The sequence below is a fragment of the Pongo abelii genome, chromosome 16 (genome assembly GCF_028885655.2).
Source record: "Pongo abelii isolate AG06213 chromosome 16, NHGRI_mPonAbe1-v2.0_pri, whole genome shotgun sequence".
NCBI classification, from domain to species: Eukaryota; Metazoa; Chordata; class Mammalia; order Primates; family Hominidae; genus Pongo; species Pongo abelii.
The window spans coordinates 91,533,042-91,604,392 of NC_072001.2; the positions used below are offsets into that span (position 1 = coordinate 91,533,042).

General features: G+C 45.1%; 2 protein-coding genes across 8 annotated transcripts; one reads left to right on the forward strand and one right to left on the reverse strand.

Moving 5' to 3' along the window:
* Positions 1–20,884: 20,884 nt before the first annotated feature.
* On the reverse strand, positions 20,885–28,533 carry MRPL46 (mitochondrial ribosomal protein L46). Of its 2 annotated transcripts, none has more exons than XM_002825783.5 (4): positions 28,251–28,533; positions 26,711–26,897; positions 25,832–26,005; positions 20,885–21,270 (listed from the first exon to the last, which is right to left on the reverse strand). In XM_002825783.5, exons 1-4 carry the CDS (start codon positions 28,476–28,478, stop codon positions 21,020–21,022), a joined length of 840 nt encoding a protein of 279 aa, XP_002825829.2. In that variant the 5' UTR covers positions 28,479–28,533; the 3' UTR covers positions 20,885–21,019. The 2 variants fall into 2 exon arrangements, with proteins under 2 accessions (XP_002825829.2, XP_009248413.2); XM_009250138.4 differs by having other exon boundaries at positions 25,832–26,002; positions 28,251–28,509.
* Positions 28,534–28,728: 195 nt separating this feature from the next.
* Positions 28,729–39,286, forward strand: MRPS11 (mitochondrial ribosomal protein S11). Of its 6 annotated transcripts, none has more exons than XR_010137236.1 (6): positions 28,729–28,880; positions 29,006–29,122; positions 33,626–33,724; positions 36,128–36,257; positions 37,340–37,541; positions 38,008–38,048. XR_010137236.1 is itself a non-coding variant. In XM_009250135.4 (6 exons), the coding sequence occupies exons 1-6, from the start codon at positions 28,816–28,818 to the stop codon at positions 38,996–38,998; spliced, it is 585 nt and encodes a 194-aa protein (XP_009248410.1). In that variant the 5' UTR covers positions 28,729–28,815; the 3' UTR covers positions 38,999–39,286. The 6 variants fall into 6 exon arrangements, 5 of the variants coding, with proteins under 5 accessions (XP_009248410.1, XP_002825830.1, XP_024088187.1 ...); XM_009250135.4 differs by lacking the exon at positions 37,340–37,541 and adding an exon at positions 38,891–39,286 and having other exon boundaries at positions 38,008–38,073; XM_002825784.6 differs by lacking the exon at positions 37,340–37,541 and adding an exon at positions 38,891–39,286 and having other exon boundaries at positions 28,730–28,880; positions 29,009–29,122; positions 38,008–38,073.
* Positions 39,287–71,351: the final 32,065 nt, after the last annotated feature.

A 71,351-nucleotide genomic window follows, 5' to 3' on the forward strand; every position in this document is an offset into this window, starting at 1 on the left:
TAAAAGAATTGATCTGATTAAGGAACTTATCTAACTAGATCATATGTCCACTCCGGGTCTCATCAGCATGGAAGAGAGAGCTGCCCTTCCAGCTGCTGGGAGCCCTGTCAGATGAATAAGCAGAGTGTGTAGGCAGAGATACAAACTCCATCACAGAGCCACTGCAGACGAGCTCTGGCTCTCTGAAACCTCATGGTCCAAGCTCTGGGAGAGAGTGTCTTCCAGCAAACTCCAACACGGAATGAAAATGAGACATCAATCCTATTTCTCAGGGAGGAACCATGAATCCAAGGGAGAATGACCTATGGCAGGTCAGGAACTCAACTGGGTCACCATGGGAGCAATTGTCCTGACTTCACACAGATCCATCCCATCCTGTGTCTCCCACTGACCCAGACCATATACCAGCATCCTTGCTCCCTAGGCATTTATATGCCAACATACACCATGCTGGTCTAAAAGGATCTGGCGTATTGCAATGCAAAAATACAGAATGTAAACAAAACTTGTCCCACGGTGGCAAAAGAAACATGGAGACCTGGTTGCTTATCCTGACCCTGAAACTAGCTTGCCAAGTGAAGGTGGACAAGCCACTTCCTCCTCCTGCACTAGATGACCTCGATTGTCTACCCTTCCAGCTCTGACCTTCCTTGGCTGAGGGACATCTCAGGCAGGGCTAGTGGCGTAGTATGTGAAAAGGAAGATGGTTCGTGCTTTTTTCTGCTTAGTTAGAAAAGATTCTCTGGATGAGGCGAGTTTCCAGAATTGCTTAAAAGAGGGAAGGGAGAGGGCAGTAGACTACAATGGAAAGAGTTTTCAGGCCTGGTGCCACTTGGGAGAAAGGGCTGGGTCATTGTCGTAAGACAGGTACATCTGACTGGGCAGAAGATTGGTTTCCTGTTGAAAGATGTTGGTCCTCATGGTCTTCAGCAGGTGTGAGTATGCATATGGAGGAGCTGGACCAGTGTGGGGGCAGCCAGAAGGTAAAATACTTGCTTTCTGTGGTCTTCTCTACAGGGTCTCCAAGGAGCCTCTTGGGGGATTCTTCAGGGCATCCTGGTGTGAATTATAAGCATTTCTGTCATAAGGCACAGAAACCCCACCCAAATTATGATAAGTCAAATGATAATTCAGTGCCACATGTAGCTGAAAAGTTCAGAGGTAGGTCTAGCTTCAGCCATGGCTGGATACAGGTGCTCAAAGAGAATCACCAAAACCTGGTTCTTTATCTCTAAGACCCATTTTCTCTGGATAGCATTCATTCTCAGAAAGACTCTCCTGGTATAACCACAAGATGACTGCAGCAGCTCCACCACATACCTCCAGGTTTAAGTCCTATGAGGAAGTGTGAGTCAGCTTTCCTAGCATTCCACAAACAAAAAACCCAGAATTGCATTTCACTGGCTCTGACTGGTCTCCCTTGAATTATGTGCTAGTTCCTGAACCAATCACTGTCAGCAGGGGAATGGAATGCTCTGGTTTTATAAGTCTGAGCCTTACTGTATAACCCATGGGCCAGGGGTGGATCCTGCTCAACCACATGGGCTGAGAGAGAGAGAGAGAGGTGGATTCTCAGATGCTATTACCAGGAAAATCAGGAATGGATGTTTGGAAAGCAAATTACCCATGATCACTATAGCAGGTTATCCTAAACTGGGACTATTGCTAACAGTACATTTTCATTGCAGATGTAAATTCAGGTGGAAAAGACCTCCATTTCAGCTATATACTGACATATCTTATCCTCCTAGCAGGGGAGGATTTTTTTTTTTAAGTTCTGGGATACATGTACAGAATGTGCAGGTTTGTTACATAGGTAAATGTGTGCTATGGTGGTTTGCTGCACCTATCAACCCATCACCTAGGTATTAAGCCCAGCATGCATTAGCTATTTTTCCTGATCCCCTTTCTCCTCTGCCATTCCTCAGCAGGCCCCAATGTGTGCTGTTCCCCTCCCTATGTCCATGTGTTCTCATTGTTCATCATTCTACCCCATGAAATGCCTAATACAGGGCCTGTCTGGTACACAGTAAGTGCTTAGTACCTGCTTCTTGAATTGAATATCTGCAATGGAAAAAATCACAACGAGCACTGCATGCAGCATCTTATATAATTTGCCAAGCACTTTTGTATCCATTTTCTAATTTCATCCTCCCAAAGCCCTATCAGAAAGGCATTATTAGCCTTATTTTACAGGTATGAAGATGGAAGATCAGTCAACTGGTAAGTGACTTGTCCAGCTGGTGAGTGTTGGAGCAGGGTCTCAAACCCAGGACTTCTCAACCTAAAGTATGGGTTCTTTCCTCTCCACTGTACAACCAACCAGTCAAGAAAGGAAAGGACACCAGCACCAGGGTTTGGGTCCCTGCTACCCTAGCCCAGAGAGATTCAGCCACAATAAACTACTTCCCATCCACTAAGATGGCCAACAGGGTCTCTTTTCCTATGGATCTGGAGATAGTCCTGTTCCCATATCATGTGTCCTGGGGACACAGAGCCTTAGGGGCAGGAATAAATGCTGAGATGAGCACTGTGGTGCCAGGCAACCTGACTGATCCTCTGCCAGAGCCCCCAGCCCCTGACACCCTCCAGTCCTCTACTAAGGCTGGGGCCAGGGCTGAGCTGAGTTCTGAACATCATTTATCGACACATAAAATCCAAATGTTTGTTTCTCCAAGGTTCCGCTGAGCCTGCATTTTTTAAATAACTACTCCAACCACTGAAAACATGCCTGTCCTTTCGGTTACTGCCTTTGAAAGACTTGATATATTTTGGAGCGTTTGTATACTTAATATTTTTAAATTGAATTTAGAATTTTTACAGCATTGCTATTAAATATGTGTCACCTATTTTGAACTGTATATAAAAGTGTTTATAAGAGCTGTGTGCATTTCCCAATATTTATTTAATCCTCTAAATTAACCTTTGAATGTCTTGCAAAGTGCCTTGTTAAGCATGTCACTTTTTTCTCTTAACACAGTGCATAAAAATATTCATAAAATTGCATTGTTTTTGAGCATTAATCCACTTATCAAAAATAGGTATGTGGTTGTGTTCATTTATTTAATTAATTGAGGACTTTAAATTTTCAAGAAGGGTAAAAATGGCCAACCAAATGTAAGATATCTGAGAAGCCACAAAGGAACTGCTTATCCAACCTTAGAGAAACAATCAAACTCTAATGCTGACATGAAACAGACACACTAAACACGGGCAGAGGCTCAAGGGTGGAGAAAAAAGACTAGGAGTTGGAGTAAAGAAAATGCTGCAACTAACTGGACAAAGAGAAGTTCCAGACATGCAGCACCAATGAGCTATAATGAGCATGATCTGGCCCAATGCAGGAAATATGTAACCAATACAATCATCACAATGAACTGGAATACTATTCACCTCTCACTCCCCACGTTGCCCTCTGTACTCGGAGGAACAAGTTCTTGTTTTTTTAGTGATCAGCTACAAGCCCCAGGGGAAATCTTTTGACAGCACTTCAAATCCTAGAGAATGATATGCTCTGTCAAGAGTTTGATTATTGGGTTCATTACAGGTTTTATTTGAGAAGAATAAGATTAACTGTTCACAACAAAATGGATGAGAAAACACAATGTTATTAATAGCAGGTAAGATCTGTTGAAATGAAGTGTGTTGCACTATGTATACCTCATTTCCCATCAGGTCCTGCTGATTTGCTGCCTTTTAGGTACTTTTTCGAGCTGTTTAGTACCTGTTGGGTTATCTGACATCATGATTGACGCCTCAGGCTCTCACTAGACTTGGAGAAAGGGCAGCTTGGCATAACATCCAGAGCACTGGGGTTACGTACTACACTGACCTTGGTAATTTGGACTCCTGGAATGATTAGTTCCTTTAAGTTCATGTACACACACACACACACACACACACACACACACACACACACACACACACACACACCTGGCAACCTCAGGATTCTTTCTCTTCTGTCCACCAGGAGATCCTATTCTCTTTGCACTCAAGATAAGACTCGCTAAGATCCAAAGACTGGACTTAAGTAGTTAGAGGGCTGTCAGCTATGAGCACCAATGGTCTTATCAAGCAGCTTGTTTGTTTGATTGTTTGGTTGTTTGTAGAGATGGAGTCTCGCTATGTTGCCCAGGCTGCCTTGAACTCCTGGGTTCAAGCAATCCGCCTGCCTCAGCCTTCCAAGTAGCTGGGACTCGCACCCGACTTATCCAGCAGATTCTTAACATTTTCCCCTATCACAACACTTGTGAAAGATGTGAAAAACTCAAGCATGGCATACTCTCTTCATACAGGCAGATCTTAACAAAAACTTCTAATCATTTTCCAAGGAAGAAAAATATTACAATAATTATCAATAATACTAAGGGCCACAAACTTATGGCCAATGGGCTAAAAGCAGCCTATCCCACAGAAGCATTTCCTTTGGTCTGCATAATATTTCTTAAATATTTGACTTCTTTTGCTATCTTGAAAATGGGATGGTTTTACACTAAAAGAACAGTGATCTGGGCTTCTAGTTAGTATACACAAGGTCATGAAAGACAGTTACTCCCACCATAACACTGAGAAAACATCAGATAAACTGTAAAATCATGTTTTGTAAACCCACCAGAGAGCTGAGGAAGCAGAGAAATCTAAATAAACTAAATCTTAGAGAAAGAGAACCCTTTCATAATGGAACAGAGACCTATGGCTGCTTTTATTCTTGGGGATATGGGCAGATAGAGACACATACCTGCAATAGACTGGGGTGCTCTGCTGAATTAAAGAGAGCTGAGAATGACAGACTGGAGTTTGATTGAGCCCTCAAAGTAGATGGTGCTCACTAGCCACCAGTTCTCCCCCATGGGACTTCAATTGAGTATGCAGTAACTTATGGACCTGGGCTGGAAACCAGAGCAAGAGTTCTCCCACAGAATAGAAATCTGGGGGCAGGGAGGAAGTCAAAGAGGGAGACAGAGATGTCGTATAATCAGTTTAGATCCCAAGGGTGAGACCTGATCCCAAGGGTGAGACCTGATCCCATCCACAAGACATTTTTGAAACCAATGAAACCATTGAATGAAACCATTGTTTTTGCTGCTAAAACAAGAAAAGACATCACTTTTCTGGGGGTAAATATTACCTACTTCAGCTTCTACCCTGCTTTTGTATACAATGTCTAGCTTGTGATCCAAAGTTCTAATAAATGCAAAGAATTACAACTGTAATCAAGAGAAAAACAGTCAATAGAAGCATACCTACAGATGACCCAGATAACGAAATTAACAGGCAAGAAATTTAAAAGAGCAGTTACAAATATTTTAAGTTACTGGGAAGTATGAATATAATGAGTAAAAAGATAATGTCATCAGAGAACCAGAAACTTTAAAGAAGAATCAAATGGAAATTTCAGACCTAAAAAAGTAAATATCTGAAATGGAGAAGTAACTTAATAATGAGCTGGACAAAGCAAGGTTCAGTAAGCTCAAAACCAGACCAATAAAAAAAAACTAGCAAAACTGAAGCACGAAGAGGAAAAAAAAAATTTCTTAAAAACCCAGAACATGCCATCAGAGTACTGTGGGGAAAAAAATCAAATGGTATAATATAAACACAACTGAAGTCCAAAAAGAAGAGAAAGATAATTGAAGCAAGATAAATATTTAAAAGGATAATGACCCAGAATTTTCTAAATTTTATGAAACATATCAACCCACAGATTCAAGAAGCTCAGTGAATCTCAAGTCATATAAATACATCTAAGCATATTTTAGCTAAACCACTAAAAACCAAAGACGATGAAAAAAATCTTCAAAGCAGAGGAAAAAGAAACATTAAATCTAGAGGAATAACCATGAGTTTACAGATTTATAGCAAACTTCTCAACAGAATCAATGGAATTCAGAAAATAATAGAGTTATATTGTTGAGATCCTAACAGGGAAAAAACTGTCACTCTATAATTCTATATAGTGTGAAAACATAATTCAAAAATAAAGCAAAATAAAGACATTTTCAGAAAAACAAAAGAAGAGAATAATCATCACCAGTAGACTAAACTAAAAGAAATACTAAAGGAAGTTCCTCAGGCTGATGAACATTATGGAGGCCAAAACTTTCAGGAAGGAATAAAGAGCACAGGAAAGGGGTATTTGCAAATATATATACATATACCTACTATTTAAAGCAAAAAATAACATTGAAGTATTAAGCTAATATCATGTCTAGAAGTAAAATATATGAAAAATAGCACAAATGGTTGGAGAGGAAATAAAAGGAATCACATTTTGTCAGATTCATACATTGTTAAATTGTATTATGGTAATTAATACTAATTACATGATTTATTAAATGTGAAAAGTTAAGATGCATATTATAATTTCTAGAATATACATTTAAAATAATATACAAAAGTACAGCTTCAAAGCCAACAAAGGAATAAAATATAATAATAAAAAATGCCTGGTTAATTCAAAAGAAGGCCAGAAACGAGGAACAAATATATAAAAAGAGACGGGACACATAGTAAGAGGGCAAACTTAAACCCAACCATATCCTTAATTATACTAACTGTGAATACACCAAACACTTAAATTTTTTTAAAAAGAGGTTGTCTGTTTGGATAAAGAAACAAACTCAAATTATGCTGCTTTCAAGAGACATACTTGAAATATAAGGACACAGTTTGAAAGTAAACAGATTGAGAAAAGATGTCCCATATAAATGCTAATCAGAAGAAAGTTGACGTGGCTATATTCATTTATATAAGAGACAAATAGACTTCAAGATAAGGAGTGTTACCAGAAACAATGGGGACATGCTATAATGATAAAAGGATCAATTCATCAGGAAGACCTAACACTCATAAATGCGTACGCACATAACAAAAGAGCTTCAAAGCACATGAAGCAAAAACTAACATAAGGGAGAACTAAACAAATCCACAATCACAGCTGAGGATTTTAACACAGCCCCTCAGCAATGAAGAGAACAAGTAATCAAAACACAAGTATACAGAAGATTTGAACACTATCAACCACCTTGACCTAATTGATATTCATAGAAAACAATATTCAACAACTTCAAAGCATACTTGTTGTTAAATTCTCATGGAACAGTCACCAACGTAGTCTATATGCTGGGACATAAAGCAAGTCTTCATAAATCTCAAAAGAGTATGTTCTCTGACTACAATGGATTAAAACAGAAATCATCAACAAAACATAACCCAAATAAAACATACATATAATACATAGATATAAAATACAAAATAATAAAAGACACTTCAATTAAAAAGGAAAAAGAAGGGCAAGGAATTTAAAAGGAACTTTATAAAAGAAGATACTGAATGGCCAATAAATATATGGAAAGATGCTCAATCTTAGTATTCATCAGTGAAATGCAGATTAAAACCACAGTGAGGTACCACTACATACACACTAGAATGGCCAAAAGTGCTCATGAGGATGTGGAGGCACTAGAACTCTCATATATTGCTAGTGAGAGTATAAACTGATACAACCTTTATGAAAAATTGTCAGTTTCTAATCAAGTTTCATATACGTATCCTACAGCCCAGCAATACTAGTCATATATATGTATCCAAGAGGAGTGAGTGCACGTATCCACAAAAAAGGCTCATACATGACGGTTCGTAACAGCTTTATTTCCAACAGCCCAAAAGTGAAAACAATCCAAATATTCTTCAATAAGAGCATACGTAAACAAATTGTGATATTTGCTATTACTCAGCAATAAAAGGGAATAAACTGCGAATACATGCAACGTGGAAAACTCTCAAAAGTATACTGAACAAGGGAAACCAGACACAAAAGAATACAGACTGTAAGATTTTATTAATAGGAACCTGAAGATCAGACAAAGCTTATTTATGGCTATAGAAATCAGTGGTTACATGGCCAGGCACGGTGGCTCATGCCTGTAATCCCAGCACTTTGGAAGGCCAAGATGGCCGGGTCACTTGAGGTCAGGAGTTCGAGACCAGCTTGGCCAACATGGTGAAACACTGTCTCCACTAAAAATACAAAAAAATAGCCAGGCATCATGATGCATGCCTGTAATCCCAGTGACTTGGGAGGCTGAGGCAGGAGAATTGCTTGAACCCAGCAGGCAGAAGCTGCAGTGAGCTGAGATTGCACCACTGCACTCCAGCCTGGGTGACAGAGCGAGACTCCATCTCAAAAAAAGAAAAAAAATCAGTGGTTACCTTTGGGGGAGGGGGCTAGCTGTTGACTGGGAAAGAAGCACAAAGGAACTTTGTGGGTGGTAGAAATGTTCCATCTCTTTATGACGGATGGTGGTTACACATGTAAAATGTACACATGTGTAAAGATGCATTAGTATGCTTTACTGTATACAAATTATGCCTCAAAAATAATACCCTATACATATCTGGTTTCCTTGGAAAACATGAGAAAATCAGCCAACACAGGGCTCACACTCCCACATAGTGACAGTTGGCTGGAGGAAGGTACATGTCACTTCAACACAGACCCCACCACTCTCTACTGCCCACTCCCAGCCCATCACACTCATTTCTACTCCCTGCCTGGCCCCATACTGCCCAGGTCCAACCACCCTGGCACATTGGTCAGGCTGGGAGTCCTGAATGAGAGTACCACAGCAGCCACCCAACTCAGACTGCCAGCTAGTGGACTAATCAGACTCTTGTTTTCTGGCTCGCATTTGGAAATTGTTCTTCCTTTATTCTAAGCCAACGATAATTCAGTGGGGCAGAAGCCTCAAAAGACAGAGCTTGAACTTCTGAATCATAAAGACTACTCAAGCAATTAATTGGAAAAACTAAAAGAAACAAGATGGTATTTGCATTCCAAGCTGGTGAAGTAGGTCATATTGATTACATTTTTTAATCATTTGAGTAAATCATGTGCAAACTCTATTTTAAAAGCGATAGACACCTTTTTGCCTCAGTTCAGAGTACAGTTACAGGGCTTTACCTTTGTCTCGCGGCTGGGCTGGGTGACAATACAGGGAGGGAATCTCACAGAGTAGCTGACATCACACCCACAAGCCAGGGCTGCTCAACTTCCTGACCTGGAACCTGCAGACTTGCGATACTCATACAACTTATCTGCTGGTCCGGCACAGCCTTGACCTATCTGAACTGATACTGGCCAAATCATGGAGCAGAGTCCTCACAACTCTCTCAGTTAATGGACCAGTGGGAAGTCTGGGAAGATCACAAGGGGAGAAGCCATGACTAACAGAGTAGTAGGAGGACTCTTAAGGCACTGACCAGCCAGAATGAACACTTTTAATATTGATTATGCGGCCTCATCACACCAGTGGGTGCTGGGCCAGAGCTCTGTTGGAATCAGCTCACCCCAACTCTTGAGAGTCAATTGTGCACACCTCTTCCCAATTCTGCATTTAGTGACACCATAATGGAGGATCAAAAATCAGCCATGGTGGGAATATTTGCAACATGGAGATGGACAAGTAAGTGCCACAAAACAACACACCACCCCCACCCCCACACTTCCAAGAGCCTGTTTACCTGTACACAGCTAGTAATGACTCAATATCAGCTGCAACCCCACTCACACTCAGGACAGTCTCTGCACTCAGGAACCCTGGTGACAGGCAATCCTCTAAGGGCTTTAAATATAAACACTCATTTAACCTTTACAGCAACCCCACAAGGTACATCCTATTAGTATTCTCATTTTAGTGATGAGGAATTGAGGTACAGAAAGATCAACTGACTTGCCCAAAGTCACACAGCTACTAAGTGGAAGAGCTGAATCCAAACCTGACAGCCCGGAGCTCGAATCCACGTGCTTCACCCTACACAGCACTGCCTTTCTTCTCTTCTTCCCCTTTCAAAAGCTTCAGCGGGTCATGAATACGGAACCCAAATTACCAGCTACAGAAAACCTGATTTCCCTTTTCTCAGAACCAAGGAAGGCCCATTGCTCAGGCCTCACTTCTTCAAGAGAATGGGAGACGAGTGCATCTAACCTTGAGAAAAATTCCCCTCCCAACACCCTCACCCCAGAAATGTGCCTAATGATGCCTTTTAAAACGCAAAGTTGTTTTCGTTAACAAAACAGGTGGACCGTCCACATGCAGTATTATTGGTTACGGATGGTTTTCTGCCTCCTGGCTCTAGCTGCCTGGCCCTGCCCTGCCGTCTGCTCCCTGATACTGGGGGTATAAACCCTCCTGGCCTTCTAGGCCCCTTGGAAAATGCTGGCCTGGCTCCAGGCATCAAAAGCACATCCGGCCCTTGCCCCAGCCCTGCACGGGGGCCTGAGCAGGCTTCTGGGAGATCCTGGCTAAAGGCATCAAGACCAGATGGCCAGGGAGATTACTACAATTTGATTTCCACATAATCCATGAACTTGGATAAGTGAATGTCTCTTCATATGCATTATCTTGTAATCCCAGGGAGAGCTGTGCAAAGCAAAGAGCCTGGTTCTTCCGCCTCCACAGGCCCAGCATGCTGGGTAATCCCTGCTCTACTGGACAGGGCTTCTGAAAGCCAAGCAGCTCTGCCAGGAGGCTAAGGAGATGCTGCCTCCAGGGCAGCACTGGCTCCTCAGAAGCCTGGTATTTGAGCACAGGGAGGAGACTCTGGGCTCCCAGTGGCTCCCAGAAAGCATCGGGGATTTGAAACGCTGGGGCCAGGCAAACCCCACATGGCATGTGGGCAAAAGCCCAGGCTGGGAATCAGGACTCCTGGAGTCTCCTGCCTTTGCCTCCACTCTGTGTGAGGTCTAAGACAGGTGACTCCCTGTCTCTAGGCCTGGTTATCCCCAGATGTAAAGCAAGAAGGTGGAGGCAGGTTATTTAAAGAGTCCGCCTTGCTTTGCTTTGCATGTAGCCATGTGTGAGCACAAGGCCTGGATTGCCTCCCCGTCACATATCAGGAGCTGCTGACCCAAGACCAGCCTGAGGCAGGCACCCCACCCTACTGGCTGTCTCCAGTACCCCAAAGTGTCCTTCATGAGCCTGGTCCCTGGCTCACGAGGACTAGATTTAAGTCCCAGCTCTGCCACTCACAAGAGTGAGGCGGGGCCATGCACATCACTTCCGCAGCTCCACGCCGCCCTTACTCCTAGTGAGGTTTATACAACCCTGCTTTCCTCCGGCATCTTGTGAAGGTCACAAAAATTAGGATGCCAGACTACAGAGAGAATCTAGCCTCTTAGTCTACTCAAAGCAAAAGTACGTTAAACTGAATCAAACACATGGGAAAACGATAGGATGTTGCTGTTATTACGTTTTCCTGGCTCTGTCTACCCTTTCACATTTCACCTGTCTTGAATTCCCACACCCTCTTCATGACTCTGCTTAATCGCATTAGCTCACCCTAATGTGTTAACGACTTGGTTGGTGACTTCTGCCTCCCAATATAGCTGCATGTTTGCAGTGGCCTTCAACGCCTTCACTCAATTTGTAATAGGCAGATGGTCACTCCGTGGTGCTCACACGCCGGGAGGTGTGAGGGAAGGGGGAACGTGGGCTTCGGGACCGGCAGCACAGCTTTCGACTTGGAGCGTCTGGGACGTGTATACATTTGTGTGTGGCGCCTCCCTGTGGACACCACAGGTATTGCCTGGGACCGACCCTGATTGCCAACATCTATCAGCCTCTGACAGTCCCCACCAGGATTGTGGAGGCAACTTTCTTATGTTGTCAGTGAAAAACCCGAGGCCCACATGGGGGTGGATAACTTGTTCAAGATCAAACAGTTCCTTAGGCATTTTGCAAACAGGAAGAAGTGATCTGTAATAGCACCTCATAATTCTATAAGCATGAATGCTGAGGCAGAGAGCAGCTTGCCCAAGTCAGTTTCAAAGCTAGAAATTTAGATTTGAGGACCAATCCTCACACCATACATGCACCTAAATCTTTGGGGAGAGAGATGACCTCATTCTTTCCTGTTTATCTCAGGTAGTGATAGTCCCCTTGCTTCTGAAGCCACATCTGGTCTACTATTGCAAAATCTGCTTATGCCTGATGCCCCTTGAAGTTTCCACAAGGGCCTGACTTGACTGAGGGTTCACCTTCCACTCTCCAAATGGGCCCTGCCCAAGACGACCAGTGTCATCACTGTTGTCATTTGTAATCCATCTGGAGAGGGATGAAGATGTCCCGGAGCCACTCAGTTCATGGGCCCCACTCAGAACAGTGGGGACTGGTGGTAGCGGGGACAGGGGTTGTCACTGTACTCATTCATTCAACAAATACTGAAAACTCTGTACCAGGATTTGGTCCAACAACAATCTGATTACAGTCGGAGGAAAGGCTGTACGTCAGAGTTGACACAATTATAAGGTGAGCTGTGGGCGTTGGCTGAGCATCAGTCAGGGTCCAATCAGGAAAAAGTCAGCCATGCCAGGTAGTTCAGAAGAATGAGTTTAATATAAGGAACTAGTTACAAAGGTGTTGGAAAGACTGAAAAATGAAAACAGAGGATGGTGGGACACCCCAGAGGTTAGCAAGTTAGAAGTCACTGCCATTCCCAGGGCTGGGGGGACAAAGGAAGGACGTGGTGCTCCCAGGAGCCTCGACTACCTGCAGAAATTTGAATCATGAAGGCAGCTGCCAGCAGAGCTGGGCCCAGAGTAGATGCTGGCTTGCCGCACACATAAAGAATGAGGAGAAATACCTGGCTGCTCCTCCTTTCAGTCTCTTGTTGGTACCTCTTATGGCCAAATCCAGCTGGAATCCAGTTGGCAAAAAAGTTTAAGAAATGTAATTTGCAGGCCAGGCGCAGTGGTTCACGCCTGTAATCCCAGCACTTTGGGAGGCCAAGGCAGGCAGATCACGAGGTCAGGAGATCGAGCGAGACCATCCTGGCTAACACAGTGAAACCCCGTCTCTACTAAAAATACAAAAAAAATTAGCCAGTCATGGCAGCGGGCGCCTGTAGTCCCAGCTACTCGGGAGGCTGAGGCAGGAGAATGGCGTGAACCTGAGAGGCAGAGATTGCAGTGAGCCGAGATCGCGCCACTGCACTCCAGCCTGGGCGACAGAGTGAGACTCCGTCTCAAAAAAAAAAAAAAAAGAAATGTAATTTGCAGTGGTTAACACCCTCCCCAACATGCACACACACACACATATGCATTACAAAACACAGCAGGGAAAGGCTAGGGAATGGATCTGAGAGCAACAGGCAAATGCCCCAGTGTGTGAGGTACATGTTCAAGCCTACATGTGATGTGAATGCTCAAGAATACGCATGTGTATTATATCAGCTTCAAAGGTGTGTCAACAGAGTGTGCATGTGTGTGTTTTAGTGTGACCGTTCAAGGGTATGTATGTATCACACGGAGAACAAGCTGTATACCTGTGTGTGATAGGAACAAACACCCAAGTGTTTGTGTGTGATGCGAACATTCAAGGCTATGTGTATGTGTGATGAGAATATTTAAAGCTCTTGGGGGACGTGTGTGTGTGCTGTGAATGTTCAGGAGGTGTATATGTGATGTAAATTGTTCAGAGCTGTGTGATGTGATATTCATCCAAGGTGTGTGTGTGTGTGTGTGTGTGACAGAGTGTGTGTGTGTGATATTCATCCAAGGTGTGTGTGTATGTGTGTGTGTGTGACAGAGAGAGAGTGTGTGTGTGATATTCATCCAAGGTGTGTGTGTGTGTGTGTGACAGAGAGTGTGTGTGTGATATTCATCCAAGGTGTGTGTATGTGTGTGTGTGTGACAGAGAGAGAGTGTGTGTGTGTGATATTCATCCAAGGTGTGTGTGTGTGCGTGACAGAGACAGTGTGTGTGTGATATTCATCCAAGGTGTGTGTGTGGGTGTGTGTGTGTGTGTGTGAGACAGAGAGAGAGAATATGTGTGTGTGTGAGATAGAGAGACAGAGAAAGAGAGACTGGTGAGAAGACGTAGGAATGGAAGAACAGAGTGTACAAAAATGTTCCCTATATCCATAGAAGGGAATGTGGACATTTGTCTTCGTTGGGGACAAAAATGCATACTAAATTTTTCAGGTTCACATGCGCATAAAGAATGGCTAAGAGGATGGTGTTCAAAGACAGCTGTGCATGAGGTGTGACTATAAGAAACATAAAATTTGCCCTAATAAACAGACGTTTTCATCCAAATGAGTTTCAAAGTAGCCACCTTAAAAAGTTAAATTCTTACTGTATTGATGCAGCCATGGCCCAGTAAAATTTTGGGGTCTGCTTTCATAGTCCATCTATGTGCCCAACAAATAGTCTACAATCATTACTCATCATCACATATTCTTATTGGCTGAGGCTAGAATGACCCAACTTAATTACTTAATCATTCATCATTCCCATTGTTGGCTTAAGAACTTCTCCAAAACCCAAATCTCTTTTTAAAAAAAAAAAAAAAGGGAATTTGTCTCCCTTGAGGCTAAGCTTCCCTTGCATGTATGCGTTAAAATACAAGCTTCATTGCTTGATAATTAGCTGTTGTGGATGGCAGTGTGCAGGGAGCTACAGAAACTACTGGGAACCAAAGGAATACTGTGGAGTCTACAGAATTCCATCATACACACATTTGACTTCTATAAATTCGAACTATTACAGCAGGAATTTTAAAGGTGAGACAAATAATACTGTAAACAGTGCAGGCATTTTCATCCACTATTTTCTTCCATGGGCTCCTGCTCTGGAGTTAGCCTCGGATGGATGAGGTGACTCCATCTAGGCCCTCAAATGTCTGTCTTTGTGCGAACATCTCATATTTGGTGTAATTCAGAATCCTCTTCATATTCTCCCAAACCACTCTATTCAAGCCTCTGAGGGATGGGGCACAGACCTGCAGTCGACGGCCCTTCAGGGACAGGGATAGGAATCTTAGTATTTTATACATCATGGCCCCTAAACACAAGCCAACTGGTTAATCTTGTGCTCATCCAAATAAATCATGATTGGTTCCACCTCTAGAAGAAACACTGGCCATGTTAGATTCCCAGAGAGACCTGGCCAGTCACCAATATGTTACCTTTCTAAAGGATTTTTCCATGGTAACTTTAGTCATAGATGATTTGTGACCTATACAGTGACTTTAGAATCCAGCCCTCAGGTTAGATGTGATTCTGCACAAGGCATCATGGAACTCATTCTCTTGCCTTCAGACAAAACTACTCTTAAGCTGTCTTGGACAGTTAAGAACCTAAAACACTGTAAAATAATTCCCATATGCACTGCCCTCCAGCCCCACAGAGCTTCTTCCAGGCCTCTCTGGGCTTTGTGCACGTGATTCCTACTCTCCTCTACTCCCTGGCTCTCTCCCCTCTATTCTGAGGCCTGCTCTGAGGCCCTCACAGGGTTGGTGCACAGCACAGCTCCCTTTGGCTTGTTGACAGGCGTGGTTCCACCACCACCCTCAGCACTAAACTGAGGATGTTGGCCAAGAGTATTCTGGTCTCCATTTTATTCCCAGTGCTTGGCTGTAAAGCAACCTCCTCCACAAATATTTGTTGAAGGGTTAACTGGGATGTTTCAAGAATTCTCTTTATTTGAGGTTTTTCCTTGTCATCAAGATTTACTGTCTTGTAGAAAATGTGGTGAGGTGATTGACAAAGAAACTGAAAAAGACTAATCTATTGGACTACTTAGAACTGACCTGATTTTTAATGCCATTTGTTCTTGTTTTATTTTTAACACTCATGGAGATTCTTACCCACTGTTACCAATTAGCTTTCCCAAATTGTGCTTTAACTGTTGATTTTTGTACTAAGAAGCAGCATCTTCAAATAAAAACTCACTTTAATATTTAATAATCCTAAATGTCAAGGAACTCTTCTCATGTGTAACTTCTCAAAATTCCTACTGTTGCATTTTAAAGCTTGCTTACTTCCTCTAATTCAGACCAAGATGACTAATCGACATCCTCTGTGTAAGTAATAATACACACTCAAAAACCATGACTCTCATCATTCTCTTCTCCAAGTTCTAATAACTCCAATCCCTTCAGCCTCACTGTTCTCCACATCAATCCTCTTCATATTCTCACAAATCACCCCAGTTCAGGCTTTCCAAGGGATCCATGAGTCTGCAGTAGATTGCCCCTCCATGACCAGTTCAGGAATTCTGTGATACAAAGGCAGGAGTCCAGGCAGCATGGGACAATGGATGGCTTTAGAATCCCATAGCTCTGGGTTCAAATCCTGGCTCTACCAAGCATTGACTGAGACCTTCACAGGGTCTCCTCCCCTCTCCAAGCTTGTCTGTGGATCTAAAAATGCCACACAAGACCAATGTAATTCTTAGGTGAGTCAGATTATGTTGTGGACATGCAGGCCTCACACAAGGCTACATGAAGTGGTCCTAACACATGGCAGTCTGGGTGCCCTCCCCTCCCAAGGGCATGGCGTCCATCTGTGGCACTCCCTGGAGCTGACGTAACGGGGTGGATGGCCATGAGTGCCCCACATCTGTCCTGGTTGGCTGCCAGCAAGCTTCTGGCTGCTGCTTAATCCCAGGAGACTGGGTGCTGGGGACTCTGCTCAGCCTGAGATAAGAAGCTTCTCCAAGGGCAGCAGCCTAAGGCCAGGCAGGTTTCCAGAAGGTTTCCAGGTTTCGTGAAGGTTTCCAGAGACAGCCTAGTTCCGGAAGAGCAGATGCCAGGCAAACCCTGCCACCTTGTGGTGCTCATGCGTATAAGCCCACTCCAGCTGTCATAAAGCCCCGCCTTCCACTCTGGGCCGCCATCTGGTTTCTTGGTCTGGGGATATCCTCTCTCTCCTTTTCTCAGCCTGATCTACCCCAAGGCTTTCTGACCTGGAGGTGTGTCCCAAACCCCTTAGACCCAGGATGTTCTCAACTTTGTCTATTAGCCCTGTCATTCCCAAAGGCCCTAGCCTCAGTGCCCTCATCTGACTAAATTAGGACAGTTTTCCCCTACTGGGCCAAAGGAGAACCTGGGAGTCTCTCTCCCCCACCCACCTTAGCCACTCAGCAGCTACTTGGGGCCTGGTATCTGACACTTGGGCCATCACTGCTCTGTTTATACTGCCAAAGCCTCTGAATAAAACCTGGGGCCAGCTTCTCAGGCCCACTTCAGAGTGGCTTAGGTAAGGTGGCTGGGATGTATGTGTGCACTTGTGCACCTATGCCTTACTCCAGGCTAGTAAGACCCTCCCTGGAGATGCCTATCTCCTGACTTGCAGGGGACCTTCCAGCCCCAGCCCCTCAGCTACAGCAGTGATTCAGCTATCTGGACCCATCCCTGAGCCTTTAACAGCACCTATTCTGGCCACAGAGAGAACACTTTCCTCCTTCACTTCCTGTTTTAAGCACCGAAATGCCAAGACAGGTGAAAGGCGACTGATAGCCTAAAGTAACTGGCCATAATCCAGGCTCGATGGGCTTCTAGAAAACAAAGCAGAGAAGGGTAGGGGCTGAGGCTACCCCAAGATTTCAGGCAAACAGGCTTTATCTTGCTATGTGTGTTTGAAGCTTAGCGATCTGTGAGCTTTCGATAATTGGGTTGCTGACCTTGCAGCTGCACTCCTTTTCCCCTGTTGGGGTAATAGAATGGGTCAGCAAATCCTTTCTGTTTTTAGTGCCCATAAGCCTGTGCCTAACAGTGGCTCTGGATTTCCTGGCCCAGGGTGGGACAGAGCTAACATGCCCAACCAGCTGGATGAGGCTGGCTACAGGACTGACCTGCCACACACCCATTGTGTGTGGCATTAATGGATGGAAACCATTAATGTCCAAATTACTCACATCCCTTTCCAAATAGGTCAGAAATGCTTGCCTGCCACAATGTATAACTTAGAAAAGGTGAGAATGGGAGTTGTAAAAGCTAAAGATGTTACAGCTAAATGAAGGAGCAGAATTCAGGAGCCTAAGTATGTTGGAAGGAGGGAAACATTTACTGAGTGTTTATAACAAGCCACACATGGTGCTAAGTATGCTCACATAACTTACCACATTACCTGAGAAGTAGTATCATCTTCATTTTATAGATGACAAAGGTAAAGTTAAGAAAGGTTAAGAACTACCTTTGTATACAGGTCTAGGTTTGAATACTGGCCCCACTTCTTACTAGGAAGTAACTCTAAGTAAGCTAACTAACTTGAGTTTATTTCTCATGTATAAAATAGGGATAAAGATGCCTGCCCTGCTGGTTTAAATAACAACGTAGCTTGTAAGTAAGGGCACTCACACGGCTCTTGGCACTCAGGAGTCACTGCGCTGTCATCAACAGTAACAGTAACTTAACTGAGTTCATAAAAACTCAAATCCAGGTTTTCTGACCCCAAGTCCAGTGCTCATGGGGAAAGGAGCTAATTTGCAGTTTCTGAAGTCCAGTAGGTACAGATGAACATTCCTAACCCCAAAATCCAAAATGCTCCAAACTCCAAAACTTTTTGAGGCCCTCAACGACACCACAGGTGGAAAACTCCACACATCAAGTACTTAACACAAATTCGGTTTCATGTACAAAATTATTTAAAATATTGTATAAAATCACCTTCAGGTAATCTGTGTATAAGATGTATATAAAACATAAATGAATTTCATGTTTAGATATGGGTCCCATTCCCAAGATATCTCATTATGTATAATGCAAATATCCCAAAATCCAAGAAAACCTGAAATCTGAAACACTTCTGCTCCCAAGCATTTCAGATAAGGGATATTCAACCTGTATAGGAGCCAGATTAACAACTAATTATCCTATAAAGTCTTAAGTGTGGAAGCACATACAAGGCATGGAACTGGCCCAGCAGGAAGTAACCCTTGAAAATAAGTTACCAGGAAAACAAGTTTGTAAGCAGGGCAGTATTTTCTCTGTAGAACCAGCAAAGGTGAAAACCAGGAGACCAGAAATCATTTGGGAAAACAATGCCCAAGAGGCGAAGGCTAAACCTTAACAACTGAAGGATCCTTTCAGTGAACTGGGTGATCTGTTGTACATGTCACACACACACACACACATACAGGCATTTCTCTTCTTAGGTTGTACAAACACACTTCAAACTGGAACTCCTAATCCCCACAGCACCACACACATTACGCTGTCCTCCCACACTGAGAACATCGCCTCTTATTTTGTTCCCTGGCAATCTTCCCCCAAAGGATACACTAGAAACAATTTTTTGGTCATGTTTGGCAGCCGGTAGAAGAGTCAAGCTGGCACTCGGCAAATATAGTTATTTATACTATAATGCTAAAAATCTTGCATTCTGCAATATCACACTCCAAAAATAACAGAAAAGGGGGTTGGGGCAGACCACTCAAAACCTATGGAATTCTGTAACCAGAGCAGTAACAAAAGACAATGAAGCCTAATGATGATGCTAATGCAGTACCCTCACCACCTGTACACCAGTTCCCAGCAGCCTTAAATCCTGGGGCTTATACTGCTTCCTGAGATGTAGGTCCTTTGGGATGTAATCTTAGCAGAGATGCATTCCATCAAAATTAAAACTGTGATCCAGGACAGGGCCTTCTTCATCAATTTTTTAAAACAAGGTGGGTGAGGTGTCTTCACAGCTTCTTCCATTCCACTCACAGTTTCCCCTGAGAGCTGAACATCATGGAAAGGCTAGCAGTGCTTCTAGAAGCTACTAAACCAGCCCCTACTTGCAATAAAGGAAGGTGCTTCTGGAAAATTTTCAGCTTTTTTCTTAAGCTATTCAATCTGGTCCCTGATCATTTAAAACTATTAGTGTTCTGCAGAAAATCTAACATAATTTTGGGTCCTTCTGACACCATTTCTCTATTTCCCAATTGCATATATGCTATTTCCCACCAAAAAAACAATGTTGTTACAGACATGTACGGTCATGAAAATAGTCATTTCACTCTGGTGATTCCTTCCCTTCTAGGTCAGAGGTGCCCGTGACCCTAAGAATATGCAATACAGTTCACACACAAGTCACTCCAAAATCCAGAAAGTGCACCCTGGCCCTATGGCTGCACCCAGGCTTCACTCCAAAGGCACCACTACAGCTCACCATCAGCAAGCCTATGCCATGAGTTGTCTCCCCTCAGTCATGGGGGGGGAGAGAACACATGCAGGAGGAAAAAGGTTAGCAGAGGAGTATCAGGAGTAGGTCCCTCAATTTTGATCACAGAAAGCAATTTCCCTGACCCCGGGCAAGAACACAAGGCTGCAGCTGACGCAGAAACAGAAATCCCATCTCATGTGCTCACAGCCTGTTTAACCCAGGCCGTCTGAGAGGAAACCAGGAAGCATCTGATGGGAATCCAGGACTGCAGACTAAAACCACTATTCTGGGCAGACAAAAGGATGCCTGAGTTCCCCATGCTCTTCCACTCACTTAACAAATGTTTACTGAGTGCCTCGTATGTGCCAGGCACTGGGGACCAGTGAGGACCTAAGCAACACACTGAAGAGCCAAGAGCCCCAAAGAGGTGAGGGGCATGGGGTCAACATTCTCCTCTAGCACCAACAGGCACATGCAGCATGACTCTGGGCTAAGTCACAGCCTGGCCGTGATTCCTCCATCTGTAGAGTGGAGATAAACTAACCATGCACACATTTCACATGACTGTTTCAAAAAAGGTAAGACATGACTAAATTCTTTTTAAAATAAAATGCTTTTAGGAAGGGAGGGAAAGAAAGAAGGATTATTTCCCAGGCTAGATTAAAACACCTTCATATCAAGTGCAGAGGGAAGGAAAAACAAACTGGAAATGGCTAAGAAACTATACAGAACTAGTTTTTTCCCAAGGGCCTAGAGAAGCTTTCACAGAACTCAAGGCTTTCGGGAAGTCAATTCATTTCCTTCTGTTCTTTCTTCCTGGGCCCAGTAAGTCAGTGATGCACTATAATATAATCCAGTACTCAATTATCACCTTGGGAAAAAAATGGAAAGACACCCTAAGAGATAGCTCTCTTCACTGGGCCATCAAAGGGCAAATCAGCTGAGACCAACACAGTAATAGACTCATTTATTTCTCAGAATTTAGTTTGCTGCTTGACATTACCTGCAAATGTGAGGCAATCACACAATGTCCTTGAGGCTCTAATCCCAGACTTGTCTGAGCACCATCCACAGGCAGCTCGGCCCATCAGAGGTCCGAAAGAAACCTCCTAACTTGGGCCAGGTATTTTGGCTTCAAATAGTCACCCAGCTCATCCTTAGTGACCCACACATGATGGCCCTTATTCCCAGCCTGGGAAAAGTCTCCAGTTAATAGCAGTGCTTTGAAGAAGAACACCTTGGCCCCGAGGTTACTCTCTGTCCGCATTGCCTGGGGGAACTTGAATGTGTAGTGCCCACAGGGTGCATTTCCTAGGAACTTGGCTTCCATGTTGTTTTCTGAAGAGGGAGGAAAAGAAAAATCACAATTGGAAGGTAAGGATACAGCCATCTGTTTACTCTGGCTCCCAAAATTATAGGAGGTCTCTGCAAGATCTGGCCCTGAGGTAAAATTAATCCCTAGGAACAGGACTAGAGCCATTCCTGAAAAGAGCCTCCTCCCCTCTCAATCCAAATGCTTCCTGGCCCATGGAGCCCAGATTCACTGGGCTCATTCCCATATGCCAAGCTACTGTTTTTAGACTGAAAGTCAGCAACACAGTTACAATCACACCTGGGAGTCAGAGCACCTAGTTCCTACGTTCAGCCCAGTCACCATCTGTTGGTGACGACCAGGACATTGGGTCTGTAAAACAAAGTTCATCCACCTTTAAAAAGGGTGTCACGTGGAAAGCATTAAAAAAGACCCCAGTTTTAACTCCTACCAAGTGAAAAAAGTCATAAACAAAGTTAAAGACAAAAACAGATGAGGAGACAATATCTGTAATCTATAACTAAGGGTTAATAACCCCAATCCAGCATTTCAAACGATGGGGAAATGATGGACTAATTACTAAATGGTTGTTTCATGGACATTTAATATTTTCCAATCTTCTCTGTATTTTTTTTCCCCAAGACAGAGACTCGCTTTGTCACCCAGGCTGGAGTGCAGTCGTGCAATCGTGGTTCACTACAACCTCAGGCTCCCGGGTTCAAAGGATTCTCATGCCTCAGCCTCCTGAGTAGCTGGGATTACAGGCATGTGCCGCCATACTCAGCTAATTTTTTTTTTTGTATTTTTAGTACAGATGGGGTTTTGCCATGTTGGTCAAGCTGGTCTTGAACTTGTGGCCTCAAGTGATCCACCTGCCTTGGCCTCCCAAAGTGCTGGGCGTATTTTCTAATTACAATAAAAACATATGAGCATTAGAAGAAAATGCAGGATGCTTTCTTAAACCTTAAGATATTATTTGAGAGGGCAAGGCCTTTCTAAGCAAGAAACAAAATTTTTAAGCCTAAAAAACAAAAGATTTATATTTGTCTACATAAAAATTAAATCTTTCTGCAAGGAAAAATGAAGCACAAAAAAAGTCAAAGACAAAATGACAAACTAGGAAAAATATTTTCAACACATTCAACAAAGGAATATCTTAAGGTATAAGAAGCACTTAAAAATCAATGCAGATACTCAGGAAGCTGAGGCAGGAGTACTGCTTGAGAATAGGAGTTTAAGGCCAGCCTGGGCAACATAGCAAGATTCCATCTCTAAAAGAAAAAAAAATCAATGAGGAAAAAAAACAACAAATTAAAAAGAAAAATGAACCAAGCACATGAACAGTTAAGCTCACATGAAAATAAATATCACTGGCCCATAAATACATTAAAAGGTGTTCAATCTGATTAATAATTTAAAGAAATAAAGTTAAACAACAACATATATCATTATTAGTGAAGTTCAAAAACTTAACTGTACACTGCTTATGAAGGATAAGGAAAAAACCTGTACTTTCACACATATTTTGGAGGGGTTATAAATTAGTACAACTGCTATTAATTGGCAAGAGGTGTCAATTTAATTGCACATGCCCTTTGACCTAGCAACTCCAGTTCTAGACTTTTATCCTACCAGATATACTAATTTGCCCATGTGAGCAAAGATGAGCATACAAGGATATTCGCTGCAGCTTTGTTTGTAAAAACAGACTGGCTAAACAAACTGCAGTACATACATATTATAAAATAGTATGCTGGTGTTAAAAAAGCTTAAGATAGGTCTTAATAGGCTGATCCGAAAAGATGTTTAAAAGCGTATATGAGAAAAAAGGAAGGCACATAACAGTGTATAAACGTGTTCCCATTATACGCAAAAAAACAAAACAAAACATTTATGCATTTGTATATGCATAGAGAATTTCTGAAAAGATACAGAAAAACACTATTAATAGAGGTTGCTTCTGAAAAAGGAAAATTACATCTTACACTACATTTACTAGACACTGATAATTTTTTTATCACATACGTGAATGGCTTTTCTCATACTAAAAAAAAAAAAAACACTACTAGCATTAGATGAAAAATTTATAGATAGTGTGAGCTCACATAAAGTAAAAAATGTTAGCAGTGGGTATCTGTGAGTGGTGGAATTGTATTGGCATATTTCTTTACACTTTCCTGAATTTTCTAAACTTAATCCCATAAATGCATGTTACTTTTCTATAATCTGGAAAAGATGGATTAAAAATATAAACAAATTAAAAAGAAAAAACAGCTTATTACAAAGATGAGCAAACGATCTAAATAGGCAGTTCACAAAAGAAGAAGTACAAACAGCCAATAAACACATGAAAAGATAGTGAATCTCACTAGCAAACAGGAAAATGCTAATCTGAAAGAGATCATTTGACTCACTAGACGAGCAAAATTTTAAAAGCGACTATTTCATATGTTGGTGAGGTTTAGACAAAGAGGCACTCTCAGACACCACTCCTGGAAAACGTCAATTGTTATATACATTCTGGAGGGCAACTGGGCTGCACTTACCAAAAACTGAAGTGTGCACACCTTTAACCCATTAATTCTACCTCTAGAAATTCCATCTGCAGAAATACTGGAAGTGTGGAGCCAGTGGTGAGGAAAGGAGTGCACTTTCACTCTTTAAAATACAGTATATACTCTTACATTGCTTGAGTTTTTCTTTGCCATTTTATATTATTTGTCAGTTTAGTAAATTTGTAATAAGTCAATACACTATTTTACATGCATCTATTAAACATAAATATGTGTTTTAACATATTTGATATATTTCCTTTTACATTTATTTATTACAATGGCAACGTTTAAAGGAAAGCATAGTGCTCGGGTGGAACCCCTTTCCTCATTGCAAACAGAAAGGGGAGCTGAGCAAGGATCAGTTGTGAATGTCTGACAGTAAGAGAAGTTGAGCACCTGAACACAATGATCCTCACAAGAAACTCAGCTGCTGACTCCTATGTGATGGCTGAGGAGACGGAGAAAGCAGCAACCTCCCCTCCTACCATATTCCATTCAGTCTTGATGTCTCTCCTGCAGGCCACACAGGCCCCTTGGGAGAGTCAAGGGAACACACACTGGCTGCTGACATTTCGTTAGCAGGTACCTGTGCTGATGGGAGGGCAGGTAAAGTGGCTGCGCACCACCAAATCCATTTAGTCAACATTCAACAAATGCCTATGTGCCAGGTACTTTGCTGAAAGCTAGGATCAGAGAGAGGAACAGATACTGCCCATATGTTCAAGGAAGTCAAAAGTCTAAATAGGGAGAAAAATGTGTTAGTAAACAATTATAGTGCAATGGCATAAGTGAAAAAATGTATTCTCCACTAGAACACAAGCTCCTAGGGAGTAGGGTAGGGTCCTGTTCATCATTGAGACCCTATATGTCTGTTGCATAAGTGGAATAAGGACACACACCAGTGCTATGGGAGCCTAGAGAGAGGAGTGGCTCTGTCTTCCTAAAGGCTCAGGAAAGGTTTCACTACATAAGGTATAATGTATGAACTGTCTTAAAAACTGAGCAGTCAGGCCAGAAAGGAGTAAAGTATTTCATCAGGGACCAGCAGGCCCCAAAGCAGAGACACATGAAAGACCATATTATTCAAGGAATGCAAAAGGTTTATTAAGTTAGAACTTGAATTTTACATTAATGAACAGCAAGACGGAAGACTGATGAGACTGGGATCAAGGCAAATAAGATTTGCAGGCCATGCTTGACAGTTAGAATTTTTATGGGAAACCTTTTAAGAATTCTATGCAGAGAAGTGACACGGGATTTGTGTTTCAGAAAGCTCATTTTGGCAGCACTGAAGGGCACTCCACAAAACCAAGGTTAAACTTACTTGGCATCTAATTCAATAACTCAGTATAGTGCTTCTCAACCACTGTAATTTGCTCCCTGGGTAATATCTGGCCATGTCTAGAGATATTTTTGATTGTTGCACTGGGGTTGGGGTCTGGGGATGAGGTAGTGCTACTGGCATCTAGTAGGTAGAGGCCAGAGATACTGCTAAACATCCTATAATGCAAAGAATAGCTCCCCACACTTATCCGACCCCAAACACCAATAATGCCAAAGAGGGGAAACCCTAGTCTAGTGAGAAGTGAAGAGGGTCACAGCTAAAGCTGTTAGAACAAAGAGGGGACTATTTAGAACAGACCACACGGGACTCAAGGACTTATGGCTGTGGGAATGAGGTCAAGGATAATTCTGAGGTTTCAAGTTGAGTGAATAGATAAGCAGTGATGGCAATAAGCAGTGCTGCAAAGATAAGAAGACAAGCAGGATGAGAAAATGGTAGAAATATCAATTTTGAATGTACTAAATTTTAAAATCTCAGTGGAACAAAGGATTCTCGCTTGGTCTAAAAATAAAAATTAAAAAAAAAAAATCCTTACCTGGGTTTTTCTGGCTGAAATTTTTATAAACTTCAAAATTTCCATTAACCTTCTCACCCCCACCCTTAATCCAATTCCCCAGTCAGCCTAAAAATCCTCTGGCTGAGTCTGAAGTGAATTTTGTGGAATTTAGAGGAAGGCAGAAAACCCACCTGAGAGTGTGGCCAGGGTTCGTTCAGCTGTTCCTCGAAGGGTCTCCCCAGGCTGCCACTCTGTCTGGGGCAGTATCCAAACATCCTGGTCTCCAAACTTCTCTCTGACTAACAGGACAAGGTTCCTGTCTAGCTTCCGGTTCAGGGATGTTCGGTCATTCTTTTCATCAGCTTCTACAGCAAAGGGGGTCAGAGGAAGTAAGAAGACTGTGATCTGCCAGAACCAAGAAACCTGGAGTTTTACAATCTTCCTTTAAGATCCACAATCCTTGCCCTCAAAGAGCTTAGAACCAAATTACACCTCGACCCATCTCTCTAACTCTGACCTCTTCCAGGGAAGAGTCTCACAATCTTGAGGAAACTAAAAGGTAAGGAATTAAGAGGTAAACTTCTTTGAATAGCAAACCATATTTTGAGTCTTCAAAAAAGAAACAATGATCATACTAATTCAAACACAACTACTTCATTGGTTTTGATACTATTACTGACTTAACTAGCCCCTACTTTCTCTGTTCTTCAGTCTTCATCTGTGAAACAAGGAAAACAGAACTCAATCTCCCGCTTTAAGAGGGATTTCACATAAACACAGGAATTAGTGGAAAAAGGCTTCATTTGCCCCACTCTCAGTCTCAAACTTGGAGTTAAACACAGATAACATTCACAAAGTTTAACTGAGAGAAAAGGCTATTCCAATACCCTTACCTCTCACTCGAAAATAAGACAGACTTTTTAAGTCATATTATGGTAGATGTGAGCAACAGAGAAAAGAATATGAATTTGTTACTTAAAACACAAAGCAGGGGCCAAGCAACTGTCTTTTATTTGGGAATCCAAATACCCCTTTTCCCTTCCTTCTTGCTGGCCTAAAAGGATCACAACCTGTTATGCGAGCTCCAAGTTTGAACTGTAGAAATGTCTGCTCCCACATATCTTCCAAATCTTGGGCCAGCAATATATCCTCTTCATCTTCTTCATCATAAAGGTCAGCTTTCTTCTTTGCCAGTCGCTGGTTTTCATCCAGAGCACGAAGCTCATGGTCTGAATACAGGCTTCTCTCTATCTCAATCTGGGAAAATCAAAAGGGCAAAAACCTACCTTAATCTGGCAAAATTAAAAGGAAAAAAAAAAAACAGGAAGAATAAAACAGAGATATGGCACACTTGGCAGGCTCAGAAGTTTATCACCCAACATAACCAGATACACAATCAAAATACCATGCAGAAAGGAAACAGAGGGAAAAAAAGGTCCTCTGAACTTTGGGCTTGAGTTACATTTGCCAAAAATCTTAGAATGTCACTGGGGGTCAAGACTGCTACAAAAACAGAGAGCTGGGTTGGGCAATGCCTGCTCACTTACCACAATCCAGTCATGTCAGTCTTTGATCAGAATCTCACTCACCAAGAACTTTCTTGTTCAGGGACTTTCAAGAGGCTGTTCCTTCTTCCTAGAATGTTTTTCCTCACATTCTTTTTCTGGGAGAGTCCTACTCATCCTTCTGATTTCAATTTAAATATGACTGTCTCAGGGAGACATTTCTCATAAAGAGAAAAACCTGTATTCAGAAAGTCTGACACATTCCTTGACATTCACCATAAAATCAAAATGTGATGTATTTGTTAAACACTCTTACAGTGCCTTGTGTTTTCCTTAACAACACTTATCAGGGTCCGCATTTAGTTGTATGATTATCTGGTTACTGACTGATCCCCTCACTCAACCAGACTGAAGTACTCTGAGAACCAGAGCTACTTCTGCCTTACTCATTACAGCATCTCTATCACTTAACATACTCTCTGATGCATAGTATGGGCACAATGAACATCTGTAGGTTGAGTAACAAATATTTGTCAAGCGAGCGAGTAAATGAATAAATCAAGCAAAAACGACAGAAGAGAAGTTTATAGTTCTCAATAGACCAAGACAAAAACATCTCGGATTCTGAGGAAACATATCACCCTTCAAACACTTTCTGTAGGGACTTCACACCCTCACAGCCACTATACTGTTTTTGCCCATGCTTCCTCACTTGCCCCTCACAAAGATAGCCCCATGAGGTAAAACAGAGTAGGCTTATCACAGGCATCTTACAGATGTGCCCACCGCCTCTTGTATTTCCTTCTTAACATTCATCACATCACAAAGACTTTCTCCCTCCAGACTCCCTGTCACTCCCTAGTGACAGGGACCGATTCTTGTTCACCACAGGATCCCTATTGTGTTGCATGAACAAGAAGTAGAGTATCTCCAAAGAGTTGCCAATGAAACCACTTTTTCTTGAACATCTATGTACCAAACCAAGTCAGTAAGGTAGGTACCATTCTGCGGATAAGTACCGTATACTTAAGTTCAGAGAGGTGAAATTACTCGCTCAAAGTCACGCAGAATAAACGTCACTCTGAACCCTGCATCTCAGTCCCACCTGCTGCAGTAGAGACGCCATCTCTTCCTGAAATGGGGTCAACGGCTTGGAGACTGCAGGTGGCCGCTGCAGGCACAACGCGCCCAACAAGCGCCATGGAGATCCGTTGCTTGAGGGTGCGGCTGCAAGAGCCAGGCTGCGAGAGCTTAGACTACCGGCCCTGAGCCTCTCGAACCGCCGCCAGCCCCCCGCCACCCCTAACAGCGTCCGCCTTACGGGCGCCGCCATCTTTGTTCTCCCACAATGCACCGCGGCTCCCAGGGATCCTTCAGCCGTGGGAGCGGCAAAGTAGGGGAGAGCTCAGTCCCGGAACTGCTAGAACGAACCATTCGCATATGGAGGGGTGACCCAACATCTCAGAACATTAAAAAAGGGAAAGAATACCCTGGTGAACCACAGTGAAAGTCTTACTGAGCATTTAAATGGAAATAAAAATATTCAGTGGAGCTAATGAGAAGTAGATGACTTTCCCTTCTGTCCCCTCCTCGACAGGCACTCATGGTACCGGCGCCGGCGCAGCTGTGACTGACGCTGCCGACGGAAACGACTGGGGTCAATTCAAGTCATGCAGGCTGTGAGAAACGTGGGGTCGTGGTTCCTGCGGTCCTGGACTTGGACCCAGACAACCGGGTAACAAATGACTGCCCCCTCGAGCCCACCGCCACCTCCAGGACTATGCTCCTACACGTGTCCCTTGAGCCACCCGGGCCCCAGTGACCGTTAGGCCGTGGCCCTCACCGAGCTTTTCTTCCCAGCAGGGTCGTGGCCAGGACGCCGGCCGGGACCATCCACACAGGCGCTCGACAGCTCCAAGACGCTGCGGCCAAGCAGAAAGTTGAAGTGAAGGCGGCTCCGAGCCACACCAAGTTCAGGTGAGCCCCACTTGGACCAGCCCTCGGAGACCCGCAACCCCTGACTCTTGCCCGACACCCTCCAGAGTCAGAACCAGTGAATTTTCAGTTATGTCACTTGCTATCCGTGGGACCTTATGCAAATAAATCTGAGCCTCAGCCTTCTCATCTAAAAATGCGAACAATGCTGAGAGAGGTTGTGAGAATCAGATGAGCCGTGGTACAGAGTAAATGTTCAGTGAACATTCGTTAAATCAATGAGTGAATGTGAGGTGTCCATAACATGTATCAGCGTTCTTTCCTTCTGAGATGGAGATCTTTTCAGACCAACAACCTTCCCTGCCTCCAACACAAAATGGGTAGGTGGAGGGCGCTAGCGATGGAACAGGTGCTCCTGCACGTCTTACAGATGGTCCAGGGTGGGTTTTGTGCTCAGCCCTAGGAACTGGCATCTTGCTTCCCACCAGTGCCACCACCTCTGTATGCTCTATACACATCCACTTAACTTCACACCCATTTAACAAACATTTACCAAGAATCTACTATGAGTGAGACACCATTCTAGGTGCCGTGAATACGGATACAAAAGATCATTCCTCCCCACAAGTAGTTCACAGTCTTTGAGGGAAGACAAACATGCAAACATTTCGCCGTAATCTGCTCAATAGTATAATGGAGGTAAGTATTGGTTGGAAGTTTGAAAGCATAAGTGCCTAACTCCTGGCCGGGTGCAGTAGCTCATGCCTTTAATCCCAGCACTTTAGGAGGCCAAGGTGGGCGAATTACTTGAGGTCAGGAGATCGAGACCAGCCTGGCCAATATGGTGAAACCCCGTCTCCACTAAAAATACAAAAACTAGCCAGGCGTGATGGCTGGCACTTGTAATCCCAGCCACTCAGGAGGCTGAGGCAGGAGAATCGCATGAACCCGGGGAGCGGAGGTTGCAGTGAGCCAAGATCACGCCACTGTACTCTAGCCTGGGTGACAGATTGAGACTCTGTCTCAAAAAAAAAAAAAAAAAAGGAAAAGTGTCTCATTCCTGAGGAAATCAGGCAAGACCATGGAGAAAAGAACATGGAGCTCAGAAGTGAATGGGAGTTCATCTGGACAAGTTGAAGTGGGTCATTGGAGACAAAGGTAACCGTCTGGGTAAAGGCATGTGGTATGAAAAAACATGGTGTGTTCAGGTGTGTATGTGATGGCAGATGACGCCAACAAGACAAGAAGGAATCAGAATGCCAGGTTCTGTCACACTGGAGCTTTTACCCTGTCCCCACTGAAGGCAGTGAGGAGCTACTGAAAGGATCTAAACCAAGATTCTGTTGTAGTCATTTCTTCAACAATGCCAGGTACTGTTCAGAGTGTTGGGGATATATCCCTGACCAAACAGACAAAAAGCCCTGCCCTCATAGAACTTAAATTCCAGTGGGTAGAAGACAGTAAATAGAAAACAAGTAAAATGTAGGAGTATAACGGTTGGAAAGGGGAGGTGGGGGCCAAGCAGGCCTGCATAGTCACATTCTGTAGGACTTTGTAGGCCATTGTGAGGACTTCAGCTTTTACTGTGACTGAGTTGGGAGGCCAATGGAAATTGCTGAATAAAGGGTTGACATGATCTTGCTGACAAGATCTTGTAAGCTCTTTGGCTGCTGTGTTGATATTAAACCATAGGAGAGCAAGAATGGAAGCTAGGAAAAGTCCTCTAAGCAGTTAGAAGACTATCGAAATAATCCAGACAAGAAACGATGGTGGCTTGGATCATGGTTATTGCCATGGCGGTATTATAAATGGTCTGACATATTTTGAAGGTAGAACAAGCAGGATTTGGTAATATACAGTGTGAGAAAAAGAGAGGAGCGAAGGAAGACCCCAAATTTTTTTGGCCTAAACAACTGGAAAGACGGAGTTGTCATTGATTAAGATGGGGAAGACTGCAGGAGTTTGGATGGGAGTTGTTAAGGTTGAGATTCTTAATAAACATTCAAGTGGAGATACAATGTAGACCATTAGAAATGGAGCTCAAGGGTCGGGCGCGGTGGCTCACACCTGTAATCCCAGCATTTTGGGAGGCCGAGGCAGGCAGATCACCAGGTCAGGCATTTTAGACCAGCCTGACCAACATGGTGAAACCCCATCTCTACTAAAAATACAAAAATTTAGCCAGGTGTGGTGGTGCGGGTCTGTAATCCCAGCTACCCAGGACGCTGAGGCAGGAGAATCACTTGAACCTGGGAGGCGGAGGTTGCAGTGAGCCAAGATCGTGCCACTGCGCTCCAGCCTGGACGAGACTCCATCTCAAAAAAACAAAAAAAAAAAGAAATGGAGTTCAAGAGTCAGACTTCAGACTTTAGCTAGAGATATACAGTTGGGAGACATCATAGAGATGATATTTAAAACCATGAGATGACAAAAATCATTAATACCATAAATGTAGATGAAGAGAGGAGGTCCAAGGACTGAACGCTGGGGCACTCTCACATTTAGAGATTTGGGAGACTAGGAAGAACCATCAGAAGAGACAAGGAACTTCCAGAGAGATAATAGGAAAACCAGGAGAGAGCATTTGTTTTTTAATTTGGCTCAAGGTGGGGAGATCAGCTGTGTCAAATGCTGCTGATATGATAGGTTGCTAGATCAATAACAGAATTGCCTATTATATTTAGCAATGGGGAGTTAGTTGGATTAAAGCATTTTTGGTGGAGTGGTAGGGGCTAATATCTGATTGAAATGGGTTCGAGGAGAATAGAAGCAGAGGATAGGAAGAAACAGCAAGTATAGTCAGTACCTTAAAGTTCCTTAAGAGGGCTCTGCTATAAGGGAATAGAGAAATGGACAGTAGCTCCCAGGAGGTGGGTTCAAGAGGTTTTGGAGGGTTGTTATTTTTTCAGTTTGGAACATAACAATCTGTTTTGCCATTGGGAGCAGTGCAGTATAGAGGGGAAAGAACAAGTGATACTGGAGTGGGAACATTGTGGGAACAGTGTCCTTCAGGGGCTAATACACAAGTGGAGCACTGTAACAGGAGAGAGCACAAAGGCTGTGGGCACAGATGTTCACTAGTGGGAGCTGGGAGAAGGTCTGATTGCTTCTATTCCCCTGTGGAGGTCATCCGCTCAGCAGTGAGGAAGCAGGGAGTTGGAGGTTAGAGGAGACAAAAAGAATCTATAAAAGAGTCATCTAGGAGAATGGAAGGATAATTGAACAGGGGATGTGCTGTACGATTGCGAGGCAGTTCTAATCACTTCTAAGGTCAAACCCACAGGAAAGAATATACTTGTAAACTTTGAATACCAGTGTGTGTTTGTTTTGCCTTTTAAAATATCTCTAGAAAAGCAGGTAGGGCTGGGGCGAGAGTAGTCCTCAGATTATAATATAATTTCTAAAATGGAATCTATTGTATTTCAGGTGGCTGTGGTGGGTACAAACATGAATCTGATTTGTGTGTGTAGGCCTAGTGGAACAGCAAGTTTATTTCCAGCTCCTTTGCTGAAGGATGATTGTGTGTGTTCAAATTTTAAAAAGCACAGCTTGGTGAGCAAAGCTCTAGACTGAGACAGATCTACTATGTCCAAGGCTTGGCTTCTCTTGCTAACCCTATTTCCCTATTGGTACCTAATTTTCACCATCTGAAAATAAAGAGTACTTAACTAGAAATAGCCAGAAAACAGCTTGGACTAAGACAGTGGAAGATCTTGAACGCAACACAATGTGTTCCCATCTGATTCTATTGGGACATTTGAAACATTGATTTCCAGACCCCATCCAGAAGTCCAGGGTGAAGCTTAAACATCTGTATGCTTCACAGCTGACTGATGTTCAGCCTGCATTGAAAACCACTGGTCTAGGGTAGCGGTTAGCAAACTATGGTCGACTGGGCAAATCTGGCCAATTGCCTGTTTTCGTAAGTAAAGTTTTATTGGAACACAGCCTATTAATTTACTGTTGTCTATACCTGTTTTTGGGATATAGTGGAAGAGTTTAGTAATTGTGACAGAGACCTGCTGGCCTGCAAAACCTAGTAAATTTACTATCTGGCCCTTTACAGAAAAAGTTTGCTGTCCTTTATTCTAGGGGATTCTGGATTTTTTTTGATGGTAATGATATGAGTATTATTTTTGTCTCGTTTTTTATAGAGTCCAGATATTGTCTATGGTTGATGAAATAAGAAACAGAGGTTTGACTGTATTTTTTAAATTGTGGGAAGAGGAACCTACAAAGGATCTGAAAATAATGAACATGGGTATACTTGCAGGGACAAGGAAGATGGGGAGTATGAATGAAAATCCCTTCTCATAGCAGAAAGTCCCTAGATGTGTCTGAAGTCAACAAGTCGAGAAACAGCCTCATAAGCACAGCAGTCACAGATGCAGTGGTGGCACCAGAAGGACTGAAAAGGAATGGTGGGGGCAGCCACTTCAGAAGCAGCAGGGGGCAGAGAGCTGTTATTTTTTAACCATGTGTTGTATTTCTTTGATTTTTAAAAAGTTGAGACAATTTTAAATAAAATCTTTCTTCTAATTGCAGCATTTACCCTCCCATTCCAGGAGAGGAGAACTCTCTGAGGTGGGCAGGAAAGAAATTTGAGGAGATCCCAATCGCACACATTAAAGCATCCCACAACAAGTAAGTGGTAAGGGAAGCACTGGGCAGGTCTAGCGTGAGATTCTTTCCACTTCACAGGGAAAGTCAGGCTTGGCCCTGAATACCCTGGGGTAGAAGTGAGGGTGCTAAGTGCTGCATGATGGCGCTAATGTAGGGCACCGTCTTCCTCCTCACTTGAGGAACCACCTGCTGTCTTTACAGAGTTTATTCAAGTTTCATAAAAACGTGAAATAGGGTGGGCATATCCTAGTTATAAGAATTCTTTGCTTTCCTTGAGAATGGTGTTTCCTGGTTTTGCTCAAGAGTTGCAAGGAGTGTATTAGGGGCATATGGTCCCACCATGAAGGTGTTTATTAAGTGTTGCTGATAGGGAATGGATGATATATAAAGTAAAAGAGATATGTTTCAAGATATTAATATGATTTATTAATACACTAACCAGAATCTAGACCTCTAAATAGATATTGTCCCTTTAAAGTACTCACCACTCTGGGCCACTGTGCGCTGGCCTCCACCTTGTAGAGCTAAATGTGGGTGGTGAGTTTAAAGTGACAAGACTAGTGTTCTTGTGTGGCTTACAGACGGGGGCAGTGCCAAGGGAATTCCCAAACATATGCTGCCAACAGAAGCATTGGTGGATTAGTGACAACTTTGCAGGTTGGCCCCCACTTGGAAATGAGATCAGTATTTGGTCACAGCCAACCCATCCAGCAGTTTAGAGACCAGCACAAGAGATTACAGTCATGAGCTAAAGTGTGTGGCACAGATGAAATGCTATAGGATTCATTTCAGCATTTGTCAGGTAAACGTAAAGTGACAGCAGTTGGATTTCTTTTTCTTCCCCTCTCAGGCTAATAAGGACATAGGCTAACTCTGCATTTAAGTGTCTATGGTCTACTCTATACAGCACTGTTTAGGCTGTCACAGAGACAAGCAATTGTGCATCTGTTCAATATGGAAAACCCTAGAAACTCTGGTAGGAGGAAATGGCAGAGCCATAGCCAGGATAACAAGCGGATGGCCCAAGCCCAGGGCTGACTCCAGCAGGCCTCCTCTTCAGTCACTTCTCCTGCCTCCTTCTGTGAGCTCTCAGAGCTCTCCAGACCAGAAATAGGATGATGATGACTAAAGGGGAAATCAAAAGCATATCTGAGGATTTCTTAAGGCATTCTTAATTGTATTAATAAGTTAACTTATTAGAGATGATTAAGAAAAAGTTGTGGGTGGATGCAGTGGCTCACACCTATAATCCCAGCACTTTGGGAGGATCACTTGAGGCCAGGAATTTAAGACCAGCCTGGGCAACATAGTGAAATCCAGTCTCTACAAAAATACGAAAATTAGCTGGGCATGGTGGCATGCACCTGTAGTCCCCACTACTCGGGAGGCTGAGGTGGGAGGATGGCTTGAGCCCAGGAGTTGGAGGCTGCAGTAAGTGATTATGCCACTGCACTTCCAGCCTGGGCGACAGAGTGAGACTCTGTCTCACAAAAAAATAAAAAAGAAAAAAAGAGAAACGTTTTACTTGTTTAAAATGATTTTTGATCATGGAATATAGTGTCATAAGCATCAAAAGTATCCAATATGAGGCCGGGCGAGGTGGCTCACGCCAGTAATCCCAGCACTTCAGGAGGCCAAGGCGGGCAGATCACCTGAGGTCGTGAGTTCAAGACCGGCCTGACCAATGTGGAGAAACCCCCGTCTCTACTAAAAATACAAAATTAGCCAGGCATGGTGGTGCATGCCTGTAATCTCAGCTACTCTGAAGGCTGAGGCAGAAGAATCGCTTGAACCCAGGAGGCGGAGGTTGCTGTGAGCCAAGATCGTGCCATTGCACTCCAGCCTGGGCAACAAGAACAAAACTCCATCTCAAAAAAAAAAAAAAAGTATCCAATATGATAATATTGCTAATATTTTTTTAAGAGTCCTTCTTTTAGAGCTATGTACTGAAATATTTACAGACAAAATGATAGGTCTGGGATTTGCTTCAAAATAATCCATTGGTTAGGGGAGTGGGCTGGGAACAAGGTTTATAGATGAAACTGAATTGGATATGAGTTGATAATTGTTGAAGCTGGTTGATGGGTCCATCAGATTTCGTATGTTATTCTCTTCACTTTTGTGTATATTTAAAACTTTCCCCAATAAAGTCATTTTCTGGGTGATACTTAACTAACTACTCTCAGATTATGGAGCACTCTTTAAATTATGTGACTTACCAGTTTTCAGTCAGGTTTAGGGGAGAATTCTGACCTTTCCTGATACTTCCTGTAGGAGTTCAAAACATGTTCATCTGATAAGCTCAAAGTGGAAGCAACTGAATTCCTTTTTCTTTCTCACCCAGGCTTCTAGGGGCATAGATTAGTTCTCTCTTATTTCCCTGAAGAAGAGTTGTATCCTATGTGCTTCTTCTACTTTTCTCAGCACACTGATCCAGGTAGTCTCTGCCAGTAATGAGCCCCTTGCCCTTGCTTCCTGTGGCACAGAGGGATTTCGGAATGCCAAGAAGGGCACAGGCGTCGCAGCACAGACAGCAGGCATAGCCGCAGCAGCGGTAAGTGTGTGTTCCTTCTGCTTCCCTCTGTAGTGTGTGTTTGCTTTCTGAATGGCTCATCACTGAGTGGAGAATCCTCATTATACTACCCATTCAGAAGCAAGGGTTTGTCATGGCAGCTTTGATGCCCTGACATTGGAGCATTGGTTTGAAAAGGTTTATGTGAAAGGCTCCTCTTTTTTTCTTTCTCTCAGCTTCATTAGAGGTGAAGCCCTTGTTGGTTCATTCTAGGATGTAAGAGCTAAGATACCAAAGGCTTGAGAACTAAAGACCCCTCAATTTAAAAACCGTTAGCCAGGTGTGGTGGCACCTGCCTGTAGTTCCAGCTACTTGGGAGGCTGAGGCTGGATGGCTTGAGCCCAAGAGTTTGAGGCTGCAGTGAGCTATGATCTCACCACTGCACTAAAGCCTGGGCAACAGAGAGAGACACTGTCTCCAAAAAAAATAAAAATAGGCCAGGCGCGATGGCTCACAGTTGTAATCCCAGCACTTTGGGAGGCCAAGGCAGGCGTAAGAGATTGAGACCATCTTGGCCAACATGGTGAAACCCCATCTCTACTAAAAATAGAAAAATTAGCTGGGTGTGGTGGTGCGCGCCTGTATTCCCAGGTACTCGGGAGGCTGAGGCAGGAGAATCACTTGAACCCGGGAGGCGGAGGTTGCAGTGACTCGAGATCACACCACTGCACTCCAGCCTGGTGACAGAGCGAGACTCCATCTCAAAAAAAAAAATAAAAATAAAGTCCTATGGTTTGGGGTTGGGGGAGATATGATAGTCTATTTGGAGAGGACGTAGTATCGTGAGGACTCATGCAATACCAGTTCCAGTGTGAACTGTCGTAGACCTTTTTTAGAAGCAAATTGGCAAGGTGCTGCTATTGGTATAGTTATTGAGCATCTACATGTGCCAGACACTTTACATTCATTATCTTGAATCTTCAGAGACCCTCAGTATTATCCACATTTTCATAAGCCAATTGAGATTCAGAGTGTGTGACTTGCCCAGAGCCATGCATCGATTCAGTTCGCTGGTCGGAACCCAGATTGGTCTGGGACCAAAGCCTGCACAATTTCTACTATAGCACAGGCCTTACAAATGTTCAGACTCTGCCAAACCAGATGTATTTCCTGAAGGACAACCTTGACCTTCAAACAAGGGAAGGCACCCCAAAATATTGATTGCATGTACTATCGTCAGAAATCAAAATGCCGTAAATGCCCAACCATGGACAGATCATATACTATGAAAAGAAGTATGTCACTGTTCACAGTGGCTTCTGCATGGTAAGTCATGAATGATTTCTGTATATTTTCCCATTTTTATAATGAACTGCCTTTATTATCAAGAAAGAAAATTTTAACTCTAACTACTTAGAGATTTTAAATGATAATACTTTTAAAGTGGGTATTTAGGTTCAGCCTTGAAGCCTAGGGTGGCGCCTCATGGTCTGAAATTCTGCATTTGCCCACCTGAGAAAAACCTGAGCAATATTTAGAAATTTCCATTAGGTGGCGGTGCTGTCCTAGGCTAAACAGATCGCAGTCACGTGAACTCTGCAACCTGCCAAATTCTGTGGTCTGTGCTGGCGCCTGTCCTCCACTATAGCCATCTGCCCTTTGCCTCCCTGTTTACTTCTCTGGGCGCCCTTTCCCTGAGCTCACACACCCCTTGCTCTAGGAGGCAGTAGCAAGAGATTTGGATGCGGTAGTTCTCTCTCCGGGGCACTAACCACTCATTGCTTCTCTCCAGAGAGCTAAACAAAAGGGCGTGATCCACATCCGAGTTGTGGTGAAAGGCCTGGGGCCAGGACGCTTGGTAAGTTACAGTGATTTCCATAGTTTACTTGCCTCCTGGTAAGTGAGAGAATTTGGGGCTTGAGAGCAGAGTACAGGGAGAGTAGAAAACACCCTTTAGTGGATTTCCATGTTTGCTTCAAGTTCCCGTCTGTTGTTTCTATAATTGACTAAGCCCCTCAGAGCAAGCCTAGATCACTTAATATAATTCATCAGACACTGAGTGCCTGCTGTGTGCCACACACTGGGAATGGGAAGGTGGTTCCTGGGGGAACTGTCACAAACAAATCCCTCAGGACAGACTGGTGAGTGTAGTGGTAAAGCATGTGCCCAGAGTGCTGGGAGCCCATCAGGGGATCCCAAACCTAGCAGGGATAATTTTTCCTGATGATCATTAGCACAGATAATCTTTAGCTTCCTCAAAGAGGTGACATCTCTCTGACTTTGCAGGAATATTGAGGTATTAGGGAGGTGGAGGCACAGCAGGTGGTGGGGGACATTGCAGGCAGAGAAAACTGCCTAAGTAAGCTACAGAAGTATGATACCCAAGGTGTACCAAGGTCTACAAGAAGTCTTTGTTCTCAGATTGTAAAGTGCAAAGTGGAAAGTGGTGGGCACGATTTGAGAGGGGGACAGTGTGAAAACCTGGTTAAAGGGTTTGGGTGGGGACCTTTGTGAGAGTAGAATAGGATTGGGATTATAGGTATCAAAGCCAGTGGGCATCTCACCCCTCCCTTCCCTTCTCTATGCCACCCTGTCCCTCTCCGAACCCTGCCTGGAGACATTGGATCATCATTTCTGGGACCATGTCATTCTACTTTTCCTTCTGTTCCTTCCAGTCTGCAATGCACGGACTGATCATGGGGGGCCTGGAAGTGATCTCAATCACAGACAACACCCCAATCCCACACAACGGCTGCCGCCCCAGGAAGGCTCGGAGGCTGTGATGGGAAAGAAGCCTGCACTTGGACCTGACCTCAAGCCTCAGCTCCAGTGGGACCTTGTAAAATGCTCCCTGTCAGAGCTCTCCAGAATATGCTTGTTGGAGATCCTTCAGGCAGTAAGGGAGAGTTTTGCCTCCTTACACAGTGGCCTTTGCTTGCACCTCCAGCTGGAGATGGGTGTGCCCCAGAAGTAAGCTTTGCATCTCTTACAAGAGGGGAGCTACAGGGGCAGCCGTGGCCTGGGCCCAGCCTCTGCTCTGAGAAAATAAATATCTGTACCGTCTGTCATAATTTTGAGATTTTTGCTTTCAGAGTTACATAATTCCTACTTCCTCCTGAAAAAGAGAGTGTGAAATGAGGTGAGACCTCAGATGAAAGTAAAATATAAATGTGAGTTGCTATTTACCAGACACTTTTGGTTTCAGATATTTCTTTTCTAGCCCCTTACCCAAGATTTCCAGAGCTAATCCTAGTAACTTTTCTTATTAATGACTTATAATTTGGCCCCAAATTGGGAGCTTTTTGCCACCTACCTCTGGATTCTGATGGATTTCACCATTATGGGCATGTTTAAAGTTAGCCCTAAACACAGGATTTTCTACAAGTGGACAGTCAGACTCCCCACACTAAAGTGGCAGTCATCATTTACACTCCATGGGCTTCAGCAGTCCCAGCACTAACGAGAGAGTGCCCTAAAGGCGGGGAGGGTAGAGTTGTATAAAACATAGTTCTTGGCCAGGCACGGTGGCTCACACCTGTAACCCCCGCACTTTGGGAGGCCAAGGCGGGTGGATCACTTGAGTCCAGTTAGAGACCAGCCTGGGCAACATGGTGAAACCCCATCTTTACTAAAAATACAAAAATTAACCAGGCATGGTGGTGCGTGCCTGTAATCCCAGCTACTCTGGAGGCTGAGGCATGAAAATCGCTTGAACCCAGGAGGCGGAGGCTGCAATGAGCTGAGATCACCCTACTGCACTCCAGCCCAGGTGACAGCGAGACTGTCTCAAATAAATAAATAAATTTAAAAAATAAAAAAATAAAAACCTGATGATTCTCTAGAAAATAGGGTGGATGGCAGGATGGGCTTGAGTAGAGCCCAAATCTAGAAGTGCAGAAAACAAGTTGATAAGGAACCTGGGTAGTGCTGGCAGTGGGGCACCACTCAGCCCAGGCAGGACTGACTGCTCCTCAGTTGGGGCCCTAGGGTTCCTGGATATGGCACAGAGGCCAAAGGTGGGGGCTCTAGAGACACGACCAGAGAGTCCCCTCTTCCACAGGCAAAGATCAAGGGTGAGAGTATCACCAGAAGCTGAGAAGGAGTGGTCAAGTACACAAAAGCACTGTTCCTCCCAGATGAGTGCAGGAAGGGCTGCTGACCAGAAGGGGAAGGCACTGTGGAGTTTTACTTCTGTGTCCAGCCAGCTAAGTACTGTGATCTGCCTGAACTCAGTATAGGAAAAGACACAAATGCCCCTTAAATAGGCAAGAGGCTGTGTTAGGACAAAGAAAGGAGGAAGATCATGAACGAAGACATGAATTTAGAGGAAAAATGCCTCCCTACTGCCTTCTCTTTAGTCCTTAGCAGGACCTATGAAGGCCATCTTGTGACCAGTGACCAAAGAAGCCCAACCGGAGGCTTCTTGGATCAAAGCCACTGTCAGGAGGAATTAGACTGTTTCACCGCAAAACTACATATAAACACAATGCATTAAAACATGGTGCTCTTGAAAATTGCACTTTGTGATTTGATATGGTTTGGTGGACAGAGGGCCCGTAGCCATCATACAGTTCATCGATCAGGGCCTGAGCAGGAAACAGCTCACAAGGTTTAAGAGAAAAGCTCAATGAAAGCTCTTTGCAGAGGTGTGGGTAAGATTAAGGAAATAAAGAAGGTGGACTACAAAGCAGCTGCCACCCTAGGCTAGAAGAGGCAGGGAAGAACAGTTCCCTAGAACCTGGCAGGAGCTGCCACAGCAGCAGAGTGCAGCTCTGCCAAAACCATGGCCTGAGGGAGAGGGAAGAAATGCCTGGCTGTTCCCAGCCTGTAGTCCCTTGCTGGGGTCCCCCTTGGCTGATCCCAAAAGGAAGCAAAAAGGAAGGGAACTCAGTGTTGTGGTATTTGGAGGCTCAGCCTCCCAGGCTGCAGAGTGGATCTGGAGGGGCACGTAGAGGATAGCAAGCACAGGAGGCTTCTGTGGCTCCTATAAGTCCTCCGTACACCATAGGTTTTTATTTTGGTTTTGATTTTTGAGTCTCGTTCTGTCATCCAGGCTGGATTGCAGTGGTACGACCATGGCTCACTGCAGCCTCAAACTCCTGGGCTCAAGTGATCCTCCAGCTTCAGCCTCCTCTGAGCATCCGGGACTACAGGCGCATGCCACCACACCCAGATAATTTTTGTATTTTTTGTAGAGATGTGGTCTCGCTGTGTCGCCCAGGCTGGTCTTGAACTCCTGGTCTCAAGCAATCCCCCTACCTCGGCCTCCCAAAGTGCTGGGATAACAGGCATGAGCCACTGCACCTGATTCACAGACCATAGTTTTAAAAATGTTATTTTACTCACAAGAGGGCTTTGGAAAGGACGATCCTGCCCAGCAGAGCCTACATGCGCAGACAGGACAGAGGACCCTTAAGGATCAATGTTCTTGTCCCCAGAAATGGATGTCTAGTGCAACCCCCGGGGCTAGTTTTGGGGAGGCCGCCTTGTTGACTGTGCACTGGAAAATGCACGTTGCTTTATTGTGAGCTTTCGGTGCACAGTGTTGTTTCCAGGCTCTGAGTGGCCAATAAAGCTGGTGCTGTCTTAAACTGTACTGTCTCTTAATCATTTGTCTTGGCCTCTCAAAGACTGACCTTCCCACCCCCATGAGAGACCAAGGCACCTTCACCGAAGGCTGACCAATCTAGGCAGTGATTATTTACCTAAAATGCTGGACTGCCCTGTCCCTGCTGCCACAGCCCCTCTCAAACAGCAGGTCTCTCCTTCCTGAGGAAGCAGGTGGAATGTGTGCTTGCACTTCCCACAGGCGGAAAGATGCAAAGCCCAGCAGGTGGGTCCCAAGTATTTGCACAAGCAGGGTGTTGGCATCAGCTTGTGTGATACACTTTGTTGTCTGTGGCAGCAGAGCCTCAGATTATTTCTACAGATGCATCTGCAGTTTTGCTTCTAAAGCTGGCTGCACAGGACTGGCTACATAAGGAAAGCCTATCCTCCTACACTAGCAAAAAAACAGATGCAATTTCTTTCCTTTCAGCATAGACGCGACGTTTTCACATCTTTCTGCCAAGGCTATCACCTGACACCGAGATGTACGGTCACTGCCAAAATAAGCCTGTTTACCACTAGAGTCCCTGAATGCTAGCAGAATTTCACTGGCACCTTGGGAGAAAGCATTCCCCAACTGTATTTGCCTGCAACCTGGCTCTGACATGTCTCTTTAAAAAAAAAAAAAAATGCATATATACCTTCTTGCTGGACTTTATTCTTTTTGTCTACTCATTTTTCTCCTATTCTGGAAAGACACATTACTTTTTAAATCTGGGTACTATCAGCCTAAGGTGATGAAGCTGGCACTTGCCAAAGCAGAAATTACCCATTCACCAAGTTAAGCCAACATGGGCTAGTCCACAAACATGGAGGCCGGGCACTGGGGGAACAGGGCTGGAGCTGTCCCTACTCTGGAGCTCACGCTCTGAGGAGGCAGGACAGGTATGTGGCTAAGTTAGAATGGAATTCCATAAAAGAGGCACAAATGGTATTGGCGTTGGAGTGAAAGACCATCCCCTCAGCTTCAGGGCCGGAAGGGAAGTCTTTGTGGAGGAGAAGGCATCAAGAGGAACCATGGGTGAATGAGCATCCTCAGGAGCTCAAAACAGCATGCAAGGCTGAGGGGTGAGAGGTCATCGGGTTCCCGGTTCCTGCTGAGTTGGCATGGTGGGTCACGCGGTTCGGACTGGATAGGGAGACTGGATGGAGAGAATAGCTTACCAGAGGATTCGAGGGAAAGGAAGGGGTCTTAAAACTTACCATCAGGCCAGGTGCAGTGGCTCACGCCTGTAATCCCAACACTTTGGGAGGCCGAGGCAGGCGGATCACCTGAGGTCAGGAGTTCGAGACCAGCCTGACCAACATGGAGAAACCCCATCTCTACGAAAAATACAAAAAATTAGCCTATCATGGTTGGCGCATGCGTGTAATCCCAGCTACTCAGGAGGCTGAGGCAGGAGAATTGCTTGAACCCAGGAGGTGGAGGTTGCGGTAAGCCAAGATCATGCCATTGCACTCCAGCCTGGGCAACAAGAGTGAAACTCCGTCTCAAAAAAAACAACAAAAAAACAAAAACAAAACAAAAAAAACTTGCAGTCACACCAAGGATAAGGAGCAGGCTCCACAAATGGGATGGACAAAAGGAGGTGGGTGTGTAGACAGCTGCTGTCAACAGGAACTTCAGAGTTAGAGATTCAAGAGAGAGCTCATTCACAGGAGAGGAAGTGAGGCACATGGGTGTCTCAAATAGAGTTGAAATACAAGTCACTGAGGTTTAAGTCAAGTAATTACGTGGACAAAGAAACTTACCTTGATGCTGAAGCCTGGAAGTGGATGTCAGGGAAAAGGATAGTCTATGAGGTTCAAAGTCCCTAAACAAAGTGGAGTGGCCCATAGTGTAGGAAGCAGACCAAGAATTCAGGAAGGCAGAAGTAATAGATCGTATGCACGTCAAAAGAGAAGGGCTGTCAAGTGGGGGTGGTGGAACAATATCCCTGGAGGGGCTGAGGAGGTGGGAGCATGCTGACGCCTCTCCCTGTCCACTGGGTGGGAGGTAGGGGGTGGCGTGCACAGTGCTGGGGAAATGATGGTGATGAGAGGCTGTCTCTCCTCAGTAGACTGAAGGTGTAGGGACCGTGGTGGGAGGGCAGTGGCCGTGGACGCAGATGCCCAGAGCATGGAGAATCAGAAGAGCCTCTGGGGGCCTGGAGGTGTGGGGCCAGAGCCCCTCAGGAGCCAGGAACTGGATTGGAATCTATATCTAATACCCAACATCTACTCTGCTTCCACCCTGACTTTATAACAGAAGAATTTCAAAAGCTCAAAAACTGTGAAATGATGTTTAATCTTACTAGTAATCAAGGACATAGAAACTAAATGCCTTAGCATCATTCCCCAAATGGAGAGATGCCAATCAATGCCATAGTGGGATGAGACAGCCCAGGAAAACTGTACAGAGTAGGAAAAAGAAGATGGCCAAGATTGTAAATGCAAGGAAGAGAGACTGTGAAGGAGGCGGGACAGAGGGCTTAGTCGGAGTGCAGGTTGCTGTCCAGAAGTCTGATAGGAACTCTACAAGATGAGGTGCCCCTTAGGTTTAGCCACGTGGAGGTCATGATTCACCAAAGGGAGAGAGGGTCAGAGACAGTGGGAGGTGAAGAAATAGAGGTTGGGCCAAGAGCGCTGAGTTTTCTAGTAAAGTCTGTCTCTTGGTGATGGAGAATAAATGGGATCAGCAGTTTCCCCTGCACCATGATGGACCAAGAGTCGGGGTGTGCAGAGGAGACGAGAAGAGGCTTAGAGCCGTGGAGAAGCAGACCTCAGCCAGGTGGCTGTCTCCCCTCTGAGGGAGATAGCGGTGTGGGACCCCAGGGACAGGCATGCCCATTGTAAATTGGGAACAGCAGTGTCTGATGTGAGCAGCTTGGGCACCAACAATGGAAACAAAATGTCCTTGGAATCAGTACACAGGGAACATTTCGTGTTCTTTCCAACATTCTACACCGATTGTTCTGAAACAAAAGAGTGTGTGCTCTCTCTCAGCTCTTACTTGGGGAAGGTAAATACCTAGAGCCTCTTCAGAGGGAAATTTGGCAATATCTGTCAACACAAGATGCAAAGACCTGTGGCTTCATAATTCCCTTCTAGGAATGTATCACATAGAGACAGCATCGCTGTCCACTAGAACTCCTTGCACAACAGAAATGCCCTATATCTTCCCTGCCAGAATGGTAGCCACTAGCCCCACATGGCTCTTAAAATGTGACCAGGAACTGCGTTTTAAATTCTATTTAATTTGAATTAATATACTTTGAAATAGCCACATGTGGCCAGTGAGTATGGGACCACAAAGCTATGGATATTCTTTCCCATGTGTACCAAGTATGCAAAGATATTTTTGAAGGTACTGTAAAAGATTGGAACCTAAATGTCCATCAATAGGGGACTAGTTAAATTACAATACAGTACATCCAGATAATGGAATGTTGGCCCTGAAACACACCAAGATGCTTTGCTAAGTGAAAAATAAACGAGTGGGGGCAGAACGTTGTACGTAGTATAGTTGCTAATTTTTGCAGAAAAGGAGAAAAGATGTGTACATACATGTTTGTGTATGCATTGAGTATCTGGAAAGACATAGCCCAAACTGGCAGTGTGCTCAGCTCCAGGGAGGGAAACTGGGTGACAGAGTAGCAGGTGGAAAGCAGAGTCAACTCTTTACCTTCTTCACCTTTAGAAGTAGGTGCCATATTGATGTTACTTATTCAGATTAATTAATGAGCCAATTAAAATAAAAATAAAGAGCTGTTTTTTAAAAAATGTATAGATGCTGCAGTCAGGCATTACATAAATTATCTGCTGAAATGTGCACATAACTTTTTTTAGTATATATTTGGACATACACGGACTCTGTAACACTCCCCGTCTCCATTGTTGGTCTAGTATTTGGGGGAAGACATCTGATTTGGCTCTGAAATTTGTTCTTGTAATTAAACTGGCTTCTCTCCGCTGCCCACCCAGGTTCAAATAAAACTATGCACATGCTCCCAAATTAGCATAACAAGTCTTTCCAGAAAAGTCAGCCTCGGTGTCATTATTGCTTGGCTGGGAGGAGGAGGCAGAGAGAGCAGGGCGATCTGTTTCCATAGTGCCCTGTGGCAGCTTAACCGCCTAGGATTTGCGTAATCCCCTTGAACTAAAAAGAAATGTCAACTGAGGGGCAGCACGGTGTCACAGGGGGCCCTGGCTGGGAGGACACCTGTTGTCTAGACCCAGCTTGAGCCCAGACTCAGCATGCAGGCTGTCAGGCCACACTCCCTCCCCAACACCAGACCTCAGTTTCTCCCCCAGGACCGTGAGGGGGTTGAGTGGGACATAGCTCCAGCATCAAAGGAGCCTACAGCTCCTTCGTGGCTGGGAAGAAAGCCTGGATCCTGACTCAATAAGTTGCTCTGAGGGAGAGCCTCAGGGATGCTACACAAGCCAGATTCTATGCCCCTGGAAATCCAATTAGTTCTCCCCCGGACTCTAGGCCAGGCCCGCTCCCTGCGCGTGCCCCCCACCTGCCACCCTGCTTAGTTGCCCATTCCTTCTAGCCTGCTGGGCTGAGAAGAGCTTAGGCTTTGGAGTCACAAAGACCAGGGTTGGAATCTCAGCTCTACTGTGTGACCTTGGAGGAATGGCTGCATCTCTCTGAGCCTCAGCTACTCCCGCCTCCACAGGACTGGCAGGGGGATTTGTAAGGCAACTGTGTACTCTGCTCAGGTACAGCGAGTGTCATCCAGGCTGGCCCTGCCTTTCCTGCCCTGTCCTCCCGATCCTCACACTGCTAAGGTGGCAGCTTCCATCCTCGCAGGGCCTTGGCTGATTCTGTGGCTGATCCTCGCAGGGCCTTGGCTGATTCACAGGGCCCTGGCAGGGAGCACAGTGGTGAATGCAGATGCATGCCCATCTTGTTGCTGCTGTTGTAATTATTAATTATTTTCAAATATTTTTCCTGTAATTTTAATCAGAAAAGTCCTGTGGGAGCCAATCACCCATCTTCCTAATTCCTTAAATTCATCCAACTGTAGATAAAGCCAGATTGTTAAAAAAAAAAAATTGCAGCCAAAAATGGAATGAAATGAAAATGCCAAATGATTGGAAAGTCTATCCCTCAAGAGTCTTTCTTCCCTCCCTCCTTCCTCAAGCATCTATCAACACTCAGACTCAGGATGTCTAAGCCCTGGTAACTGGCCTGAGCAGCCTAGGAGGCTAGCTGGGGAGACAAATTCAGAAAAAGTCCATTGTGACACCACCGGGTGCTACCACAGAACGGGGACACCTGTGAGTGAGTGAGAGAGACAGCACGTGCCCTAGAGTGTGTGTGTGTGATGGTGGTGATGAGAAGATGAATCAAGGAGGTGACACAAGCTCAAAGAGGAAGTGACACAAGCTCAAAATCAGAGTAAGAGTTAGGAGGCAACTATGGGTGATGAGGGGTGATGGGGGGAGTTTGCAGCAAAGAAGATGGCATGAACAAAGGGTAGAGTGCAAGCGATCCTCCTTCCTCGACCTCCCAAAGTACTGGGATTACAGGTGTGAGCCACCATGCCCAGCCTTAAATTAAAGATCTTGAAAGCCAGGCACAGTGGTGCATGCCTGTAGTCCCAGCTGCTCAGGAGGCCAAGACAGGAGAATCACTTGCACCCAGAACTTCGAGTCCAGCCTGGGCAACATAGCAAGACCCCCATCTCTTAAAAAAAAGAAAAAGAAATATGAGGGCTCTTGAGATGGGGAGATTATCCTGGATGATCTGGTGGGTCCTAAATGTAGTCACAGGTATTCTTATAAAATGGAGACAGAAGATTTGACTACATAGACAGAAGAGGAAAGGCTGTGTGACCACAGAGGCAGAGACTGGAGAGATTCAGCCATAGGCCAAGAAATGCCAGCATCCACCAGAAGCTGGAAGGGGCAAGAACAGATTCTTCCTGAAACTGTGATGGTTCATTGCCCGATGTGCACAGCAAGTCAATATGCCGAAACACCAGGTTGCAGCAGAGAAAGGAGTTTAATCACAGGGTCACTGAATGAGGAGATAAGAGGAAACCTTAAATCCATCTCCCCAGTGAGTTTGGGGCTAGGGTTTTTAAGAGTTTTGGAGTGGGCCGAAGTGTGGAGATCATTGATGGGTGGAAGAGTGCAGGGTGAAGTCACGGGACAAGGAGATAAAACAGCTGAATTCTCATGCCGATCCCATTCCTGTGTGGGGGTCTTCAAACTGATTCCTGGAATTCATGGTCTGGAAAATATCTTAAGCCATCCTTACACAGAAGCTCTATGATTCTAATGTCAGAGATCCTGTCTATAGGAACAACGTGGATGCAGTCAATTGTTCGTCTCAAAATCCTACTGTCAGAAATCCTATCTGTAGAAACGATGCGGATGCAAATGGTCAGTAACCAGCGCTACATGACTTTTAGCAACAAAGAAGAGGGCCAAAGTGCAGCCTGATCAATGCTTAATTCTAACTATATTTCTGTTCAGAACTGGGCGGGCAATTCTTGTCAACCCTGTAGAGATGGTTTCATTCCCTAGAGCCTCTTGGAAGCATAGCCCTGCCGCCAACTTGATTTTGGCCCAGTGATACTGATTTGGGACTTCTGTCCTCCAGAACTGTGACAGAACAAAAGTCTGTGGTTTTAGGCACCCAGAGTGTGGTCATTTGTCACAGCAGCCACAGGGATCTAGTAGAGAGAGGTAGGAGAGAATGCTGGAGAAGTCAGTGGGGATGGAGAGAAGTTGGGGGTGGTGGATATAGAAGAGGAAAATGGGCAAGGCTGGGGTGGACTGCAGGTGGGATAAGAGAGAGGGAGGGACAGCCAGGCATCTGGTGGCCTCGTAACATCAGAAGGGCCCTATACTACTGGGGCACCAGGAGGGCCCTCTGCAGGCTGTAAGCAGCATGAGCCCCTGAAAGGTTTTAGCAGGGCTGTGCCATGGTCAGAGGTGTGTTTTAGAAAGAGCAGACTAGGGTCTGGGGCACTGGATGGACAAACTAAAGGCACCTGGAGTCGGAGATCCACAGGAGGTCATGGCTGGGTGAGAGATGAGTCTGGCAGAAAGCAGCCGCAAGCAGGACTGCAGGCACGGCAGATTCTGGGGAGGTTTAGGAGGCTGTCTTAGTCCCTTTTGTGCTGCTGTAATGGAATACCACAGACTGGGTAACTTATTTCTTACAGTTCTAAAGGCTGTGAATTCAAGGTTGAGGGACCAAATCTGACGAGGGCCTTTGTGCTGTGTCATCCCATGGAGGAAGGCAGAAGGGCAAGAAAGGGGATATGAGAGAGAGAGAAAGGGCATGTGAGAGAGAGAGAGAGAGCATAAGAAAAAGAGAGAGAAAGAATGCAAGGGCCAAATTGGATTTTCTAACAATCCACTCCATGACCTAATCACCTCTTAATGGCCCCACCCCTTAATACTGTCACAATGGCAATTAAATCTCAACATGGGTTTTGGAGGGGACATCCAAACCATGGCAGAGGCAAAGATGCCATTTCCAGGTGGAGGAGGGGGGAGAAGTACGGAAGCGGCTGCAGGGGCACCACCAGCAGAGCCTGTGTGGGCCCCGGCTCGGGGATGGGACTCACTTGGGCCTGATCTTGGGCCCTCTGAAAGGGCGGGGGAGCCTCCGTGCATTGTAAGGACCCCTCTCCAGCCCCCTCAGCTGTGCCAGCCGGGCTGCATCTGGGAGAGGACACACAGGGGATCCTGGTGGTCTCGTCCCTGGGAGCAGGCAAAAGCACATTTTTTTGTCCTGTTGGGATTGGGATAATTAGGGCATTAACGGAAATGCATTTCTCACCTATTTTCTGTCTGATTGAAAAGAACTTTGCAGTCATTTAGAGCTCTCACACCTCCTCTAATCAGAGCTCACTTCGCTCAGACAGAGGCAGAAAACTGGGTCACACGTGGACTCCAAAGCCTCCCAGGATGTGACAAGCCAAAAGTGCAGCATCCCCCACCTCCTCTGCTTCCTGCCACCCGAGGACAGAACCACCCTACCCCAGCCCTTCAGTGAGAACACACTCAGTAGCGGGCTGAACTTGGAGTACCGACAGGATACCCTTTATTTTTCTCCCATCACTGCCTCCAATCAGCTTCCTCACATCTCCCTTTCTAGACTCCTGAAGCTCCATCTCAGGGAGACTCTGTGGCTTTCTGGTTACTTTTTCTTCTTTTAGTAGAGATGGGGTTTTTCCATGTTGGCCAGGCTGGTCTCCATCTCCTGACCTCAAGTGATCCACCTGCCTTGGCCTCCCAAAGTGCTGGGATTACAGGGGTGAGCCACCACTGCGCCTGGCCTGGTTACTTTTAATTCCAAGAATAAATCCCATTTGATAGTTATGACTCTTCTTCAGAGACCTAAAAGTCCAGTCAAGTCTATAATAAAACCTCAATCTCACAACCCACATGCGGCTTCCCCTCCTCATCTTCAGGCTCTTCCAGGTCTGGGATCGCAGGAGATGGAACTGGGGGAGAGTCAGGTTGTTTTGCTCAGCAGCTGCTATATGTGAGGCTCTCTTGGCCAACCCTGGCAGTCACACCTCCTTTACTCCAGGGGGATTCTTTCATGGGCCCTGGAGTGAGCTCTCTGGAGACTTGCCCCACCCATCCATCCATGCAGAAACCTCTGCCCCAGGCCTTTCTGAGGGGGATATGTAGTTGTACTGCCCAGACCTCCTCATGGAAGCACCTATTGCCCAGCTACTGGGAGCACTGTCAGCACCAGGGACAGCCCAGGCCACACCCTTCCAATGGCATGTCCACCAACAGGGGGCATCCCTGACAGACACTTTCAGCTCCAACAGAACCCCCCCAGGGGCCTGCAGCACAACTCACCTTCTTCCTCCGCCTGATCCCGCTTCCTCCTCTTCCTCCCACAGGGATTGATCCTGGGGTACTCCCCTAATCTCCAAGACAGAGCTGTCTCCAGGTTGCCTCCTTGGAGAACCCAAACACAACCCCTTCCCTGACAAGCCTGAGCACTCTGCGCTGCCTCTCCTCACCTGCCTCAGCTCCTACCCTGTGGCCCACCCCATCCAGCCTCCTACTTGGGGGACCCCTGAGCCCCATTAGGTGAGAAGGGTACCAGCAATGTTGGCTCAAGCTCAGCTCCCTTCACAGTGCCCACTGAGCCACAGGAGCCTCGGGGGCCACCAGTTGCTAGCAGCATAACTTACCTGGCCATTGCACTTCTTTCTTTGCCCTACCATACAGCTGCTCCTCCAGCTTTCCACTTCCAGGCTTCTCCTGGAAGAAGCATGCTCCATCATCTACCTGCATGGTCATGCCCCAACCAAGTCACATGAGGCACCATCAGTGCTTTGCTCCCAAGAACTCTCTTGTTAAAGTCTGCTTTAGAGGTGGCACGGAGTACGCTCACAGGTTTTCTGCAGCTCAGCAAGCCTTCAGCCAGATCATGAGACACCACCCTGCACCTGTGATAGGCTCCACACTCTACAAGCTAGCTGCCCTTCGCTTGACTTCCAAGCAGGGAAAAGCAGCTGTGGCTGTATATGATGTCTCATGAGTTGTGCCTGCACAAGAATTGGAAGAAGAGTGGCAGAGACCAGCCTCATGCCCCACCCCCGCCCCCTGCCCTTGGTTGTTTTGGGTTTTTTTACTTTTTAGTAAAGCATTTGCTTACTCCCCACCTTTTTGTTGGGGAGATGGTGGATTTTTCCATAGCAGCTTTGTGGGTGTTGAGAGGTGGCTGTGACAGTGGCCATGAGAGCCTCTCCATTGGGGTCAAGGAGCGGAAGGTCGCCCGCCCCCACAATCCCTCCTGAAGCCCTGTCTCCCTGATGGGGACCAAGGTAGCAGCAACCTAGGGCATCTGCAGGGACACTCTGGACCCTTCCAAGGTTATGTAAACACCTAATATCCAGTAACAAATCCTTTTCCACCTGAAATAGCCAGGGTGGTTTCTGTTTCCTGCAACCGAGAGCCTGACTGGCACAATACACCTTTTCAGAATCTCTTACTTGGCCTGGAATGGGTGGCCACTGTTGGATTCATTTTGCTGTCCTTTATTAAGTCCTGTCTGGAGGTGACTAGCCCTTCTCTTACCAGCCCTTCTCATCCTCGGCTGTTCACATGAATTCCTAGGGACACTTGTGAAAATGCAGGTGCTGATTCAGTGGGCCCTGGGTGCGGCCTGAAAGTCTGCACCTCTAGCAAGTTCCAAGAGAGGACTTTGCAGTAACCCCACCCTGGACCTGCTTAAAAGCACAGCTTTAGACTGTGGACCGTGTCTCAGCCTCTAGGAGTACACAGTGGGTTGGCTCCCTAACTGCACACAGAGCTGGCTGGGCAGCGAGAACATGGGCCAACTGCCTTCTCTGCGCCTTGTGACTGAAGGAGAAGTCCAACCTCCCAGGCACAGGGCAGCAGTGCTTCCTGGGTGGGCTTGTGATTTCTCCAAGGACCAGCACCCAGGAGCACGGCAGTCATTGTGCTGGGGGGCGGAGATGGGCAGGGACCAGGGAAGGAAGTCCTCTGAGGGTGGCAGCTGCTGGGCTAGGCCTTCTGTGGCAACAAGTGGGCGGAAGGCATGGCGTGAATGATGCGGAGAAGGCCAAGAAACGCACTGGCTGTGTTCCAGGAGCCAGGAAACAGCCCTGAGTGATCCCGGCAGGATGGGGCGGAGTCAGTGCAGGTGCAGGCTGAGGGGAAGGACTGGAAACAGGGCTGAGGCCAGGCAGTGAAGGGCCTGCAGAGGAGGCTGGGGCATGCCTAAGGGTCCTGAGCAGGGCTGTGATCAGAGGCATGGCAACACTTGGAGAATGGAGAGTGGACAGCAGTGAGGAGATGGTGGCCTGGAGAGAGTGGCCTGAGGGACAGAGGCACAGAATAAAAGGGCTCTGAGTTAACGTGTCCTCCCACCGGCCCAGCAATGGGAGCCAGGCCTCCTGGGCCTTATTAACTGTATTTTATAAACTGATCCATTCACTCAGCCGGCTTTTATGTTTTTTCAAAAGTTAGGGCACTAAATATGGCAACAGAAATGAATATATTGTCCATCCATTTAGATTATACCATAAACTTGTGCCTTTGCAGAGCACATTGAAAATATCCAGTGTGGCACTCAATATATGTGTTGAATGTGTCAAATGAATGAGTGAATTTCTAAAACTAGAGCAAGTTGCCATGGGTGGGGGTCTTCCGGGTTGCCCTGGTCATAGGCTGTGGGGTTGGCAGCCTGTTCCTGTAGGACCACCCTCTCTACTCCAACACACCCAGCCCAGGTTTAGCAAAGTGGTCACTGATCACTAGAAATATGTAGGTCTTCTTATTGAATGTCTAATAAACAGCTCAACCCAACATGGCTAAATTGCAACTCTTGGTTTTCATCCCATCCCCAGAAAATCCTTCCTCTGACCCAGTCCGACCTAAGGTAACCACTTACTCTCAGGCCAACAGAGTTTGCAGTCATTGACTCCTTTTCCTTACCCCTGTGCTGAGCTCATTGACTTGTCCAGTTGGCCCAAACTCCAAAATATATTCCAATCAGACTGCTTCTCACCATTTCTCCTGCCATCACCCTACTCTTGCCTGGCCCTTTGCCTTGGCCTCCTAACCACCTTATCCTCCAAGCACAGCTCCATTTTGCCCCCAACATCCAGAGTAATTTTTTTTTTGAGACAGAGTCTCCCTCTGTCACCCACGCTGGAGTGCAATGGCATGATCTCAGCTCACCGCAACCTCTGCCTCCCAGGTTCAAGACATTCTCATGCCTCAGTCTCCCTAGTAGCTGGAATTACAGGCGCATGCCACCACACCTGGCTAGGCTTTTTTGTATTTTTAGTAGAGACGAGGTTTTACCATGTTGGCCAGGCTGGTATCAAACTCCTGACTCAAGTGATCCGCCCACCTCACAGTGTTATTTTTAAAGCACAAGTCAGATCATGTCACTCATTTATTAGTTTTCTTGTTTATGTTCTGTGTCTTTGGCTAGAATATAACTCTATGAAGGCAGGATTTGTGGCTTTGTTGTAGCTGGAGCCTAGGAAAGTGCTGGGTAGGTGCTAAATGTGTGTTGAGGGCCTCGCTGAACAGGAGAGCCTATGGTGGTGGCTGAAGTGGGGGCCTCACCTCTAACCATGTCAGCTGCCCAGAGCTGTCCTGACCCGCCCCACAATGCAGAGGAGCAAACGCCCAGCTCCAGATTCAGCCATGTTCCAGAAAACGGCATGGCAACACCGGCGTGCATTACAAAATGTGACTTTTAAGATGGTTTTCTAGACTGTTTCTAGAGAAACATTCCAAAACAGTAAGTGAACTCTGGATTAACAACAAGATGAATGACTAAAATGATATATGGGGTGGATTCTACAGTGTTATCTAGAACCCAAAACATTAACCAGGGTCTGATTCTGAAAGGACCGTAGTGATATCTCCAAAATGTGACAAAAGAATTTAGAAAAGGAGGGATATTTTTTCTTTTCAAAAAATAGGTGCTTAATAAATATGCATTGAATAAACTGCTTATATAACATAAAAAAAAAAAAAGAAACTATGTCCCACATGTCATTCTAAGACACACTAGAATGGTTCTGGAAGCGGTATTCCGAAAAGGGGTCACTAAGAAATCCTGGCATTTCATCCACCTCAGGGGTGTTACCATATATTCCTCTGGCTCCAAATTACTCAAATATTTACTTTATTGTTGTATTATTTTGAATGTATTGTTAAGAGCGGCATCTAATCCTTTGTGAAATGAGGCAGGAAACAGAAGGCAGACATAACAAATGAAATCAGCAGACTCAAATCACGGGGGATGTAGAAAACATGGAAGAAGGAGAATTGAGAGGAGGGGAGGAGACAGATCACTGACTTCAGGTACCAATTACGGGCCCATTGTCCTGGTTTACATCTTCCTTTCTAGAAGGGAGGTTACGGGGGGTTCTCTGATAACTTATAAAATCTTTTGCTCTCCCAGCTCTTCAGATTAGGAGACACTTGCTGGGTGAACCACCTGGCCATCGAGAGGTAGGAGATTCCATGGCCTTAGTAATGGTTGTGTCACATTCCGCTGCTATGGGGATGGAGATTAGCAAGCCCTAAGCATCCAGGACTCAGAGTTGTGGGAAGGGCCAGCAGAAGGGCCCACTGTGCGTCTCCACCCAATGGTCCCTGAGGTTGCTGGGTACACTTAATCCCACTGTCACCACACATTCACCACAGGGGCACACAGGCAGCTCTCCCCTGCAAACAGCAGCTGGTCAGGGCTGGGCTCCATGGCTGCTCATCTGCCACCCACTCTCCTAGATGCGAGGATGTCTCTAAGACAGGCCTTATCCCTCAGAGCATCTCATTCAGTTCCTTCTGGTTTGGATCTGTGGCTCAGATGGGGATTTTCCTTCCTTCCCACATGGCTGGCCACCTGCATGCAGTGTGAGTTCCAGATAAACCGTCTGTCCTTCCCTACCCCATACCCTTCCCCAGTGCCTCATGTAGCAGGGTAAAGATGACTGAGCTGCAGACTTAAGTCTTTTCTTTTTTTTTTTTTTTTTGTGATGGAGTCTCGCTCTGTTGCCCAGGCAGGAGTGCAGTGGCGCGATCTCCACTCACTGCAAGCTCCACCTCCCAGGTTCACGCCATTCTCCTGCCTCAGCCTCCTGAGTAGCTGGGACTACAGGCACCTGCCACCACACCTGGCTAATTTTTTTTTTTTTTTTTTTTTTTTGTATTTTTAGTAGAGACGAGGTTTCACCATGTTCGCCAGGATGGTCTCGATCTCCTGACCTCATGATCCGCCCGCCTCGGCCTCCCAAAGTGCTGGGATTACAGGAGTGAGCCACCACGCCTGGCCTGAAGTCTAAGTTTGAATTCTGGCTCCAGCTTTGTGACTTTCAGAAGGTTACTTAGTTTCGCTGTACCTGAATTCCTTATCTATAAGATGAAGACAGTAACAGTAGGCATTTCAGAGAGTTGAGTGGATCATAATTGACATACACAAAGAATTTTAGCACAGTGTCTGGTTCAAGTGCCCAGGAAGTGCTCACTGTTCTTAGCTCCCCTGCACTCCCCCTGGATGGGGCTTGTAGATGCCTGCTTTAACTCAGGGCCTTCAGCTCATCTGTTTGCACTCTAAGGAGGCCCAAAGGAATAGCTTTAGAACCCTCTTCAGAAAGTGTCCTGAAAACTATGAATGGACCTTAAGAATCTAGTGGCAAGACTATAAAATGAAAGGCCTGCACGCTAACTGTGACCCTGTCAGTGACTCCCTTGTCCTTGTTCTCTTACTGGTTTCCCAGTCTATGCAGTGGGAATCCTTTTGCCTACCTCTCATCACTCCAGCAGTAGAATAATTTTTTTATGCTGTTTCCAGATGGGATCTGGGAAACTCAACTTTGGTACTAAAATACTAGTATGGGGGGGCTGCTGCCCTACAAAGGGAGCTCCCCCAGGCTATCTGTGTTGCACAGCTGGCTCCAGAAGTCTGGCACAGGTGGGCTGATTGGCAGAGCCTCAGCAGCAATGCCCCTGTGAGAGAGGATGGCCTTTGCTTCCAGTTAGAACTCAGAAAGTGTAGGACTGCACAAACCCAGAAAGAGGTTCGAATGCTATGGGAACCAATCAAATGGCAACGTCACTCAAAGGGTCTGAAAAGTAGAACCATGGGGGTGAGCCCACTGAAGTCACTGTATGGGTGAACCAAGGCCCTGGACTGGAAACTGCTGGGAGCCTGTGAATTAGGTGGCCTCGGAGACCCTGCGAGCACTACTTCAGTGTGAGGTTGCAGTGTAAGACTGCCTGCAGTTCTGTGCTACCTGCAGCACTGAGTGGCCACAGCCCAGCCACTCTTTTGTATTTTCTGAGGAAGGTGTGGAGAGAACACAGCCTTTTCCACCCCCAAGCCAGAATCCTGTTGTCCTGTGGCTCACACAATATAAAAAACACACACCTAGAAGGTGTCTGCAGGCTGAGACAGGCCGGTGTTGCCTACACAGCAGGAGAATTGAGAGGTGGTAGCTTCCTATTTTCACTTCATCAATAAGCAGCAGCTGGAATGGGAGCCAGACCAAAGGCTGTCATCTCCTATAGTCTCTCCAGAAATGGAAAAAGCTACTACTTTCTCACCATGGGTAGAATGACTTGAAAATGCCAAATTAACCCTTCAAACATGCACTTGTGCCCACCCTGACTGAAGGAGACGCTCTCTGGAGAGGGCAGCCTAGCCTGGCATTTGACAGGTGCTTTCTGTTGTGGATGGCTCACTACGTATTAGACCCTGGCCAGACATGCAGTCTCTCATTTCATCCTCAACACAACACTCAGCAGTCAGTATTATTATGCCTATTTACAGATGAAGAAACTGAGGCTGAGACGATACCACAGGGTCAGATAGCTGAGGAAGCATGGAGTCAGAATTCTAGAGACCAAATCTTAGGCGACTCACCAGCCTCCCTCCCTTGGTGAGTGTGATGAATTCTGTCCCTCCGGCACTCTCCCTCTCTCGCTCCTATTCCCCTCCCCTCTGCTTCATCTGGGCATCGGGTCACAGAACTCCTCTGCCTCAGGTTTGCAGGGGTCCTCGCCTCCTTCACTATCCAACCTGGCCCCAAAGACAGCATGTGCTCACGACAACAGCTCAGGCTTCAGAATCAGACTCGATTCAAATCCTGATTTTACATCCACCATGTGTGTTATTTAGGGCAAGTCTCTGAGCCTCAGTGTTCTCATCTGAAAACAGGAATATTATTGCCTCCTTCACAGAGCTGTCGTTTAGATTGACGGAAATGTCTGACAACTCCCTAGGACAGGTGCCCAGAGAGGGCAGCAATGCAGGCATGTAACAGTTCTCAACAGAAGCTTCGGAAGCAGAGACCACGCAAGCTCAAATCCTAACTCTTCCACTCAGTAACTGAGGGCTGGTAACTGAGCGGTCCAGAAACACCTCCTGATTTACTTCATGGGGTTGCTGTGAGGATTTAAGCAGTTAATACAGTGAGAACACCATGCTTGGCACACAGTTACTACTCAAAACACTCCCCTGGGTGACTCGGCGGCTCTCATGATACCAGTTGCATGCTCTGCCTCTGGCTCCTCAAGCTTGACCTCCAGTCTCGAGATCTGGCTCTCCAGGTTCATTACCTGCCTCTCCTATGCATGTTCCCACTGGGTATCTTCTCATGAGCACCACAAACCGTGTCCAGCATCCTTCCTTCCCAACCGGCCTCTTCGTGGCTCCCAGTCTTGGCTGGGCACCATCTTCCCCCACCTGCTGACTCACCCCTGACTTTGTCCTTCCCTCGGTCACCCGTGTACAACTGCTCACTCTCTATATCATGCCCATCCATCCCATCCTCCCCAACCCTTGGCCACTGCCAACCCACCAACACTCCTGACCATCCACCCTGGGGCACAGGGCACTAAGGCCTGGTCAGGTGTAGAGGGGAACGGTGCCCTGGGCTGGGACAGGCCACGTGCGATAGTGCCCAGCACACCGAGAGCTCCGTCTGAGAGGCAGCAGCTTGGACGGAAGCTGAGATCTCTGCCAGCCAGGTTGTCCAACAATAGCAGTCCCTGATTGAGCACTGACTGTGCCAGCACTGTGCCAAGCCTCCGCTGATATTATCAAGTCCAGCTGCCAGTTATAAGAAGCTAGTGAGGGTGGGAGAAGCAGGAACAAAGTGGGCAGAGGAAGCAGTAAGAACGCAGGCTGAATGCAAACAGCAGGGGCCGAACTTAGGGCAGTTTCTGCACCTCTGAAAGTCTGTTCCTCGCTTTCTTCAGGTCTCCATTGCCTACAGGGTGGGAGGGAGTAGTTCAGGAGTCTCCTACGCATAGATGATTTATTTCCTATGTGACCGTAAAGGCCTCTTTTCTAGACCTCCCTGCTTCCTGCATCAAATCCATTCTGTAGCCAGGGTAATCTGAAAACACAAATCTGACAAATGGCTTCACCAATTAAACTCTTCAAGGGCTCTCTAAACGCAGAAGCTCAGAAGGCTGACAAGGCTCTTCACAGTCTGCTCCCCACTGCCTCCCTGGCCACCCCAACAGGGGCACTTAGCTTTAAGCAAGGTTTTGTTTGCTGGCCCCCAAGCATGCCAAACTCTGTCGTGCCTCCATGCGTCTGTACCTCACTGCCTCTGGCTGGAACACCCTTCTCTTCCCATTCCTCCACCTCTCCCCTATTGTCATTAGGCTAACTCCTCTCATCCTTCAGAATTTTCAACTCAGGTGATATCTTTGCCAGAAGCCTTCCTCAACCCCCCAGTCTAGGTCAGATACCCAAGGTCTCTGTGCTCCCCCAAACCTTGTGCACCTGTCACCTGATTTCAGTGAATCCCCCCAGCCCCTTTACTTGTCTGTCTCTGAACCTGGTCCATAAGCTCAGGGAGTCCAAAGGCCACCCTGTATTGATCTTTTTAGCCTAGTGCCTAGCTCAGGGCCAGATACTCAAAAGAAACTCAATAAATGTTTGTGGAATGAATGAATAAATACAAGGTGGCCCCTGCAGACACAGCCGTGCTCACCATTGTGGCTAGAGAAGGACACAGGAATCTCACACTCAAACAGGGTTGAAGGAGTGAGGAGGGGACTGGGTAAGCTGGAGAGCACACATGCTCAGTCTAAAGGGGGCCCCGATTATTGGCATGTGGGACTGTTAGGCTTCCTGATAGCAACATGAAAAAGCAGGATATTCTTTAAAACTTCAAAACTGCAAACATACCAAATAAAGCATGTCAGTGTGCAGCACCTCATCTCAAGGCCTCCAGTTTGCAACCTCTGCAGAAGCACTTGAGAGGAACCAGCGTGATCTGAAGTCTAGTCTCTGAGCAGCCATCTCTCAAAACTGGTGAGGAAGGCAAGTTCAGACTCACAGTGGTGGCTGCTTTGGATATCTGCCATCCCACTCTCTCTTTCCAAGGGCCCTAGTTAGCCAGTTAGCCAGCCACCTAGGAGGAGGCTGAAGCTCCCCTTGCTCCTCTTGCACAAGGTGGTGTGGTGCCAGGGCCTCCAATATCTCCCTCCCCTAGTCCATCCTGAAAGGCAGGCCTCCCAACTGGGTCTGAGGTCATTCCCTCCTCCTCAAAGTTCTCAGCTGTACTTTAAAATCCCAGTGGACTTTTCTAGGCCGTGTTGCTCTGTCTGTCATAGCTGGTCACATTCTGTCTGCTCTAATCATGAACCTGAAGGAAAGGAGTGGTGGAGCACCTGAACCACTAGTAGGCAGTTCAAGGATCAAGAGGTTCAGTACCACAGCTGGCAGGAATAACAAGTTCAGACCACCCTTTTCTGAAGAATTAGCCCCAGACCCAAGGACACCCCTGCCTCCACCCCAGGCGATGACAGCAGGTGAACTGGCCACCCCCTCATCTGGAGAGAAAGGGCCCTAGAGCAATCAGATGTGAGTACTTCATGTTGCTAGGGAGCAACAGGCAGCAGCTGGCTGAGAAATAAGTCATGTCCTTGGGAAAGCATGTTCCTGGCCACTAATTAAATGCTGCTGCAGCATCTCCTCCTTCAGGGAGCTATAGAAATGTGCTGAATTAATGCACATGGGAGCAGCTGGTTCACAAGCCTGCTAAGCCTCCCCCTGTCTCTGCGCAAAGGAAAGGCTCACGGCACAGGAATGAAATTGCTAAACCCCTGGGAGGCTGGTAAAGAAAATCTGGCCTCAGACTACGCAGTTCAACTAGCCCACAGAGTGTCTACCTAATACCACCTCTACTGCTGCAGGTGAATTCATCTGTTAAATACTTTTAGGAAAATCTCATTAAATGCCACTTCTGGGTATATGCCCAAAATAATTGAAAGCAGGCTCTCCAAGAGATATTTACACATCTATTGTTCGTCATAGCCCTATTCACAATAGCTGAGAGGTGGAAGCAACCCTAGTGTCTATTGATGGGTGAATGGATAAACAAAAGGTGGTATCTACCCACAATGGAGTATTATTCAGCCTTAAAAAGGAAGGAAATTCTGACACACGCTACAACATGCATGAACTTTGAGGACATGATGCTAAGTGAAATAAGCCAGTCACAAAAGGACAAACACTAGTATTCCACTTATATGATTACTAGAGTAATCAAATTCATAGAGACAGCAAGTAGAATGGTGGCTGCCAGGGTCTGTGGGGAGGGAGAACGGGCAGTTGTTGTTTAATGGGTATGGAGTTTCAGCTTTGCAAGATGAAAGTTCTGGAGACTGGTTGCATAACCACATGAATGCACTTAGCATTACTGAACTCACAGTGGTGTTACACTTATAAATAGTTACGATGATAAATTTTATGTTTTTTACTGCAATGAAAAAAATTTTCTTAGTTCATGTCCACAGTGAAAAAAAAATTACAAAGATAAAGGGAAATGTCTATCTTCCCTCACTTCCACACCCACTTTCCAGAGAAAACCATTAATAGTCTTCCGTGTCCTTTCAAAAGCATTCTATGACTCTCCAAGCATGTATGTATTTATATGTAGACTGACTTTAAGTTCAGCACAGTTTAGTTTTTTCTTCACACGAAAAATAGCATCATGCTAAACACAGTTCAACTAATGTCTCAGAGAGCTTTCCAAATCAATACGTACAGATTTGCCTCATTACTTCTAACAGCTCTATCGGATCCCATTGTATGGCTGTCTCATGATGTATGTAGTCTGTTTTCTACTGATGCACATTTAACAGTTCCCATTTTTTCATAAAAAGTTGCAATGAACATATATGTCTTGTTCACATATACAAATGTTTTGCCCTGACACATTTATCGTTTTTTTCTTCTGATACCTTTGGTATTGACACATAGAGTTGGAATTTAACTGGGTTAAAAGTTATATACATTTTTTAACATATTGCTTTTTTGTCTTCCAAGAAATCTGAACCAACTTACTCTCCCACCAACAGTGGGTGAGCACCCTACATCCTTGTCAGTACTAGGTCATCAAACATCTTTAACCCTTGCTAATCTGATAGGTGAAAAATAAATATTATAAACAATTGTCATGTGGTTGTTGATCATGTTTATTTATTTTTTTCTGGGAACACTCTGCTAATAACATAGTCCATTTTATCTTTTGTAGTGTTCATATTTTTATTAGATATTTATAGGCTGTTTTGTAGTAAGGAAATCAATCCTTTGCTAAAGAGGTTGTCGTTTGACTTTGTTTTGTTTTTGTTTTTTTGCCGTGCATAAATTGTCATTTGTGGGATTTTTATGGGACTTTTCCCCCCTAGAAGGGGCTTTCTCACTGCAAAATTATAAACAGAAACCCAGAAGACAATGGCACCCCGGCTGTCACAGGTCCATTTTGCATACTTGTTCTTCCCTGACCTTGGCCCCTGTTGCCTGCCTCTCACTGAATCCTCCCAGCATGAGAGGCACAGAAATGTTCCTGCATCCGGCTCCAGCTTTCTCCATTCTGCCTTTTTACGAAACTCAATATTTTTCTAACATGTTTCTTAACCTTCTAAAATGTCTCCCCTCATTTGATAACTAGGTAAACCTCATGTTCTTCTAAGATTTTGAGGGGATGTACCCCAGTTATGAATCACTGCCTTCTGCATAACCTCATCAGACAAGATTGCTTTTCAAACTCTCTGAGGTTTGTAATATGAAAATGTATGCATTTTCCCAATAAAATTCCCAATAAAAAATGTACTGAGGTTTTTTTTGTTTGTTTGTTTGTTTGTTTGAGACAGAGTTTCACTTTTGTTGCCCAAGCTGGAGTGCAATGGCGCGATCTCAGCTCACTGCAACCTCCGCCTCCCAGGTTCAAGCAATTCTCCTGCCTTAGCCTCCCAAGTAGCTGGGATTATAGGCGCATGCCACCATGCCTGGCTAATTTTTTGTATTTTCAGTAGAAACGGGATTTCACCATGTTAGCCAGACTGGTCTCGAACTCCGGACCTCAGGTGATCTGCCCACCGTGGCCTCCTAAAGTGCTGGGACTACAGGCATGAGCCACCACGCCCGGCCTTTTTTTTTTTTTTTTTTCCAAAGGATATCCCTCTCAGGATTCTGACGTGGCTACTACATCAATCTCATGCTGAACCTACCCTGAGGGTTGACAATCACTTTTCAGATAAACATTTTTAAAAAATTGTTTTAGCCAGAATGACATTTAAAAAAGAAGATCTGAAAGGAAAACAAGCTAGAGTCCATTTGTTTTTGTTGTTGTTGCTTTTTATTTCAGCAGCTTTTGGGGTAGCAGTGGTTTGGGTTACATGCATGAACTAGTGGTGAAGGCTGAGATTTTAGTGCATCTATCACTGGAGTAGTATACACTGTACACAATATGTAGAGTTTTATCCCTAACCTCCTCTCATCCTGCCCCTACCAAGTCTCCACAGTCCATCATATCACACTGAATGACAGAGGCAATTTATTTTGAGTAATACATCCCTCCTTAAGACAGATTTCAAACTTTGTAACCCCCAACAGAAACTTTTAAAGACTAGGGCAAAGAGACTGAATCTAAAGATTACTTTTCATTCACTTTTTCATTCCTGTTCAGAATATTCCCATTCCCCAACTTCTCCTTTCTTTCAGTAGAAATATGGGGCCCCTCTCTATTTTTTCAACAATTAATTAAAACTAAGAGACAGTCTCTCTCTCTTTTTTTTTTAGTCTCTTCTTCTCACTCTGGGAAGTTAATGACTACACTTAGAAGAGAAACAGTACTTGGAGACCAGATCTGGAGTCCCAGGAAGCAGAACAGGCTGGGCCAGGAAGAGCAGCTCAAGGTGCAGCAGTGTGGGGAGCCTTTGCACTCCACCTCTGCTCACTAGAGTTAATGCGTGCTACTGCCAGGCAGCGACTGCTGACAACTCACCTGGGGTGCTGCAAATGCTCCCTGCAGGAGGTGAAACTTCAGCATCAAAGAATTAATGAAACATTACATGGATAAGCAGTGAGCTTCCACAAAAAAAGCCGCCCAACACTCAGCTTTCTTGCTAACTCCATACTCAAAGACTGGTTTCCTGGTTCCGTTACTGATGGTGGGACAGTTGAGAGAGAGGACAAGGCACCTCTTTCTTTCTAAGAGAGAGAGAGATTGGCATTCAGAGACATTACCAGACTAGAAAGGTAAAGGTTAGAGCTGTGATTTACACATTCTTCTATTCCTAGTCCCTGGCCTTTAGCAGGTCCTCAATAAATGTATAACATATGAATAAACACACAAGTCAACTAACACACTAGTGTTAAGAAGGAGAAAGAGGCCAGGGTCACACCTGTAATCCCAGCACTTTGGGAGGCCAAGGCAGGTGGATCACTTGAGGCCAGGAGTTGGAGACCAGCCTGGCCAGCATGGCAAAACCCAGTATCTACTAAAAATATAAAAATTAGCTGGGCGTGGTGGCACATGCCTGTAATCCCAGCTACTTGGGGGACTGGGGCATGAGAATCGCTTAAGCCTGGGAGGTGGCGGCTGCAAGAGCTGAGATCTCACCACTACACTCCAGCCTGGGCAACAGACTGAGACTGTGTCTCAAAAAAAAATAAAATAAAATAAAATAAATTTAAAGAAAAAAACAGGAGAAAGAGAAATCATGTGGGATATATTGTCAACCTTTAATAAAAAATACTTTGCTAAGCCATCCACCTACAAGGAAGAAGATGGATACAAAGACACAAAAATATCAAATTTCCCTATTAATATTTTTGGAAATCAGTAAAATAACCAAGTTTAGACCTAAATAAATTCAGAGATTTAAATGAATTCTGACATAAGCCCAGGTTAAAGTTTACTTGACATTAACCAGTAATGTTACTTTTAGCAAATTGCTTGATCTCTCTAAGGTCAGTTTCCTTATCTACAAAATAGGAATACTGCATTTTTCAGAGGATGCCATATTGCAAAAAGACACCTTTATTTATGTGTGTGTTGGCTATACATTGCTACACAACAAATTACCTCCAAAATTCAGCAGCTTAAAACATTTATTGGCCAGGCGCGGTGGCTCACGCTTGTAATCTCAGCACTTTGGGAGCCCAAGGTAGGAGAATCGCTTGAACCTAGGAGTTTGAGACCAGCCTGGACAACACAGGAAGGCCCTGTTTCTACAAAAAACTAAAAACAATTAGCCAGGCATGGTGACATGTACCTGTGGTCCCAACCACTCAGGAGGCTGAGATGGGAGGATCGTTTGAACCCAGAAGGTCTACAGTGAGCCATGATCATGCCACCGCACTCCAGGCTGAGCAACAGAAGGAGACCCTGTCTCAAAAAAAAAAAAAAAAAAATCATTTATTATCTTACACAATTTCTGAGAATCAAGAATCTGGGAGTGGCTTAGCTGGGCAGTTCTGGCTCAGAGTTTCTCATGAGGTTGCTGTCATATAGGCTTGAATGAAGCGGGAGGACTGGATTCCGAGATATTTCATTCACATGGCTATTGGCAGGAAGCCTCAGTTCCTCAGCAAGGAGGTCTCTCCAGGAGCTCGCCTGTGTGTTCTTGTGATATGGCGGCTGAATGATTCCAGGGGTGCGGGCAGGGTGCAGAAGCCTAGCCTTGAAATGTCTTTTATAAATAAGCCTTGAAAGTGGCACATCATCACTTCTGCTGTGTTTTATTGGTCATGCCAACCAACCATGATACGATGTGGGAGGGCATGAATATAGAAGGTAGGGTCACTGTAGGCCATCTTAGAGGTTGACTACCACAATCTGTCACTCTAAGAACAAATTAAACCATGACAATGCTTATTGCTTGGAATCATTTTTATATTATATCAACCATGTCTTTTGTTTTCTGATGCCTTGACATCTTGGGGCCATACTGACCCTGGACTGCCCCTCCCAGAGTTTGCTAATTCCTGGAGATAGCAAACAACTTGCCTGAGAACATGTCTTTCATATGCAAACCAACCAACCCAGAGCCCACACTGCCAAGCACCTTTTTATAGGGCTCTCACACTCAGCCCTAATCACCCCAGGGCCAGGTACCAGACAACTAGGGATAGCACCTAGACCCCAGGGCCCATCAAAATTCAAATTAGTCAATCCCAAACCTGCTTACCTGCTGTCTGGCGCATTAATTTCTGCAGAAACCACAACACAGGCTCTTATCCATGTTTTTGCCTGTTCCCTCTGCCTCCTGACCAATCCAGGTGCTTACCCATGGCCCTGCATGCATACCACGCCTTCAATTTCTAGGGACCTATGCATATAACACATTTCTTTCTTCACGACAGTCATTTCCCGTGTGCCTTCCCACAGTTGATTAAGACAAATGCCAGTACCTTTAAGATATACGTATCCAAAAAGTGCTTTTGGCCTTTTTCAGATTTTGTTTTTTATTTGACTTAACCTCTAGTTTCACTTTTTTCTATATTGAATCACATGTCCCTGGAAATTAATCAGCTCCTGTTCAAAGTGAGCAGGAAGCATCTAACAAATCGATTCACATCTCAATGATTAGTCCTGTGCTCTGCATGAATTGGTTCCACTAGGCCTCTCACTACATTAAAACTTCTTCCATTTATTCCAAAGGATGGGTCAATTTCTCCTTTAGTTGCGCCTTGTTTGCTGTTTGATAGGCAATCCTTTCGCATGAATCTCAGCATGTCAGTAAAACTTCATTTACTAGTGGGTATCTTTCTTTCTTAGTTCCAAAAAACACCTCCTGCTTTGTAAAAAATCATGTTCATTCCTCTGATGGCAAATCTGTGCTTTACTAATATCAAATTAACCCCACTGCTCTGCCTTTCTGAGTACAAAACCACCTTTTATTATAATACCAAATCACAGTATAATCTTTTGAAGGCATCTTAAAAAGCACTTACATTGAACACATGTGGTTATCAACAATGCACATTACTCAACAAAAATGATGACAATGGGAAGAGTGCGCCCAGTTTGCACATCCACAGGCGATGAGAACAGCAATGTTGCAACTGCTGCCTTGCTGACACTGAGAAGACACCAACTTTAAGATACACTCCAGTTTCAAAAACTGCATCTCAAAATTCATGAAATGCAAATCTTTCCTATATAAGGTGCTTGGCATAGCATCTGGCCCATAGTAAGTAAGCTTTTAATAAATGTTAGCCATCAACAACACACCAATAACAAACCTTCAGCAAACAAAGCTCCCTTTAACCAATGTGTTTGGTGGCAAAGCAGGTTAGAGGTGTTCTGGTCTCCTCAGCCTTAGGTATGCATGGCAAGAGAATGGCACCACCTCAACTGCCATGGGTGGGCAGGGGTTAGGCCTAGAGAAGCGGCAAGCTTATGTCAGTTGGTCACTAGGAAATGAAGAGGTACAACCTGGGCTGGGAGCAGTCTGTGACACTAAAGAGGCAGGAGACCCTCCCACACAGGCCAAGAGATTTACAGAGAAGGGAGAAGGCAGGGTGCATTTACTGAGCACTTATTATATCAAGAGCTTTAATTAGTACTCATTTAGTGCTCACATCAACCCTGAAAAGTAGAAATTATCCCCATTTTACAGAGGAGAAACAGACTCACTAAAATTCTTATCATCAAGCCCAGGGGTACATCATAGGTGACAGAGCCAGGGTTTGCACCAGGCTTCACATGAAAGTTATTCCCATAATTCTATCAGGCACCACGGATAAAGAATCCAAGTCCTACTAAGTATCTCCCTGCCTCCTACACTGGTAATCAAACATTGCCTGATGGAGAGAGACTTCAGAAGTTTTTCTTTCAAACAGAGGGTTATAGCTATAAAGGGTATATACTGAGCAGATAAATGCTGTAAACAAATTTGCCCTGTGGAACATCAAAATCACTTAATATGCTCAATTGCTTTCAAAGCATGCATTACAGAGAACTGTTATGCTGATTACCAATAATTATAATCTACTCATTAAGGAAAGTCCCTAAGGGCTTCTACAAAGGAACACTTCATGACTGAGTTTAAGTTACTCTGTGTACTTGAAAATAATGAAGCTACCATTCTTTTAAAAATTATCTAATTTAGGTTTTTCACTCATTTATACTGTGCTTCTCTGCAAGGGCTCCAAATGAAAGAGGTTTTGCTATCCTTAAATGGAGCCCTTCTCTCAAGGTCCAGAGCAGCTTGGCACTGACAGCTGACATGTCAGCTCCCTGCCAAGCAGGGATGGGAAGAGAGAGGTTCAGGGAAGAATCTGGATCTGAAAGTCTGTCCCTGCTTTTCTTATAATTTTGGTTCCAAAGAACTTGTTTCTCCAGATTCTTGAGATCCATCAGACATTTGTGGAGAGAAGACACTGGAATTGACTAAGAACTGCCTTAAATCCTTTAGGAATAAAACTAATATACAAAAAAACAAAGGCATTGATAACTTAATATGAGCCAAGTACTCAATGAAGTGAGTGCTTCCCCTCTGCTCTCCTTCAGCTGTTGGAGTGACCCAGTGCCTTGGATCCTCACCTCTTTTACTCTATATAGTCCATTCCCATGGTTTTAAATTCTAGCTATATGCTGATGTCTTTTAACATTATAAATCCAGACCTGACTCCTTTCTTGAGCTCCAAATTCATGCATCCTATGACTTAAAACGTCCTCACTTGGACATCTAATAGGCATTTCAAAACTAGCATGTCTAAAACAACACTGATTTACACCCACCACCCACCCCACCAACCTGTCTTTTCTCTAAGACTTCTCATATAGCTTCAATATCTATCCATTTATTTGACCCCAAAACTTAGGAATTATTCTCAATTTCCTTTTTTCCATCCACCTCTGTTCTGTCCATCTCCCACACATCCGACTTCACTCTAGGGATGTCCCCTGAGCAGTCTAAACCAATCACGATAGTCCCATACTCTTTGCTAGTGATCAGAATCCTAGGCCAAAACTAGTCTGCATGGAATGTCATGTGTCTTAATTCAGGTCCATGGTACAATGAGGTAAAGATATCTGGGAGCATTTCTTTTTTGAGGATGTCAGTGAAGAAACATGTATCCCACATTTCCACTATCCAGTGCCCTATGAGCATACTCAGAAAGAATCCGACTTAGGATGAAGCTGATTTTCTGGATGGAGGGAATAGGAGGAAAGAACTTGGCCATAGATGACATGGCTGATTACCTAGAGCAGGAGTCCCTGATCCCTGGGCCATGGACCAATATCTGTCCACGGACTGTTAGGAACCAGGCCGCACAGCAGGAGGTGAGTGGTGTGCAAGCGAGCAAAGCTTCATCTCTAGTTACAGCTGCTTGCGTTACCACCCGAGCTCCAACTCCCGTCAGATTAGCGGTGGCACTGGATTCTCATAAGAGCACAAACCCTATTGTGAACTGTGCATGTGAGGGATCTAGGATGCGTGCTCCTTATGAGAATCTAATGCCTGATGATCTGTCACCGTTTCCCAACACCCCCAGATGGGAGTGTCTAGTTGCAGGAAAACAAGCTCAGGGCTCCCACTGATTCTGCATTATGGTGAGCTGTATAATTATTTCATTATATATTACAGTAGAATAATAATAGAAATATGGTGCACAATAAATGTAATGCACTTGAATCATCCCAAACCACTCCCCTGTGCCCAACCTGTGGAAAAATTGTCTTCCATAAAACCAGTTCCTTGTGCCAAAAATGTTGGGGACTGCTGACCTGGAGCATACAACCCTGAAATTCACTCTACATCTGGATTTCCAATTCCGTGAGACAATAAATTTCCTTATTGTTTAAGCCAGAAATTTTGGGTTTTCTGTTTTTGCAGCTGAAAGCCACTTAATAGATGCAAACAAGGGGAAGCCAACAAAGGGGACCAAGAAGCAACAATCAGTAAGGCAGGTAAAAAACCATATACTGTCCTAGAAACAAGAGAACCAAGCATTTCTTGGTACAGAGACAAATCAACTACGTCCAATATTGGGAGGTTGAGGAAAAGAAGGACTAGAGGCGACCACTGTATTGGCAACATGAAATCACTGGTTACCTGGACAACTGCAGTTTCAGAGGAGGGGTGGGGACAGAGACTTCTTTGGAGTGGGTTGAGGAAATGGGCCACAGGGAAGTGAAATCATTTAATTTAGACAACTCTTTTGAGTTTTGCTATGAAGGGTAGCAGAGAAATGAGCAGTAACAAAGGAGAATAAGGGGTCAAAGCAGGACTTTTTAAAGACCAAAGATCTTCTAGCAACAAAAATGATTTACCAAGAGAAATATGATGCAAGATAGATAAAATAATTGCAGAAACAAAGACCAGGGTCTTTTGAAAAGCCACAAGGAGACAGGATCCAGTGGACAGGTAGAGGGGCTTGCCTTTTAGAGAACAGGGATTATTCCATTTGCTGCAATAGGAGGTAAGGCAGGGAACAAGTACAGATGCAAGTCATAGCTAACATGGTAAAGAAAGGGGAGTTCCCACCTGATTCTATTTCTGCCAAATGGCAAGATAACCAGCTGAGATAATGGAGGAGTTTTTTAATGTGTTTTTAATAAACAGGGTATCGCTCTGTTGCCCAGGCTGGAGTACAGTGAGGCTCACTGGAACCTTGAATTCCTGGGTTCAAGCAATCCTCCCACCTTGGCCTCCCAAAGCACTGAGATTATAGGCCTGAGCCACCAAGCCTGGCCTACTGAAGGAGGGGTTTTGAAGTGAGAGGCAAAGGTGCAAAACAGCAATTTCAGAGAGTTGGAAAGTAAACAAATAAGGAAAGTCTTACAATGCTGAAAGAATTGCTCAGCGATCTTTAGTGCCCATTTTAAGTCTGTGGTCATGAATTTAAGAATAGATGTGGTTTTTCTGCAGCTATTTTCAGCTGTTCAGAGACAGACATGTACAGAGTTGAGAGTTTTCCAAATTTGCATGAAGGAGGCAGAACAGCAAGGAAGTTAAGGGAGTGATTATGGTGTTAGATTATGCAACCTAGGCTGAATAAGGAAAGAAGAGAGGATCTGAGGGTAGGTGACAGCTATGAAGATGCAGTATCCCAGCAAAGGCTAGTGGTCCACCAAAACTCATTCTCTTTTCTTCTGAATGCAAGAGTACACAGGACACAGCGGGCCAGGCACACTACATTTCCCAAGCTCCCTTGCTTGTTAAGTGGCCATATGGTGAGGACCTCTCCAATGGAACATGAAGGGGAGTGATGTGTGATCCTAATGGAGAGTCTCCTCCACACTCATACTCTCCCTATGACTCTCCCTATCTCAATCTAGGACAATACCACAGTGAATGGCAAAGAAACAAGATGGAAGACACTTGGGTCCTTCAGGCTGTATGTGGCAGAACCACTCACTGACTCTGAACATCTGCCTTGCACTGTGACCTGAGAGAGAAAAAAACTCCCCTCTTGTTTAATCACTGCAAGCGGGGTCTTTTAGCTATAGCAGTTTATCCTTATCCTAACCTGAGCCAGGGATTGGAGACTTCAGTGGGGTCTAAGATCCTCTGTAGTGGAGGTAGTGAAGAGAGTGAGGTGAAAGCCTAAAAGGGAGTGGTCAGAGCGGGATATATGGATTATGAAATTGAAACTTCAGAGGTGGGCAGTTAGAGGTGATAAAAAGATCTAAGATAGGACCAATGGAACGTATGACTAAGGTGGAGGGAAGTGCAAATTAAGTTTCAGAAAAGATAGGAGATTGGCCTAGGATCACACATGAATGAGCAGAAGGGCCCAGA

What these genes read in the sequence shown, in the direction of transcription:
- MRPL46 (XM_002825783.5), bottom strand. Translation starts at nt 28,478, where the DNA reads ATGGCGGCGCCCGTAAGGCGGACGCTGTTAGGGGTGGCGGGGGGCTGG. An exon ending in TGGCGTCTCTACTGCAGCAG is followed by an intron (nt 26,898 to 28,250) that starts GTGGGACTGAGA and finishes TGATTTTCCCAG; the next exon opens with ATTGAGATAGAGAGAAGCCT. An exon ending in ACTTGGAGCTCGCATAACAG is followed by an intron (nt 26,006 to 26,710) that starts GTTGTGATCCTT and finishes CCTTTGCTGTAG; the next exon opens with AAGCTGATGAAAAGAATGAC.
- MRPS11 (XM_009250135.4), top strand. Translation starts at nt 28,816, where the DNA reads ATGCAGGCTGTGAGAAACGTGGGGTCGTGGTTCCTGCGGTCCTGGACT. An exon ending in CCGAGCCACACCAAGTTCAG is followed by an intron (nt 29,123 to 33,625) that starts GTGAGCCCCACT and finishes TTCTAATTGCAG; the next exon opens with CATTTACCCTCCCATTCCAG. An exon ending in GCCTGGGGCCAGGACGCTTG is followed by an intron (nt 38,074 to 38,890) that starts GTAAGTTACAGT and finishes TGTTCCTTCCAG; the next exon opens with TCTGCAATGCACGGACTGAT.